Source organism: Tamandua tetradactyla, chromosome 5, assembly GCF_023851605.1.
Source record: "Tamandua tetradactyla isolate mTamTet1 chromosome 5, mTamTet1.pri, whole genome shotgun sequence".
NCBI classification, from domain to species: domain Eukaryota; kingdom Metazoa; phylum Chordata; class Mammalia; order Pilosa; family Myrmecophagidae; genus Tamandua; species Tamandua tetradactyla.
Genome location: NC_135331.1, coordinates 164,013,186 through 164,085,274, shown reverse-complemented (window position 1 = coordinate 164,085,274; position 72,089 = coordinate 164,013,186). Strand labels below are relative to the sequence as shown.

The 72,089-nt window shown below is 37.6% G+C and overlaps 1 long non-coding RNA gene and 1 pseudogene across 1 annotated transcript; one reads left to right on the top strand and one right to left on the bottom strand.

Moving 5' to 3' along the window:
- Nucleotides 1-16,039: 16,039 nt before the first annotated feature.
- On the bottom strand, nt 16,040-51,782 carry LOC143682853 (uncharacterized). The gene is made up of 4 exons (XR_013175332.1): nt 51,727-51,782; nt 17,805-17,903; nt 17,394-17,436; nt 16,040-16,533 (listed from the first exon to the last, which is right to left on the bottom strand). It is a non-coding gene; the product is annotated as an uncharacterized LOC143682853 (long non-coding RNA).
- On the top strand, nt 20,592-26,785 carry LOC143682430 (annexin A7 pseudogene; annotated as a pseudogene).
- Nucleotides 51,783-72,089: the final 20,307 nt, after the last annotated feature.

Sequence of the window (72,089 nt, the reverse complement as noted above, 5' to 3'; positions counted from 1 at the left end):
AGAAAGCTAATAGACATCATCATGTGCTTTTCCAGCTGACAGAGGTGTTCCATACCCATCAGCCTTTCTGGAATCAAGGTATCTCTCTCTGGGTGCCTAAGTTAGGACATTTTAATGGCCTTAGAATTTTAAACTTACAACTTAATAAATCCCCCTCTCCCCCTTTTTTTGCATGGGCAGGCACTGGGAATCAAACCCGAGTCTCTTCATGGCAGGCGAGAATTCTGCCACTAAGCCATCATCACACCATCCTTAATAAATTCCCGTTTTAAAAGTCATTCCATCCCTGGTATATTGCATTCTGGCAGCTTTAACAAACTAAAACAGCATCCCAATCCTTAGAACTTAAGAGAGTTATCTATGTTTACAGGTTCTACTTCCTCTTATCCCAAACTCTTCCCAGTACACTGCAACCAAGCTTTCATTCCCATAATTTCACTGAAACATCCACACATTCACAATGAATGACTTGTATCTTGTCAAATGAATGGTAAACCCTCTGTTCTCTTCGTGTTTTATCTCTGAGCAGCACTTGACATGATTGCTCTCTTCTACTGGAGAAAATTTTTCATTTATCTTCTAAGTACCACACTCTTCTGTTTCACTTTTACCTCAATGGCCACTGTTTCAAGTCTCCTTTGTGGGCTCCTCATATTTCCCCTCAAAATGATAGTGTGGCCTTGGGCTCAGCTGCAGCACCTAATGCTCAGATTTAAATAACTTCTGTATGATAACAACTCCCAGTTTTAGATTTCCAGCCTGCAACTCCCCTGAACACCTCACTCCTATAACAAGCTCCCTACCTGACATTATTATTTAGACACTTTATGGACATTTGAGACTTAACAACAATTCCCTCCTCCCAAGCTGCTCTTTCTCTGCCTTCCAGTCTCAGTGAATGGTACTTCAGTTCACTAAGATCAAACTTAGGAAATATTAGATATTTATGACTATCCCTTTTCTTTCTATCACCACAGACCACATCTGATCCATTAGCAAATCCTGTCTTTACCTTCCCAATATATCCTAAAGCTTCTGTACCAGTTTGAAACTATTATGCACCCCAGAAAAGCCATGTTTTAATCCTGATCCAATTTTGTGGGGGCAGCTGTTTCTTTTAATCTTGATTCAATATTGTAGGGTGGAAAATATGATTAGACTATCTCCAAATTGGGTGAGGTGAAATGCCCAATTGTGGGTGTGACCTTTTGATTAGATGGAGGTATGGCTCCACCAATTCAAGATGGGTCTTCATTAGTTTACTGGATCCTTTAAAAGGGAAAACATTTTGGAGAAAACTCCGATACTGACAAACACAAACATTTGGAAGAGCAGATACAGATGCTTAGAGAACAGTTGCTTCAGAGCTGACAGAAACACGGACATTTGGAGATGCTTGGAGTGCTGAAAGAGACAGCAGATGCCTAGACACAGTCAAAGAGCCCAGCAGATGTTGCCATATGCCTTCCCATGAGATGCAAAGCAAGCCAGAACTGGAGAGAGCCAAGGGAAGCCAAAAGATGAAATCCAGCCTCAGAGAAGCAAAGTAAGGAATCCCCAAAGGAAACAAAGGCTGAAAACAATGGAGTCCAGGAGCAAAGGACCAGTAGATGCCAGCCACATGTCTTCCCAGCTGAAAGACGTGTTCCAGACTGTGTCAGCTTTTCTTGAATGAAGGTAACCTCTTGTTGGTATGTTAATTTGGACATTTTCTCAGCCTTAGAACTGTAAACTTGTAACTTATTAAATTCCTTTTATAAAAGCTGTTCTATTTCTGGTATATTGCATTCTGGCAGCTTAACAACTAAAACAGTCTCCAACCATCTCTCTCTCTGTCTCTACCACTATTATCCTAGCTCAAGACACTATCATCTCTTGCTTGGAGTGCTGAAAGAGATTCCTAACTGGTCTTTCTCTCCAACTTTTATCGCCTAGCATCTGTTCTTCACCTGATATTCAGAGGTATTCCGATAAAGCATAAATCAGATAATATCACTCCAATGATAATACCTGCCAAGGACTTTGCATTATCTGCAGAATAAAATTTAAACTCCTTACTTACCACGATGCATTAGACTTCCCATGCTCTTCCTACCTCTCTGAAGTCATCTCCTTTCACACCCGTCTTCCTCTCAAGGATCTAGCCAGACCGTTTTTGTTGTTATTCTTGTTTGTTTGTTTGTCTGCTATTTCTCTAACAGACAAGCTTGTTCTCACCTATGAATCTGTGCCACACTTCCATGAGAACGTACATGGATCACTTACTCAGTTCATTAAAGTCTCTGCTCAAATGCCACCTCCTTAGAGAACTTTCTTGTGTACCTTTATCTAAAATAGTACCTTATCTCATCATTCTCTACCCCCTTACCCTGTTTTAATTCCATTTATCACTATCCCGTATCACAATTTAAAATTTTATTAATTCTTATGTTTATTGAATTATCTGTTCCTCCCACTAGAATATAATCCTCACTGGGGTTACAAATGCCTTGTTTGTTTACTGCTATATCCTCAGCATTTAAAATAATACTTGGTACATGTAGGTTTCACAAGAAATATTTATTAAACAAAAAAATGAATGGATGGATGGACATCTTGAATGTTATAAATGTAAATTTGTTTCATTGGGTGATTATTGAACACAGTTGAATTTTTGAACAGGACTTTGACTTTAATGACATTATGAAGATGGAGTTAAGAGAAATATGCAGCTACTTGTGTGGGAAAGTGGAAGCAAATGGGAGCCAGAATCACTTGCTCTCAGGCTGTTTCAAGAACAACCTGACAGGTGAAAAGAAGTTTTGCCAAATATTGTTGCAGGAGAATATGTACTGAAAGAGGAAGGGAGGTAGGGAAGAGTCACAAAGTATTTCAAGAATGTAAACTTCTACGACCAAGATGTGTCACTTGCTCAAATGGTTGTTAGGAGGACCTGCATGAGGGGAGCAAGAGGAAAAGGAAAACTATAAATTAGCTTACATTATGTTCCACCTACTTTTAAACAGCAAAAGTTGAACTATGATTTTCTCCTTATTATCTGTCTTACCCATAATTCCATATTTAAACAGGAAAATGAATTATCTAAAGGTCTAAGACACACTTCCATGGAGTATGGGAATGAAACCTGAGTTTTCTATAGAACAAGGGCCAAGCAATTATTACAACAATATCATTCTCAAAGAAGATTTATGGTTCTGTTAGGAATCCTCTGTCACTCCAAATTATTTTAAATGGTTCTTTGACATGCTTTTTTTGGAAAGAGTGAACTTGGCATTATCTGTATTGATCTATATAAAGTTGATTTATTGAAAAGAAAAATCAGTCTTTTGAAATAAGTCAGTAAATTATCCTGTAAATTCAGGGAAACACACACACATACATATTCATATATTCCTAGCAACTTACACTCCAGAAAGTATGCATCCCAGGCCAACAATCATGGTGAAAACTTAAGGAGCACTGCCTCTCAGAGTCTAAAAGAAAAAGCTGTGAAATATTTAGAAGGCATATGAGGCAAAAGGCTTCTTTTCACCTTTCTGTACAAATATAAAATTAACAAGAGGGTTTGAACATACTTTTCTCTTAACTACTCATAAAAATTCTTGAGGTCTTAACCTTACTGGAAAAGAAAACCTCAGATGACTATAAAGTAAATATACAGCATATTCTCAATATCATGGCCATCTTCAAGCAATTTCTCACACTTAGAATGCATTTATTTTTATATAAAGCAGATGCATGTCTTTGGGGCAAACCAATGCCTTTTATTCTTATTTTGTGAAAGTCCCTTCTAATTAAAACAGGAAATACAAATTTCCTTGTCTAGTTCTAAAGCCCACTTAGCACAGGCAGCTGTCTGCAATTTCAGATGAATCCTTTCTGACTAGTCTAAATGTGCAACGATGAATTCACATTTCTTTAGTATTCTTGAATGCACATTATGAAAACAAAAGCCACACCCAGCGTACCTGTGTTCAAACTCACAAAGGCCTTGCATACCTCGGACGTCTTCACAAGATAAATGAGAAACACATGCAATGCTGCAGCTTCAAACATTTATTCTGAACTGAGGAGGGTGAAAATGTTCAGGAGGAGGGTTTAAGTAAAAAGTATAAAATGAGAAGTCACTAAAAGAAAAGGCTATGAGCTAGAAAGAAGGAGAGAGGAGGCAAGAGATTTCTTTTAAAAGGTCATTCTTTTTTAAACGCTTTGCATTGTAACCCAAATTGCAATTAAGAAAAAGTAAGAAAAATCTTGTCTTCTAATTCAAAGGCACAAGTAGTTCCTTTACTGACCACAGCAAAGAGCAAACAGACTCAAACCCACTTCCTCTGCAGGAGCTTCTCCTGCTGCTTCTGAGTGCCTGATAAAACGGACTGAACCGGACAGAATTGAAGCCCAAGCAAGTTTACGCACATAAGGGTGGATTAGATATGGTACTAGTGAGTAGGCCAGGTTTTCCACACTTGTCAAGCTAGATTAATATTCCCACTAATTGCATTTTAGGATTGGCCAATTAGTTTGAGTCAGATCACTTGGGCAGGAGAGGACAGAAGGAAGGTGGGGAGGCCAAAAACTGCCCCCTATCCCCTTAGGGATCTATGGGTCCAAATTCTCTGTGCTCCCTCCACTTCACTGAGGGCTGGACATCAGTGTAGGAAGGCTAGGATCCTAATCTTGCTGGGCTGGAACAGGGAGTTTGCCCTTGCGTAATGAAAGAAAACTGCTTTGTAGCTTCATCTACTAGGAATTGCAGCATGGAATGTCTTTAATTGAAAGGGTTTTCTTTTCCTCTTCAAAACTTCAGGTTTTACCTTTATTTCAGAAACAATGTGTTTTTTCCTTCAGTAAAAAATTTGAAGTCTTATTCTTAAGTATGAACCTCCCAATCTCCTCCCAGCTTAACACCAAACTGTACAGACATATGCAACTTTAATTTTATTTGGCCTCTCTGTCAAGAGTCCAATTACTTAGTGCAATTTGCAAATACAGCAAAATGATGGCTGTGCTTTCAAATAACAATAGGCACATTGGCAACTAAAGTGTCAATGATGTCTGTGAACCCATTAACAACTGGAGTCAGGGGCCAGGAGTTGTACTCTTGATTCTCCATAAGCATGGCAAGAAGGTTAGTTAATAAACACCAACTAACCTTTTTTAACTGCAGCAATAAAATGTTCAATTGGTGAAATGTCCACAAGTTCTGCTCAAAACACCTTGTGAATTGTTTAATTAGCAAACTCTTGCAACACTCAACAAATAGATATTGGCAAGTTAGGGAGACACAATGTCCCTCAAGAATGAACTATGCTGATAAGCTAATCTGCAGGCTTTTCAAGGGGACACATATTTCATTCTATTTTTTAAAAAAAGTGTCAGACATCCAAATGGCAAACATTTTCCATTAAAAAATGCTCTAACAAGTAAATAAAACATAAGAGATATAAAGACAACTAGTTATAAAAGTGAACCAGATTGTCAATCACACACAAAGTTTCAGCCACATGAACAATATGCTTCATGTATATTGTAATGAAAGGCATTTTGTCCTTATGTAATGACAAAATTTTGTTCACACAAATAAAACTAAATCAAAGAACAAAATCTTGTCTAAAAGCCAAAGTCTTCTTTTTTGTTTTACAAAAAAACAGTATTAATGGATACTTATTTAAGGATCCCCAGCCTGTCCCCTACCAGTCAAAGTGCTACTAGGAAGGCTCACCTAGCAGTGATTTTTAACTGTTGAACAATCTTGGATCAGAACTTCATGGTATATGTTGAACCAAGAAGTGCTGGGTGGGAAGGGATTGTCCTTCACAACACTTCTGCAGAGATGCCAACACTTAGTAGGAGAGTAAGAAGTTTGGGTAGTGGACCAAGTCCTAACCCATCAATTTTGGGGAAATGCAAGGTGGAGACATGCTTTGTATGAATGGTTTCCTTCCTTAATCCAGGGCAAACCACAGTAAGTCGTGTTAGTTAGCTGATGAAACCCAGTCCAGATCTAATAGCAATATGGGATCATTTCAATATATTTTGTTCCAAGGGTATAAACCAAGTGCCAGTATTTATGATGGTGATGTCTTCAGTAAAAATGGTGTGTATGGAATATCAAAACCCTAACTTCACTACTAATAGGAAATGCATGTCCCCTCTGTCAAAGGATCAACAGTATGTTTTTGCTCATTAAGGAACATATGTATATAGTATACTAATAAAGTTAAAAGAAATTTACACCCTTTCTTGGGTTGGAAAAATTTGAAAAATATTAAATTCAGCTTTTTTTTCTCCCATCTCCTTAGAGAAGGGAGCTCATTAGACTCACCATAAAATAACTAAGTAAGCTGTATGTAGCTATACTTAGCTCTACCTGAAGAAGTAAAATACACACGGTCCTTATCTTCTTAAAAGCGTATACATTAACCTAGCTGACGCTGATCTTCCTAGGCAGAAATGCCGAGGTCTCTCATTTATTAATTTGTAACATACAAAAGAATATATAGAATTTATTGTTTCAGTTGAAGAGCTATGCTTTTTAATCCATCTAATGGTGTTTTAAAAACTTGGCATATTCTTAAAAGGTAACCAAATGTCACCAAAGTACCTCCCCCCAACTCAGAAGTAAAGTGAAAGACAGGCAGACAGATAAAAGGGAACAAGCAATTTGATCTTCGATTTTGAGCAGAAGCATAACCAAACATATACACAAAAGATTTTAAAACGCTTTTAAGAAGAATTAGGAGGTAAATCAGAACGTTTCTGTAAAATATCTGAACTTGTTTCTCCCTTTGGTTTTCTTTATGTATGATTGTTTATGTAAAACAATTTAGATTATCTTGTTCTCAGTTTACTTGCTACAATCAAATAATGACAGCTACCTCCAGATACAACATTCTCTTAGTCAACCAAGCACCAGGTAGACTGATACGACAAAGCAAACCACCTAGGATCTAAGAAATTCGTTTCCACAACAAAGAGACAGATACAACGATCCCGCTCAGCAATGAAACCCCAGAGGGGCTTTTATTCTGCGACTCCTTCCAAGTAGTTCAGAACCTTTGTGCCTCAGACACTCTTTCACGCTACCTCACCACTCAGTCGACCTGGGGCTAAGGATGCTCCCAGGCATGAACTTTCTACCCAAACAGCTTATTGTAAACATTTAGGGGAGACTCCGTGCTACCGCTAAAATAAACCATAAAAAAGGATATTAGCCAAGACACTTTGAGTCAGCGAGCCTCTTTCAGTTCAGGAAATCCAACCTCAGCTTCAACCCTTTCACTCAAAAACTAGGTCCTAATGAGAACAAGAAAATCACCTTAGAGTACTGGCATGTCAAAGTTTTGTTAAGCGTCGGAGGTGCTAATAATGTTTAAAAGAATGAATGATAATTAGGATACAATAGAAAGGTGCATTTATGTATTCATAGTTTAGGTCTGCGCTGGGTTTTCACCTTTTAAAATCATAAATAAGACCCAGAAACAACAACAACAACGAAGTAGAGAATGCCATTCAAAAGAGATTATTTATTACTTAGCGTTTCTGCTTTCAAACAATTTGGTTATTTGAATTTGAAGTTTCATTCTTTCAGTTTTTAAGAGATTTGACTTCTTTCAGATTCAAATTCGCTGACTACAAATTAAAATGAAATTAAATGATCCTAAATGGCAAAAAGGGTTTTCTCTTTCTGAGGAGAGAGGGGAGAGAGAAATCGGTTACCACTAAAAAGCCTATTGGCTGTGATCCTAAAATCGGTTTAAGTAAAATCACCAGGTGAAGCTGAAAGTGAAATTGGGTTCAACTTGCCCAAATTGACTACAATAAAATAAAAACTTAATCTCAAATATAAATGTAATAAAATTTTACACTAAAAAATTACTTCAAAATTAAAGAGTAAATTTATGGAAAGTATATTTTTTAAGTTTTGGGTCTTAAAAAAACTCTAGATGGTGATTATGGCTTTTTAAAAACATTCATCATGGTAACAAATACACAACACTAAATTTGTCCTTTTAACCACTTTCATGTGTACAATTCTGAGGTGTTAATTATATTGAGAATACTGTACAGTCACCTCCACCATCCATTACCAAAACTTTTCATCACCCCAAACAGAAACTCTGTACCCATTAGCAATATACCATGGATTTTTAAAAATGTTTTGTTTTTTTAGTTGATAAGCCAAAACAACATACAAACGTGAACATTCTTAACCATACAACATTCCATACATGGTATACAATCAATGGATCACAATATCATCATATAGTAAGTAGTATATTCATCATCATGATCATTTTTTAGAACATTTACATCACTCCAGAAAAAAGAAATAAAAAGAAAAGAGAAAAAACTCATACATACATACCGCTTGCCCCTCCCTCTCATTGACCACTAGTATTTCCATCTACCCAATATATTTTAACCTTTGTTCCCCCTATTTTTTTTCTATACCCCTTACCGCTCTCTTTCATTGATCACTAGTATTTCAATCTACTCAATTTGTTTTAACATTTGTTCCCCCTATTATTTATTTATTTTTAATCCATATTTTTTACTTATCTGCCCATACCATAGATAAAAGGAGCATCAAACACAGGTTTTCACAATCCCACAGTCACATTGTGAAAGCTGTATCATTACGCAATCATCTTCAAGAAACATGGCCACTGGAACACAGCTCTGCAGTTTCAAGCACTTTCCTCTAGCCTCTCTAATACACCTTATACTAAAAAGGGGATATCTATAAAATGCATAAGAATAAGCTCTAGGATAACCTCTCGGAGTCTGTCTGAAATCTCTCAGCCACTGACACTTTATTTTGTCTCATTTCTCTCTTTCCCCTTTTGGTCGGGAATATACCATGGATTTTTAGAGTTATATAATTTTTTTTATAAACTAAATTGAGAAGTATTTGGTGTGAATCTGCCATCTGACCAAATGCATCATCAAGTGCTAGCAACCAACCAGTTTACAGCCTCTCCTCCAACAAAGGATTCAAAATAATTGTTGAATTTAATGTGCTAGATATTTTACTACGCCATGACATGATGAGATAAATACATATTATTAATAACAAGTTGATAATTATTTTTAGAATTGTTAATTAAATGTGAAGTACATGAAGCATAAAAGACATAGTTAACTACAAATTCGAGATGACCATACCTTTAAAACACAAGATGTAGAAAATCTTCCATAGAGTGAAAAATATGCCAAAAAGCTCAGAACACTTAAAAGAAAAAAAAAACTTGTTATATTTTAAAATCATACAGCTTCCTAGGCACTAGATCAAGTCTTTACAGATTTTCACTAGTATACTTTATATTAAATTTGTCTTTGAATAATATTTATAGTAACTGATTTTTAAAAAAAATCTAAATCCTAAGTATCCATTTCATATAAGGAAAAAAAACCAAAAAACTTATTACCCAGAAAATACACAGGCAACACCATTCCCCAAACATGATATAACCATCATAAGTCAACCTCTCACTCACCTTTTCTAAAATAACTTTTGCCTTCTCTACAGAAAATTCAGGTTTCAGCATCATTTCCTCCCTCAAGGACTCAGACTTCAGAATCTTCCCGACAAGCCATGCAAACCACAGTCTACTTCTTGCCCCTTTTTCCTCCCAGTAGGACAGGAAAGCTATGCCAGCTATCCTAAGCAATCCTTGGCTGCACCACACACCTGTTCAGACAACGGGTCAGTAAAACAAGCAAAATAACAGCTGAGAAAGTCAGGTCAGCTACCCTGTGATCTTAAAGACATTTTCAGAAACAGTCCTCTTGCTCTCCCTTCTTTATTTGAAAATAGCAGCTTAAGTAACATGATTCCTTCCCTTCCTGTTTGAAGAGACAGTGAAAGCCCTCCTGCTGCTGTCTTTTCCCTTAGTCTGGGGCAGAGGCTGCCTCAATCCTCCAGTTTAGCACATAAGCCTGGGTCTCCACAAGCCCCGTCCCATCATGGTTATGATTGTTTAAGGAGCCAGGTCCAACTCAGAGAGTTAATGATTAACAAAGATCATATCACATGTCACATATTCTGGTTACCATGATTTTTACTCTGAGGGATAATTGAGGCAAACATTTGGCTTTCTGGTCATTCAGTTTCTCTTCAGTTGATCCCAAATGCTCTGAATGAAAAAACAAAAATACACAAAGAAGTCTGACTGTTCAGAATCTTTTTTGTTTGTTTGTTTTTTGAAAACTGATACAACCCTACAGGTGTAGCAGCCAAACCAACCAATCAAGCATAAAGATTGTATGGTGTATTTCTTCAAAATATATTTCTACAAAATATTTCCAAGTACAACCTTAAGTGCTGGTTATAATTATTTCTTTAATGACATAACTTTTTAATAAAGCTTTTCTTTGCTTCTAACTTCTGAGTAGTGTTTCTTTCAATCATCTAAAGTGTGAGGTTTTCTTTATGAATGGGTGAAATGCCCGATTCTAATAAAGGGGTAGACACAGAACTACCAAGTTTATATACAGCTTTCTACGGAGAGGGAAGTTTTGTCTTGGTAGGTGAAAAGGATGAAGGGAGATAATCTAACAAGCCAGGAAAGGTGACAGCTCATGAATATACATTCTTTGGGGTTGGGGGAGCGTTTTCTTAAAGAGATGAAAAAATAAATGTAAAACTAAAACTCAGCATTTCATATCCAAAAGAACCATAAATTAACACTGGCCAAAAAAAAAAAAAATCCTTTATGTGATAATTCTCCCGTAGGCTTTAATTTTAATTTTATCTTAAATTCTTATGCCTCTTAAAATCACACCATTTTAGAATTCCATGAAAAACCTTAGAGATTTCTCTAAGCATAATGTGAAGGTATCCAAACATTTTATTTTAGTAATGTAACCACCATTGATCATCATTTTTTCTTCAATTGGACCTACTGAAATTTTATAGTAACACCAACGAGTAGAATCGATAAAAGCAGAATCTGGTTGGCAGGCAACCTTAGGATGTAAGTCCCATGTTTGAGAACCGTTGTCAGTCAGCCCCAGTGTGCTTAGATGCCTTCTCCAAATTACACCAGCATCAGAGCTGAGACTAGTACTCAATCTTCTCCAAATCACACCAGCATCAGAGCTGAGACTAGTACTCAATCTTCTTCTCCAAATTACACCAGCATCAGAGCTGAGACTAGTACTCAATCTTCTTCTCCAAATTACACCAGCACCAGAGCTGAGACTAGTACTCAGTCTTCTTCTCCAAATTACACCAGCACCAGAGCTGAGACTAGTACTCAATCTTCTTCTCCAAATTACATCAGCATCAGAGCTGAGACTAGTATGCAATCTTCTCTATCGGTGCCATCTTTATGCCACTCTCTTATTTCTATTTGGAAATCCAAATGATACCTTATGTTGCAGTTTTTGGAAAACCAAAGAGTGGCAGACAGATTAGTATGGAGGGTGGAGTGTGTGTCTGAAGTTCCTGATCATCTAATACAGGTACTCAAGACCCAAAAGACAAGAAACAAGAAAAAAAGAAGAATCAGGAAAATGAGGGACCAATTAAACTTAAAGGCAAAGGCAGCCATTCATCATTCTTTTCCATGTCCATTCACTCAGTGCACAGCTATCTCAGACATGAAGCCAGGGACTGAGAAAGATGCTGACATAAATTATGACATCATTTCTGGGTGCATATTCAGAATTTGGTGTAGCTAGTATGATGCACATGTGCTTGCTATGTGTGTAGGTATGTGGAGTATTAGGTAGGATATAATAAGTGTTACAAAAGTAGCTCAGGAGAGGGAAAGGGGAAGAAAGGAGAGAGCAATCACGGAGGGCTGGGTCATGGAGAAGGTGAGATCTGAGCTGAACCTTAAAGAAATCCAGTGGGGAATGGTAGTACACAGCATCGCCATCACTGCAGCTAGACTAGCAAAAGGTAAAGGGAATGAAGCCACAGGCCTTTCTCCCATCCACACTGGCTAAAATGAGTGACTCTTACAGAATTGTGAGAGGTATGCCTGGAAAAGATAGTTTGGCCAGAATTTTGAAACTGACACCATTCTGCTGCATATTGAAAAGAAAGGGGTTGGCAATTTAATAAAACAAGCTCTTGATCTTGAGGCTTACCCTTATGTAACTTATTTTTTGGAATGATGAAGCTAAGCCTACTTATAATTATGCCTAAGAGTCACCTCCAGAGAATCGCTTTTGTTGCTCAGTTGTGGGCTCTCACTCTCTCTCACTCTTTCTTTAATTGACAGATCTTCATACACATACAGTCCATACATGGTGTTCAATCAATGGTTCACAATATCAGCACATCATATAGTTGTGTATTCATCACGATGATCATTTTAGAACATTTGCATCACTCCAGAAAAATAAAGAAAAAAGAAAAAAGAAAAAACTCATACAACCCATAGTCCTTACCCCTCCCTCTCATTGACCACATGTATTTCAATCTACCCAATTTATTTCACTCCTTATCCCCCCTATTATTTACTTATTTACTATCCGTATTTTTTACTCATCTGTCCACACTCTGGATAAAAGGAGCATCAGACACAAGGTTTTCACAATCATTTAGTCACATTGTAAAAGTTATATCATTGTACAATTGTCTTCAAGAATCAAGGCTACTGGAGCACAACACAACAATTTCAGATACTTCCCTCCAGCCACTAGAATACACTATAAACTAAAAAGGGGTCTCTAATGCATAAGAATAACGTCCAGGATACCCTCTGGACTCTGAAATCTCTCAACCACTGAAACTTTATTTTGTCTCATTTCTGTCTTCCCCTTTTGGTCAAGAAGGCCTTCTCAATCCCATGATGCTAGGGCCAGACTCATCCCTGGGAGTCATATCCTATATTGCCAGGGAGATTAACACCCCTGGGAGTCATGTTTCCTGTAGGGCGAGGGCAGTGAGTTCAGCTCACTTGCCAAGAGACCTCTCTCTCTTTAAGTCAAACCCTGCAAATAAACTCACTGCTCTCTGCACTATGGGGGACATGACTCCCACAGTTATACATCTCCCTGGCAATGTAGGACATGACTCCCAAGGATGAGCCTGGCCCTGGCATCATGGGATTGAGAATGCCTTATTGACCAAAAGGGGGAAAAGAAATGAACAAAATAAGATTTCAGTGGCTAAAAGATTTCAAATAAGAGTCTAGAGGTCATCCTGGAGGTTACTCTTATGCAAGCTTCAGCCAGATATTACAAATCGCCACGGAATGCCAAGTCCCAACCACTGTATTCCTGAAAACCCTGAAGAAAACCCAGGGCTCTATCCAAGACTTCATAAAAGTTTCATTTATTAAGTTTAGTTTCCAGAAATTTTAAACCATCATATCATTTCTAGGCCAAATAAAGCCTGAAACTTAGATTTACCAGTCTCTCCCAGAGTGTTAACCAGTTGTATCTCCCTACCTTATAATGTCGACACCTCTTTTCAAGAAGAAGAAGTTAGAATGATCATTGCCCAAATATCTCTGAAGATTGAGAGAATGATTAAATGAGAGGCAGGAATTGCAAAAGAGAAGTCAGGATTTAAAAAATGATTATGACTACTGAATCGTTATATAGATATTTCTTTTTAGTTTCTAGTGTATTAGAAGAGCCAGAAGGAAATTTGCTCTATATCTACTTGTTAAACTGTAATTTGAAATTTATCAGTTTTCTGTATATATGTTATATTTCACAATAAAAGTGCTCAAAAAAAAAAAAAGAAAAGAAAAGGGTGTTGGGAGTGCAAAGGAGAGGTAACTTGCAGATAAAAGTGAAGACAATGTTTCTGGTGGTGGGAAAGGACCAGGGAATAAAGGGGGGTGTTAATTTACTAAAGAGGTGCATAGAAAACATGTCGATATAGAAGTAAGATCTACTAAATTAGCCACTTAAGTGGGGGGGCAGTGGTTTGGTAAAAAGAAGTAAAAGATTTTTACATTTGTTGTCAAACTCTTCCATATAGAAATAGTGGAGGTGACCTAATGGTCTTTAGAAGCTGTAACTTGTTTGCTTCCCAGTATCTTTAACCAACCCCTTTCCTCTTTTATAGTCCGCTGCCTCCGGAAATGCCGAAATAAAGTTAGAAAGCATTCCCCTCATTGTTAGAGAAAAGAAGCTCTAAAATCACAAGGAGTAGAAATGGTTAAACCTGAAGTACAACAAAGGAAAACAGAAAAGCCTTCCCCTACCTTTCTGGCCTTGGGTATTCCATAAAATGCATTTCTCTCCTGATAAGACCCTATGCTGACCACACAACATACTTTACTGCAGGGCTCACTAAGTGAACTAAGCTGTCTTTTTCAAGGATATCAACGCAACCAGGAAAGCCATAAAATTGTGAAACTGCAAAAGGGGGCTAAGTCAAATGCAGGCTCCCTTGAGCCTGACCTGTGGACAGAACGAAGCAGCTGACATCACCATAATGCAGTATGGTCAGTTCTGAGCACTCGGGTCCTGCCCATCTCTACACACACACAGTGCTTCTTTTAGAGAGATTGCCTTTCAGAGACACAGAGCTCCTACCCTCGGTAGCCCGGAAAAGGGAGAGGAGTTTCTTCAAATCCTAATAATTCATACCAAATAATGTATAAACAAAAGCATAAAGCTCATTTACTAATCACTACTACATTTTACATTTTCTGGCAAGAACTGTTTAAGAAGTGCCAAGTTTGAAGTTTTACAGCTTGCAAAGAAGACTGTTTCTCTACTTTTTTTATTAACACATCCCAAATTTTAATCTGAGTGATTCTTTTTGAGGAAAATGAGGGTCAGAGAAGTATAAGACTATGCCATCGCTTAGCTAATCAACAGCAAAAACTGGTGACCATTCAGGTTCTGAACTCGCACCTCTTACCCTCTTAGTTACCACAAATGGTATTCCTTTACAATTTTAGTGAAAGTCCATATGATTTGTATTCCTTGGGTGCGACCATTACAAGAGATTATAGCAAAATGTAATTGAAGATAAGGATGACAGAAGACAGCATTTCCCCCCTTGCAAGTGCCCATCAACTTTCCATAAAAAAGATTTACCTCTCCACATCCGATTCTTGTGTGGTTAGCAAAACTACACACATTGAAAAGAAGGGTTGCAATTCTCAACTTATGTTTTGACTGTCTATTCGTCTGTCAATTAATTACCTCTCTGGCTGCCCTCACTAACTAAAGAAATTGCATAAACTTAAACTGCTAAGCTGTAACTAAAAATGAGACGTGCACTATGTGAAGCGCTTGCGATTAAGGGAACAAGCTGAAATTCCAATTTCTTCCCTCATCTTCTTTAGCTATTCTTTTTTCCTTTCCTGGTGTTCCTGATATAAGTCTTAGCAGAAAACTCGAAACAGATACAATAGTGCCTAAAGCATTATGAAGACCCAGGACGCTTGGTCTTGTGTATTTATTAGTTTGTTGAGAAACAAGGGAAAATCCTGAGTCCCTTCCCATGGTTATGACCAAAACTCTTTAGTGCATCTTTTCTAAAACTTCTAAATCAGTAAAGATTTGCCAAATACCTGATATGATCTTACTTGAAACTTCAGAACAACTGTTGTCAGGAAACCGTTGATTCCCCATAGGAAAGAATACATTCTCAACAATCAGAAGTTGAGAAAATTTTATGACTCTGAATTTACTTGTCCTCCTTTCTTCCTGCATTTGGCTAGAATAAAACTTTCTCTCTCTGTGGATCGAATACTCACTTTTGCACTCAAGTGGACTGCAACGAAAAGGGAGTCTCCTCAGGACTTGTGGAAGGGCTGCCCTGAACAGAGCTTCCCTCCTCCCAGTGCAGAGCCCGTCCAGCCGAGGCTGCGCGCTGCTCTCTCACCTTACAAGGTGAAGCTGCAAGAGGCCTGTGTCAACAGCCTATCGGGAGAATCACATGACATGGCCTTTGTGTCCTTCCGGTGTATCAGTGATCGTGGCCAATGACTGCGACAGGGATTGCCAGGGGATGAAAAATGCTTCATCTGTATTCTGGCTGTGAGTGGGGAAGACAAGCTGCCACTTCCATGGCCTTCCATCGCAGCATAGAAACGACCTGCTCCCCTACCTGAACGGTGCAGTAGGTGGAGGAACTAGAGACACAGGTAACTAGATCTCTGGCGGGGAGCCCACTCTCCTTATTCCATAGAAATGAAAGACAAGTTGCTTTGATCACCTTGGAGACCAACCACCTCTTTCTACTGAAAGCTAACCCACCTTAAGCAGCAGCTGCCTCCCTTCCCCCGCCAGGAGCCCCACTCCCTCGATTAAGGCTTGGGATCTGGCTAATCAGTTTGATCTGACAGATTTTAATTACATTAATTAGGGCTTTTCTGAATAGACTTGATTCGCCTCCTACCAAGGTTTGTCTTTTATTTTATTTTTTTCCTCCAAAGCAGCTCTGCTAGAATTAAGACTAATACCTTCCTTTCCTCTAACAATGCTTTTGTCCTGTTCAAGATGAATAATCCAGACATTTGGTGGCACTGAGTGTGTAATAAAGTCACCCATGAGGATCTTGAGTAGGCTCCACATTTATCTCATGAGAGATGTCATTTCAACCTTGGTAGGGAAGAAGAGATTATCATTTAGGACACTTTTCAAGAGCATAAACATTGGTTTTGTTTAGCCTCTGCCATAAACACTCTACATTTAGATCCAACCTCTTCCACCTCTACATCAGAATGAAGCACAAAAAAGAGATTCTTACCTCTCTGTATTACTTTATTCATGACAATTTAGAGAGAGCTGGTGGTAGCCACACAGAAGCCAACAGAGATTTAGCCTTTGTCCCTCCATTGTTTCTTAGAATAAAAATGTCTTGCATATCAGCCAGACTTCTACTGAAAATATTTAACTAAGTTAGGACACTAATAAAAGTGAATGTCACTGATTTCTCAGGCACTGTACAAAGATTAGCATGGCACACGGATTTGGCTCTGTTGATCATCTATACCATGGTCACTGCTTTAAAATACATTGTTTTGAATAAGCCATAATAAATGAGGGCATAGTTCTAAGCACCAGGAAGAAAATCTACTAAGCTACATAAAGTTTGTTTGCTTTTTCAAACAAGTTCTAATATGAAACTATTTTTTTTAACTACATATCTTAAAGAAAGCAGTAAAAGCGTGGACTTGCGACCCTTAATCCAAGTTTGTATCCTATTGACACCCCTATCTACCTGCTGCAACGTGTGCAATAGGCACTTCTCTGCGGATTAATACTGTTATTACCACTCACTTGAGCAATGTCCTAATAATGATGGTGTTTTATTGGATGGCTCCTGAATCGGCGGAAACCTTGGTAAAATCACTTAGAAACCACATTTTCTATCCGTGGAGGTTTACCAGAAAGATAAAAGGAAAAATCACTTTAAAAATATATTCTAATGCCAGGTGGTTCAATGGTAGAATGCTCACCTTGCATGCAGGAGACCTGGGTTCGATTTCCAGACCATGTACCCTGCCCCAGAAAAAGAAAAATATGTATATTCTAAAACCATATTTCATATTTTCCATTTACAATGTATTCAACAGTGTTATCTGTAAGTGTTAACATTTCTAGCCTTTTTTCCTTTAAAGGAAAAGTAGTTTCCAGAGAGGTTTGTTTTCACTTTTTTTTTTCATTTTGAGAAAAAAAGAAAAATCCTTAGGAGGAATGATATTCACTGTGTTTTTGTTATCACATACTTCTCACTGGAAATCAGAGTAGGTATTTCCCTTGTCTTAACTATGGGGATAGGATGTCCTCTGGAACCTGATTTAATTCTTTCATGACTACCATGCTCATATCTGAGCTTAACAAGCAAAGAACAGTAGTGATCCATTTACCTGAGTGGGACATAGCAGGGATCCAAACCTTTTAGTTCTATGCCTTTGTTCAATTTGGGATCAAACCATTAAGAATTCCTGGGTGGCACTGGTCAAAGACTGGAGGAAATAAAGGACAGACAGAGGGAATATGATTTGATACAGATACTGAACAGTACTGTTCCCTCCACACCCAAATGTTCACCCGGGGAAGTATCTATTTCAGCCTTTGCACTGGATGACTAACTGATGATTTCCCTTGGCAAAAAGTACTAGGTGATTTACTAAACAAACAAACAAACAAACAAACAAAAACTACAAAACAAGGAAACCCCCACAAAATAACCAAATGCCAAATTTTACCAAGATCCAATTTAATTACTTAATTACAACTTTAGGGTCTTCTAAATAGCTCAAGGGAAGAAAAATGGAGCTAGAGCTTTGATAGCCAAATGCATAGAATGCTAGCAGCAGAATTTGGCAGGGGAAAGGAATCGGAAAAAAGGCAACAACCCAAAAGGAAAGAAGAACAAAAGGGGAAAAAGTGATGGGGAATAAAAAATAATTTAAAGCCTTCATCCCAAAGAAATTAAGAATTGTGAAAACTGGTAGTAACAACAACAAGAAATAGAGACGCTCTGACATACGTGTGTGTGTGTGTGTGTGTGAAAAAGACAGCAAGAAAGACATATAGTGGGGTAGGGGATAGGGCACAAAACAACCCAGAAGAGAATTAAAAATGAGAAAAAGCTAAATGAATGACAAAGCATTTCCTAAATTTTTAAATATTCACTCCTGTGTAGAATAAGAAGATCTTAGCCCATTTCATTCAGTTAAGATTCATTGGTGGTCACCGACCCATCTCAATATTTGATTTTTAAAAATCTCAATCTTAATATAAGCTCCCCAAACACATTTTTGCAATCATTAAGTCTATGTCTTACTAGCGCTTCTAACTCTTGCTCAGTAAGTCAACTCAACAGCCAACCATTATTTAAGGAAAACCTACTAAGTACCAGACACTGAACTCAGCAGCAGGTAAGTATTCAGCAAAACTGATGGTCCTTTCCCTCAGTGGAGCTTATAATTAAGTGGGAGAGACAGATGTTAAACAAGTAAAGTTAAACGCAAATATAAATATGGATTGTGTCAAGTTTTTCTAAAATGTGGGCCTGGACTGGGTATGGGGAGGGAAGAAAAGAGAATAGAGAGGAAATGGGTGGTTAGGGAAGGCTACTCTGTGGAGGGGACTTCCTAGCTGAGGCTTAGTAGTTTTGGCCTTGTGGAAAGGGGAGGGGAGGAGAGAATGGTGATAGAGGCCAAGCAGGATGGAGAGAAGAGAAGCATTCTAGGGCTCCAAGATCAGGAAGGAGTTAGGGAGTTCCCAGAGCATGAGTTGTTCTGTGACATAAGTTGTCACTAAGATAAGGGGCCTGCAGAAGCAGGCAGAACTTGGTAGCCTGTGGTAAGAAGGTCGGATTTTATTCTGAGGACAATTCTAGTGGGAGTAAAAGCTAAGCATTTATTTTTAGATTAAGAATTTTTATTTTTAAATTGTGTTTAAAATAATACTGGGGAAATGTACTACATAAACAGTTAAATAAATTCAAGTATATCTGGCAGTAGAATATTACCCAACCATATAAAAGTGCTTTTAAAGAATATTTAATGATACTAAAAATGCTTAACATGTTGAAAATTGCTGTACAAATAAACATATAGCCCCCATTTTAAAAACATGTATAGGGGGTGTGAGGGTAGTTCAGTGGTAGAATTCTCACCTGCCATGTGGGAGACCTGAGTTCAGTTCCCAGCCTATGCACTTCCCCTCCCCACCCAAAAAAATTCAATAAATGGTACTGCAATAACAGGACAGTCATATGGAAAAAGAACGAAATGTGACCCCCGCCATACAGCATAGAAAAAAAAAATCTGTGGTTATATTCATAGAAATACTAGCAGGGAAAAATAGACCATTAACACTAGGCAGAGGAATTGTGGACGGTTCCAGTTTTTATTTTACTACTTTTGTTTCATTTATCATTCAGTAAAATGAACTTTGGGGGTGGGATGTACATTCTATGAATTTTAACACATGTAATCACCATCACCATCAGGATATGGAACAGTTCTATCACCCTTAAAAAAAAAACAAACCCACATGCTAGCCTTTTATAGTCACAGCTGATGGCTTCATGCAAACCTTTTACTTTTTGTGTCTCCCACATTCCCTCCAACTAACATGCATCACTTTAATTTTCAGGTATAAAACTTAATTTGAAGTAAAAGAAATAAAAGAATGACAAAATAAACAGTAAATCCTACAACAATGTTTTTTTTTTCTCAAGCATTATTTGATACAGAAGCTTTTTAAAATTTTAAACCTTCCTTCATCTACCTCATTCTGCTCCTGGCCAGAAACATTAACCTTTGAGCAATGTGAAAAAATGTATTAGTTGTGGGGGGGGTGGGTACTGCAGGGAGGCTTCATACTATTTAGAAGAACATTCTCTCAGATGAACAATGACACTGAAATGTAACAGAGGCATATAGTAGCACTAATAGCAATGCAGATCAAAAGACCTGGGAGGAGGAGAGCCAGAATTCCACACAGGAGACATTCCTGTTTAATTAACATCTACTCAGATGATCCCTAAACATATACACGCAATCCCAGGCCTTCCACAGAATCTCAAGGACCTGTTACCACAATTTTGTAGCTATGGATGTCTATTTTGATTCAATTATCCAGACATGAAAGTACATTCAAGACACATATCACTTTAAATTTATGAGGCAGAGAAATACATGGATGAAGTAGACAGTTTTCTTCTAAACAGGATTCTGGAAAGTTCGGTAGCCTGCAGTGTTCCTGCTGCTACCCAGTAAGGGCGGGGCAGGCCAGGAAGGAAGAAGGGAGGCTTTGGGCTCTGCCTGACTCACGGCAAGACCTGGATGGAAGGACCTGGGGATATCTGGATGGACTCCCCACCCTACCCCCAATACACACAGCTTCCCAGATCCAAAAGGGAGCCGGGGAGAGGCAGGGAGTCCTAAGGCTCCAAGTGGGATCCTTGGACAGCCCTGCCCCACACCCCCAAGAAGATCACAAGCTCAAAGGTTACTTTGACCCTTTCTTCCAGCCACTAAACTGAGTTCTCTTCGCTCCTAAGCCTGGGCAAGTGCCGGACTTCACTGGAGAAGAGGCCTGGGAAGTAGATACTCCTACTAATTCCATTTTGCAGAAGAGGAAAACGAGGCCTAGAGTGGTTAAGTAACTTGCCAAAGATCACAAAATTGGTAAATGGTATTACAGAATTCAAATTCAAGCAGTTCAAAACTTAGAATCCATGTGACTATTCCCTCTCCTAGATTGTTGTGCTGTTTAATAGCAGGGGAAAAAAAAACACACAAGGAAACCAAATGACTGCCCATTAATGTGGCAATGGTTTCAATAAACTGTAATAAAGCCATACCATTGGATACCAGGAATAAATTAAATAGAATGTTGTTGGACCCATAATAGTGGCTTTATTCATTGAGAAAAGCAATGAATGAAAAATATGATCCAATTTTTCAAGAACAATCTCAGAAAACGTTATATATCTTTGTGTTCCTATGCAATTACATGAGCGTGGAAAAAGATGCATGCTGTTAACGCTGAAATGCATTTTTGTTTTAAATCCACAAACTTCAAGTTAATAATAATTTTCCTAACTATAAAAAATAAGAAATACATAATTTACTGATCTACTTTAGTCAAGTATATATCCAGACAACCCCTGAGCCCAGAGGATACAGATTTGAAATGAAAAACCTGCTTTACACTAAGAAGCTGCAGGCATAAACGTAGAACAAAAACTAAAAGTAGATCCCTTATGCAAATTATCTACAAGCCACTTCAATTCTTTCACTAGAGGCTAAATATACTCTGGGTTGGGTGTGGATGGAAGTGATGTGTTTAACTTTGTGTGTCAGTACAAGAGACAACTATGTTTATTCTAACAATTCCACACTCTCTAATGATCTAATCTGGTTGGAAGGGTCCTGAAAAGGAGGGGACGAATAAATCAGTTCTGCTGGTCACTTTCAGCCACCTCAGGAATTTAGCCTGCTGCTCTGATTTTTCATTAATGTCAAGAAAAGGAGAACAATGGGTTCCAGCCAGTAAGCCCAACGCAGTTTGAGATAAGAAAGAGTTAAGCAGATGATAATCGGTACATTTAGCTGGGTTTCAAACATTTGGCTGCTTAATCATTTCTTCCTCACAGTGCAATGCCCAGACACACAGGGAATGTTTTGGATGTTTTGGCCTTAATGACAGGACTAAGGAGAAGTGTTTCTGGACAGGAATGGGGAGTGTAAGGGGGAGGGATGGAGACAGAATTTATAAGGGTAGTCAGGCCAGAGAGATTTCACTGGCAAATCTTTCCCAGGAAATGAAAACATTTAATTGCCATTAGGGAAATAGGTTAAACACAATCTCCCTAAACCTTTACGGACTAGCTAACAGATTAAGGCAGGATTTCAGCAAGAAACACTTATTTCTAATGTTATATGACAGTAGGTTGTGAGTAACTCATTTAGTACTATTGTTTTGCAAATTGGCTTATTAAACTGTTTAAGTAACATTTGAATCGTTTCACTGAGTATATCAGGGGTGAAACTCTACACTTGAATTTAATGATAAGGGTAGACAGAAAAAAGCTAATTCCAGGTGGCCTATATTATCAATCCTTACAAAGTGAAAACAATAAATAAAAAGAAAAAAATCGCTGTGGTGTTTCCTGAAATGGGTGGGTAAAGAAATACAGACTTGCCTGATGAGTTGGAATAATAAATAACCAGGATTGATTAAATTGTCCCAGGTAAAAGAAAAGCTTAAGACAGATTTCTATGAATACATGGACCAAATTTAGCTTTATATTCTTGATTTAATAAAATCCCTATCTACCATAAGGCTCCCTATTTGTCGATATCCTAAGAAATATCCTTATCCTTTGAGGGATCCCTCTCAGCCTCTCCTCATCCCACCAAATGGGATGGTCCCAAACACTGCAGGGGCTGCTTATACCATCCATTGCTATTTCCACGCCTTCTAAGTTTATGGTCCACTTATAGAGTGTGAGCAAGGCAAAAGATATCTTACTTATATTTTCAAAACTTTTCAAAAAACATATGGCCATATATTGTCTCATTTGATCTTCTCCAGCAACAAACACTGTTCAAATCAGAATAAGACCCCTGAAAATTCATGGAGAAGGGTAAAAATATGTTTTCAAGATGGCATTTGAGGATCAAAGTTAATCTCCAAGACTATTTTAGCCATGTAACTGGTAAAATGTAAATAGGCAATTCTCTAGAAACTTCTTATCCCTGAATGTGGGACGGAATTCCTGGGATGAGCCAGGACCTGGCATCATGGGATTGAGAAAGTGTTCTTGAGCAAAAAGGGGAAGAGAAAAATGAGACAAAATAAAGTGTCAGTGGCTGAGAGGTTTCAAACAGAGTCAGAAGTTATCCTGGAGGTAATTCTTAAGCATTATATAGATATCCCTTTTTAGGTTATGGTATATTGGAGTGGATGGAGGGAAGTATCTGAAACTGTGGTGCTGTGTTCCAGTAGCCTTGATTCTTGAAGATGATTGTATAACCTGATAGCTTTTATAATGTGACCGTGTGATTGTGAAAACATTCTGTCTGATGCTCCTTTTATCCAGGGTATGGACAGTTGAGTAAAAAAATAAGGATAAACATAAATAAATAATGAATGGGGGGATAAAGGGTAAAAAACTGGGTAGACTGAAATACTAGTGGTCAATGAGAGAGAGAGGGGTAAGGGGTTTGGGCTGTATGAGTTTTTTCTTTTTTCTTTTTATTTCTTTTTCTGGAGTGATGCAAATGTTCTAAAAATGATGATGATAGTGATGAATACACACTATGTGATGATATTATGAGCCATTGATTGTGTACCATGTATGGACTGTATGTGTGTAAAGATTTCTCAATAAAAAAATATTTTTTAAATGATCCAAAAATAAATAAATAGAAAAACATCAAGCCTGGATAGACTATTGCTAATTGGAAGGAAAAAAAGAGAAAAAGCAATTGCTTTATTGACTGAATGTCTATTCTATAAGTTATATATGTGCTTTCCTTTTTGTGACATTTAACTGAACTTCGGAAGAAGATAAAATATATTATTGAAACACCAATAATCAAGATTGCGTGTTTTTGTTCCTGGCTCCAAAGCAGATTGTTTTTATCCATGGAACATGCTAGAGATCACTGGGGCATGTGTTTGCAAGAAAAATCGAAAGATCTAAGCTGGAATGTTTATATTTCATTAAGTGTCTAGTGCAAGTGTTTGTGAACAGCGTGAACTTCACTAGGCAAATGGGTGTTTGAAAATACTTAAATTGAACTACATTAGCTCTGCTTCTCTCTAGTCAATGAAGAAAATTCCTAAGGAAAACTGAAAACTATTTCAAAGAAATGAAAGTTTGTAAGATCCGTTTCTTCCAAAAAAAAGAGGAAAATATGTTACTAATGTTTCCTTATTCTGTAGCCCCATTGAATATTGTTAAAGTGACATATTTGACATAAGAAGATAACAACACCTACCAAGAACCACCCTGCTCTCTTTTTGGAAAACTATCGTGAGAGTTTTAAAAATAAATCATCTCACTGAGCATTAGATATCATTATCACAGATGAATACATCTGTACCTTTATTTCCAGCCATGTGGAGTAACTGGTACCAAACCAGCTCTTCACCTAGAAACAACTAGGATACAGAAAAATTATAGGATACAACTATTTAGATTTAGAGCTGTCATTATAGGACTGTGATCCTAAAATGTGGAAAACTAACAAGATGAGCCTCATTACTGCCCAGCTTTCTGCCAAGGGGACTTATCAGAACCCAGGAAAGGGAGAAGGAATACAAAGAGACTACTGCAGTCTCACTAATCTGAGGAGCTAGATATCAAAGAACAAGGAGGCTGAGGTGGAATAGTGTGGCAGAGAACCAAACAGAAAAGAACTATGCAGCGAAAAAGCTTAAGAAAGTATACATATGAGTAAATACAAAATACATCTTTCTTGGTTTTCAAATTTCTTTAATAGATAATCGACAATTTAAAACAAAAGTAGTAACAATGTATGGTGAGCTAAAATTACATGTAGAAAAAAATGTGTAAAAAAATAGCACACTTACTAGTATTATTTGAAGGTATTACAATAAATTAAAAATGCCTATTATAAACCCCATAGCATGGTGACATATTACACCTCCAGCCCAAATAAAGTTTTACTGGAACACAGCCATGCAATTTGCTATTGCCTATGACTGTTTTTGCACTGAAACAGCAAAGTTAAATCATTGTGACATAGCAAAGTAGCAGGATTAAAACCAACCATATCAGTAAATACATTAAATGTAAATGAACTAAACATACCAATTAATAGGCAATGGCTGTCAGTTTATATGAAAAAGCCAGATCTAATTACATGCTGCCTACAAGAAATACACTTTAGATATAAGGACACAGATCAGTTAGAAGTAGAAGCATGGAGGTGAGGTGCCTGCCTCAGAGTTGGAAAGTCATACCTAGGCTATCCCCCCACTGGCTACACACCTTTCCCTGGAAATCCTCCTGCAGATCAGGAGTCTTCTTTTCCCCCTCTGGATAAGTGTTCTTATCCTAGTGGCCTTCCTCCAGTGGGAGGAGGTGCCTATCCACCGACACCAAGTAGTGGTTACCCAGGAGCTGGACCCTACCCTGCCCCTGAAGGTGATACAACCTCTGGAAGCAATCCTGGGGGTCCAATGCCAGGAAGAGTCCCATCCTATCTTGGAGTTCCTCCAGTCAAAATTTGGAGCCTCACCAGGTGGAGCAAGACTTTCTGGCTATCCACAGCTGCTATCACAGTTCTGTGGCAGTGGCCCCACCCAGGTCCCTATACCAGATAGCTTTCCTGGAGGGCAGATGACTTCTCAGTATCCTGGAGGACAGGTTCCTTACCCTGATCAGCCTGCTGCAACGACTCAGGGCACTCAAGGAACAATCCAACCTGCTGCTAACTTTGATGCCTTGAAAGATGCAGAAATCTCCAAAAAGCAATGAAGGGTTTTGGGACAGATAGCAGACCACTATAGATGTTGTCACCAATTGTTCCAATGGTCAAAGGCAAAAAAAATTAAAGCAGCTTTTAAGACCATGTATGGCAAGGATTTAATCCATGATCTCAAATCAGAGTTAAGTGGAAATAGGAAAGAACTGATCCCCCCTCTATTCATGCCATCGATATATTATGGTGCCCGGAATTTATGGAATGCAATGAAGAGAGCAGGAGCTCAGGAACGTGTCTCAATTGAAATTTTGTGCCTAAGAACAAATCAGGAAATCTGAGAAACTGTCAGGTGTTATCAATCAGAATTTGGATGAGACCTTGAAAAGGACATTAGGACAGAGACATCAGGGCATTTTGAACATTTACTTGTATTCATGTGCCAGGGAAATTGTGATGAGAACCAGAATGTAAATCATCAAATGGCTCAGGAAGATGCTTAGCATCTCTATCAAGCTGGTGAAGGGAGACTTGGGACAGATGAATCTTGCTTTAATATGATTCTTGCCCCAAGAAGCTTTCCTCAGCTGAAAGCTACCATGGAAGTTTATTCTAGGATGGCTAATCGAGATTTATTCAGCAGTGTTAGCCATGAGCTTTCTGGATATGTTGAAAGTCCTTTGAAGGCCATCTTGCAGTATGCTCTGAACCACCCTGTCTTCTTTACTAAGAGGCTATACTAGTCGATGAAATGTGCTGGCACAAATGACTCTACCCTGGTCAGGACTGTGGTTACTCACAGTAAGATTGATCTTGTATAAATAAAACAGATGTTCAATCAGAGGTATCAGAAGACCTTGGGTACAATGATGGCAAGTGATACCAGTGGAGATTACCAAAGGTTTCTTATGGCCATTGTGGGCCAGTAGAAGGGATTTTTTTTTTTTAATTTAAATGGAGCTATTCATAGCAATGACTGATCTGCATGCAGCAGTATCAAACACCACCTAACCAAAAAGGCTTCATGCTAAGTACTGTCTCAGGGTAGTATGTTCAGTTTGTACATGTTGTTATTGTCTTAATTCTAATTTCATTTTTTCCCCTAAATACAATCAGTGTAAAGCCATATCACAATGATGTAGTATCAATGTAATGCTTGTAAAGCATAATTCTCACTGTTCTTATACTAATCAGGATGTCAAATTGAATAAAAATCACACCAGTCTCTAAAAAAAATAAAATTAAAAAAGGAAAAGAATGGAAAATGATATGCCATTTAAACTCTAATAATTAAAAATCAGGAACGGTTATATTAATATCAAACAAAGTAAATTTTAGGACAAGGACTAATACCTGGGGTAAAAAGGGATATTTCCTAATAAAGACTTTATAATCTTTAATGTATATCCAACTACTAATATCAGAACTTCAAATTCATGGAATAAAACCTGACAAAAGTAAGAGAAAGAATAAACCAATACATAATTGGAGTTGGAGCTTCCAACACTCCTCTCTCAGTAGCAAAAAAAGTAAACAGAAACTCAGTAAATATATAGAAGACTTGAACAACACTATTAACAAACATGACCTAGTTTGCATTATAGAACACAATACCCCTAAACTGAAGAACAGAGTTTTTTTAAATCTATTTGGAACATTTACCAAGATAGATCATGTGCCCAGCCATTGAAAAACCCTCAATAAATAAATGTAAAAGGATTACAATAATTTATTCTCCGACCTCAAAAGAATTAAATTAAAAATCAATAATAAAAAATATATTTGAAAATTCCCTAGTATTTGGAAATTAAGCAAAACACTTACTTAGCCAAGAGTTAAAGAGAAAAGCCACAAAATTAATAAGAAAATATTTGGAAATTAATAAAAATGAAATAATAAAATATCAAATTTGTGAGATGAAACTAAAGCAGTGCTTAGGGGACAATATATAGCATTAAGTACCTATTGCAATCAAGAATGATTTAATCAGTAACTTTCTACCTTAAGAAAGAAGAGCAAGTTAAACCCAAATTAAATAGAAGGCAGGCATATACAAAGATAAGAGTGGAAATTAATGAAGCAGAAAAAATGAACAAGTAATACAAAAGAGAAAAAAAGTAAGTTTGAACAAAGAATCATTAGAATTAATAAAGCGCTAACTAAATTGATCAACAAAAGTGAAAATACTAATTACCAATATTAGGTATAAAAATAACTGACACAATGACAAATGCTACAAATATTAAGAGGCTAATAAGGAAATACTAGGAACAATTTAAAGTTAAATGTTCAAAAACTTAGATGAAATGCACATATTTCTTTAAAAACACAATTTAACTAAAACTGATGTGAAAACAATTAAAAAATACAAATAAGTCTTATAAATATTTTAAAAATTAAATTAAAGCCCACATGCTTTACTCATGAATTCTTTCAAACATTTAAAAAGCAAAGCAAAACAAAACAAAAACCACCAAACCTACATAAACTCTTTCGGAAAATAGAAATGGAAGGAACACTCTCGAACTAGGATTAATTTGATATATCAGAACCAGAAATATCATAAGCATGGCAAATTACTCACTAATTGTCTCATACTATGTATCACTATGGAATTGTTATCTATGCTATCCTCTTTCCTTCTCCAACCTGTATCCATCTTTAAAGAAAGTGGTTGGTATGCTAGTTTAAAACTATTATGCACCCCAGAAAAGCCATTTTCTTTTCATCATGATCCAATCTTCTGGGGCAGACCCACTGTAGTGTGGAATCTTTTGATTAGGTTGTTTCCATGGAGATGCGACACACCCAATTAGGAGTGCAACCTTTTAATTAGATGGAGATGTGACCCTGCCTATACAAGGTATGCTTTAATTAGTTTCCTGAGTCCTTAAAAGAGTCAACACAGTGAAACATTTTAGATAAAGCTTAGATATAGACATTTGGAGATGCTTGGAGACAGACAGAGGCTCAGAGTGGAGGCCACTGAAGCCAGGAGCTGAAAGCAACAAAACCCAGTAAGCAAAGAACCAGCAGATGCCAATCACATGCCTTCCCATGTGACAGACATCAGTCTTTCTTCAGAGTCAGGGTAACTTTCTCTGGATGACTTAGTTTGGACATTGTTAAAGCTTTAGAACTGTAAATTTGTACATAATAAATCCCCTTTATAAAAGTCGATACATTTCTGGTATATTGCATTCTGACAGCATTAGTAAATTAAAATACCTGAGTTCCAATAATCCAACATTGTAAATGCATAGGGACTGCTGATAAGATACAAATAGAGCTTCTCTTCATTCCTAAAAACCTGTGTGTTCTAGCTTGCTAGCTGCTGGGATGCAATATACCAGAAACAGAATGGCTTTTAAAAAGGGGAATTTAACAAGTTGCTAGTTTACAGTTCTAAGGCTGAGAAAATGTCCCAATTAAAGGAAGTCTATAAAAATGTCAGTCTAAGGCATCCGGGAAAAGATACCTTAGTTCAAGAAGGCTGCTGAAGCTCAGGATTTCTCTCTCCACTGGAAAGGCACATGGCAAACAGGGCGATGTCTACTAGCTTCCTCTCCAGGCTTCTGCTTCAGGAAGCAAGCTGGCGCCTTCTCCTTCTTCATCTACAGAGGCCGCTGGCTGGTGGACTCTGTGGTTCTCTTGCCATTCTGTCGTGGTTCCGTGGCTCTCTCCTAGTTCTCAAAAAGGAACTCTCCAAATGTCTCCTCTTTTATAGGATTCCAGTAAACTAATCAAGACCCACTTAGAATGGGTGGAGACACGTCTCCATCTAATCGAGTTTAATACCTACAATTGATTGAGTCACATCTCCATGGAGATGACTTAATCAAGCTTCTGGCTTATGGTACTGAATAGGGGTTAGAAGAATCCATTGCTCCCACAAGATTGATTAGGATTAAAACATGGCTTTTCTAGGGCACATAAATCCTTTCAAACCAGTACACTGTATATGTTCTAGTTTGCTACTGTCAGAATGCAATATACCAGAAACAGAATGGCTTTTAAAAGGGGGAATTTAATAAGTTGCTACTTTGTAGTTCTAAGGCTGAGAAAATGTCCCAGTTAAAACAAGTCTATAGAAATGTCCAATCAAAGGCATCCAGGGAAAGATACCTTGGTTCAAGAAGGCCAATGAAGTTCAGGGTTTCTCTCTCAAGTGAGAAGGCACATGGCGAACACAGTCAGGGCTTCTCTCTTGGCTGGAAGGGCACATGGCAAGCAAGGTATCATCTGCTAGCTTCCTCTCCTGGCTTCCTGTTTCATGAAGCTTCCCGGGAGGCCTTTTCCTTCTTCATCTCCAAAGGTCACTGGCTTGTGGACTGTCTGCTTCTTGTGGCTATGTCATTCTTCTCTGCTGTCTCTGAATCTCTTTCATTCTCCAAAATATTTCCCCTTTCAATGGACTCCAGAAACTTCTCAAGACCCACCCACATGGGTGGAGACATGTCATCACCTAATCCAGTTTAACAACCACTCTTGATTAAATCACATCTCCAGGGAGATGATCTGATTACAGTTTCAAACATACAGAATTGAATAGGGATTATTCTGCCTTTATGAAATAGGATTTAGATTAAAACACGGCTTTTCTAGGGGACATACATCCTTTCAAACCAGCACAGTATAAATGTAACTAGAGCTAGACGTAACAGTCAAAGGTATTTAAAAGAAGCAAAAAATGAGGAAAAGGCAAAAATAGAGATTTCTGAATTAGTAAAGGAATAAGAGGTAAAAAAAAATCCATGTGAAGGAATCTAGAATGATTGTATAAAATGGTCCAGAGTAAAGGATGCTGCAAATAAGCACATGAACCCTACTAACTCATACAGCAGCCCCCTTCACAGCCCCTTGGGTTTTAACTTCACTGTATTCCTTTGTTTAAAAAGTGGTACATTCTATTTAAATAAACCCATCTTGAAGATGGGTTCCTAAACTATTAGCACCTCCAAACATCACATTGTGATGCGGCTAAGGTTCTCCAAGTCAAAGTTGCATTAGAGATGTATCTAATTGTGTTAATAATCTGCAAAGGGATCTTTTGATGCAAACTTCAAGTACTATGGCTCCAAAGGACAAAGAGTTAGGCAACAGATTTGCTTTTTAATATGGTAAGTGGAAAATGTACCTTATATTTGCAGAGAAAAGATCATTACCCAGCTATACAGTTTGCATAAGTGTAAAAGATATCTTACACAGCTTTCCTAGGCCCCAATACTTTTGGAAATGCATGGGAAGCCAGGGACAAAGAGTAAGCATAGAAGATTGTCAAATGCTGTCAACAGGAAATCTCAGTGTCAAGAACATATGCATAAAGGCAATTGGACACCTTGGTTTTCTTTTGAATAAAGGAAATGTGGTAGTAAGTTTCAAGTGTCAACTTGGCCAGGTAAAGGTGCCTAGTTCTACTGCTGTGGACATGAGCCAATGGCATGTGAGCCTCATCTGTTACTGATTACATCTGCAGTTGGCAAGGAGGTGTGCCTGCCGCAATGAATGATATTTGATTTAATTGGCTGGTACTTAAATGAGAGAGTTCAACATAGCACAGCCCAAGCAGCTCAGCATACCTCATCTCAGCACTCACAGCTCAGCCCAGGCCTTTGGAGATGCAGACAGGAATCACCCCAGGGAAAGTTGCTCGAACCCAGAGGCCTGGAAAAAAGGCCAGCAAAGATCACCCTGTGCCTTCCTGCTTAAGAAAGAACCTCAGTTGAAAGTTAGCTGCCTTTCCTCTGAAGAACTGTACATTAACTAAATAAACCCCCTTTTACTGAAAGCCAATCCATCTCTGGTGTGTTGCATTCTGGAAGCTAGCAAATTAGAACAGATTTGGTACAAAGAGTGGGGTGCTGTTGCAGTTTGCAAATACCAGTCATGTTGGACCCATTTTTTGGATGGATATGGGGAATACTTTGGAGGAACTGTGAAGAGAATGATGGCAAAATCCTGGAGTGCTTGAAGAGACTGTTGGTGTAAATGGAACCACTGCCAATCGGAACAAAGGGGGACACAAAAGGGACAAACTGGAGTTTGCAGAATGAGAACCATGGGAGTTCAGGTCTGAAGCCAAGAAACCTCAGGCCAGGAGAGTGGACCCACCCATGCACATGAAGAGGGTGAGTTTGCCCTGAAGGGTGAGGATGAGTCTTCCACCTCGTTGCAGTGGAAGAGTTGTGCTGCCTTAGGCCTTGGAAAAGGTATAGCATGCTCCTTGGGAACCAGGGAGAATCTGGCTGCCACCACATGGAGGGGTTGCGCGTGTTCCCCGGAAATGGCAGAGAGCCCAGGTGTGGCCCCGATGCTTGGGAGAGGGTGGAGCAAAGAAAACAGTGATCTCCTCAATGTCCCCTGAGGTTGATTTGGAAAGAGGCAGACAACTGCGAAGACCCTTGGAAAGGGTGGGACTGCCACTTTCTAAAGCTGAAGGATAAATGACTTTCAGACTTTGAAATCCAATGTTGTTTGCCCTGCAGGTTTTCAGAACTGCTTGGGTCTTGTGACTCTTGTGTTCCTTCCAATTTCTCCCTATGGAAATGAAAACCTGTATCCTGTGAATGTCCTCCTTTGCCATTGTCACCAGATAACTTGTTTTGTGATTCATAGGTCCAACAGCCAGAAGAGAATTTTTGTCACTTTAATATTGTTTAAGGTGATGTGTATAGTTGCCAAGTTGACAAGGGGTGAACATGTGGTAGTTAGGTTCAGGTGTCAACTTGGCCAGGTGAAGGTGCCTAGTTCTATTGCTGTGGACATGAGCCAATGGTATGTGAACCTCATCTGTTGCTGATTACATCTACAGTATGCAAGGAGGCGAGCCTGCTGCAATGAACGATGTTTGACTTAATTGGCTGGTGCTTAAATGACAGAGCTCACCATAGTACAGCCCAAGCAGCTCAGCATACCTCATCTCAGCACTCGCAGCTCAGCCCAGGCCTTTGGAGATGCAGAAAGGAATAACCCCGGGAAAAGTCATTGGAATCCAGAGGTCTGGAGAGAAGGCGAGTAGAGATCACCCTGTGCCTTCCTGCTTAAGAAAGAACTTCAGTTGAAAGTTAGCTGCCTTTCCTCTAAAGAATTATATGTTAACTAAATAAATCTCCTTTTATTGAAAGCCAATCTGTCTCTGGTGTATTGCATCCCGGCAGTTAGTAAACTACAACAGGAAATAATTAGGATCTCTACTTAAGGGAGACTGAAAAACACTCAGTCTAGAAAAACACTCACATTCTAAAAGGGCTTAGGACAACAGCAAAAGAGTGAAGATGGAAAAAATTTCATGATGTTTAAGAGACTACCTTGTAGGATACAAATTCCTCCTCCCAGTCTAACCTGTAATAAAACACTTTTAGTGGATGTACCAATGCTTAAATACCAGTATTTAACTGAACATACAGCAGTTCATTTTCAACAGGATACTCAAAGCCTTCTAGGGCCCTTCCTCTGGTCTGGAATGACTTATCTGGAGGGCCACATTTTTTTTTTCTCATTCTTTTTTTTAATTAAATTTTTAATTTTTTTTAAATACAAAAAAACACCAAACGCAAACATTTGTAACTTTTGATCATTCCGTTCTACATATATAATCAGTAATTCGAAATATCATCACGTAGTTGCATATTCATCATCATGATCATTTCTTGGAACATTTGCATCTATTCAGAAAAAGAAATAAAAAGAAAACAGAAAAAAATTCATACATTGGTATGGATACCAATACCATACCCCCCACCCCACCCCCCACCGATCACCAGCATTTCACTCTAAATTTATTTTAACATTTATTCCCCCTATTATTCATCTTTATTCCATATGTTTTACTCGTCTGTTGATAAGGTAGATAAAAGGAGCATCAGACACAAGGTTTTCACAACTACACAGTCGCATTGTGAAAGCTATATCATTATACAGTCATCTTCAAGAAACATGGCTACTGGAACACAGCTCTACATTTTCAGGCAGTTCCTGGAGGGCCACATTTTAAGAGACTTTAGAAGGATCAGGTGCACCAAAAGGAAGATAATGTAAGTATGTTAGGCACTTATCACTTCTCAAGTCCTGTGCTAGAAATTTTCAAAAGGATAGTCACCAAGATGATTGTCTGGAAACTTTGGCATAGTGCGGCTGTATAGAAAACCTGGTGGAAGGAATGTGAACTTTGCCACCAGACAAACCTTAGTTTAATTCCTGAAATTTACCAATATTTGGTCAACCTTGGGCATGGTATTTTCTCTCTTTTTGGCTCATTTCCTTTTCTCATCTACAAACGAGAGTTAAAATATTTACTTTACTTGGGTAAATATTATAACTATTACAATAGTTGTAATTGGGTAACTATTGGGTATTAGTTATAATTATTGGAGGTAAAAAGTGTAAAAAATTTAAAATTTAAAAGTAGGGTGTTAATACTTAAACTGTACAAAGCTTCTATTAGCGATAATGGAGAAGTTTTTGGTAGTGGATGGTGGCGATGGCAGCACCACACTGTGAATGTAATTAAAAGGACTGCATTATATATTTGAATGTGGTTAAAAGGGAAAAATTTAGATTGCTTATATATTGCTAAAATAAAAATTGCTTTTTAAATCCATGGATTGTACAACACAGTGATGTCTAACAAAAAGCATGGACTACATTTAATAGTAAAATTATAAAAATGTTTTCTTTAACTATAACAAATGTACCACACTAATGCAAGGTGTTAATAATAGAGTGATATAGAGAACACTGCATTTTATGCATCATTTTTCTGTAAACCCACAATTTCTCTAATTACAAAATTATGAAAAAAATAGAAACTACCTGGGTTTTACTTCCTCGCTCTACCACTCTAAGCCTCTATTTCTGCATCTGTAAAATAGAGCTGATACTACAACTCACCTCATAGGGCTTTTATGTGGAGTAAGTGAAAAAAATGTATGTAAGTCCCCTAGCAGAAGACATATAAGTAAATTCTTTTTTTAAATTTTTATTTATTTTTATTTTTTCTTTCTTAGTAAATTCTTAATAATGTTAGCTATTTTAGCAATATCGTTAACTATGTATATGTGGTTTCGTGAGAATCAGATTTTGAAATCCTAAATAAGGCATTATCTTTAACCCAGTGGCAACATATAATAATTGCAGGGGAACTAAGAAAAACATAAATAAAATTCCTTCTCATGGATTTAAACCTATTAAGGAACCTCTATGGTGTAGGCATGAAAGAATACTCAGATAGGAATCAGAAGATCAGGCTCTAATCTCAACTCTGCCTTTTCATTTTCTTATCTTTAAAATCAGACAAATTCCAGACCCTGTCCTCCAAAAAAGAAAAAAATCAGTCAGCTACCCTATTTATCTTTAAGGTCCCTTTCAGCTCTAAAATTCAAAGCTCTATACTGTGGCTTCTACTCTTGCACCTTTCTCCACACACTGTAGAAAGCTAATCTTGGAGGCAGTCTTAACCTCCGATAAAACCATGGTTTTCACCTCAACTGGATTCTCATTTTGCCATCAGGCCACATTTCTCTCCTTGCTGTGCTCACCCCTTTGAACAAGCTCATTTTCAATCTGCATTCTCATACCTCTGTCCCTCAATCATGGAAGATGATTTCACTGTCTATTTCACAGAAAATATGAACCACTGGATCACCCTCAACTTTCTATCACCAAAAGTTAAATTCACTGGCATCTCACTCTGGCTTCAAAGGAAGGAATATCTAATGGAGGCCCCAGCTTGAAGGGCACTTCCTCTAGAAAGCTCTTCCTTGTCCCTAAGTACTCCCTGAAGGTCTTGGGACTTCATTGCATTTATATCACAAAACCATATGCTTATTGATCCATTTATTTTTCTGTACATCTCAGTCTGTAAGTTCAATGAAGGTAGGAATAATTTCTGGCTGTTCACATTTGTAACTTCTATGTAATGTCTTACACATAGAAATTGTTTAATACATAGTCTCAGAATGAAAGAAGAAAAAAATCAGAGTATTCCAAAAACATAAACATAAGATCTGAAAGTCTTGGCACCACATGAACTTTGCTTTTAGGTTCTTTCTAAAACAGTTTCTTACATATTTTTTTTATTGTAAATGTAATAGATGCTCAATAAAAAAAAACCACTAAACACCCACCCCCCCCACAAAAAAACAATATAAATGAGAATATACCCCAAACCGTACACTAGGATATTAACTTTTTTGTATAGTCTTCCAGAATCTTTTAGTTATATATTGAGACTTATATATTTGTATGTAAAATTAAATACTTATGTATACATTTATATATTTCTAGACATGCAGAGCAATGGAATGGAATAGTCTAGAAATAGGCCCACACATATTTGGTCAACTGATTTTAGACAAAGGCTTTAGGGTAGTTCAATGGGGAAGTGAGTCTTTTCAACCAATGATGCTGGACCAATTGGAAATCCATATGGGAAAAAAATGGACATCAGCACTTACCACACTTCACCCACAAAAATTAACTAAAAATGAATCTCAGACCTAAATATAAACCCCAAAACTATAAAATTCTATCAGAAAACATAAGAGAAAATAACTATAACCTAAGAGTAGGCAAAAGTTTCTTAGATAGAAAAAAGCACAAACCATTAAAAAATGACACAGTGGACTTCATCAAAATCTAAACCTTTTGCTCTTAGAAAGTGTGGTAGTTAGATTCAGGTGTCAACTTGGCCAGGTGAAGATGCCTAGTTCTATTGCTGTGAACATGAGTCAACGGCATGTGAACCTCATCTGTTGCTGATTACATCTATAGTTGGCTAGGAGGCGTGCCTGCTGCAATGAACGATGCTTCACTTAATTGGCTGGTGTTTAAATGAGAGAGCTCAACATAGCACAGCCCAAGCAGCTCAGCATACCTCATCTCAGCACTCGCAGCTCAACCCAGGCCTTTGGAGATGCAGAAAGGAAACACCCTAGGTAAAGTTGTTGGAACCCAGAGGCCTGGAAAGAAGGCCAGCAGAGATTGCCATGTGCCTTCCCGTGTAAGAAAGAACCTCAGTTGAAAGTTAGCTGCCTTTCCTCTGAAAAACTATACATTTTTAATTAAATAAATCCCCTTTTATTAAAAGCCAATCCATCTCTGGTGTGTTGCATTCTAGCAACTAGCAAACTAGAACAGAAAGACACCATTAAGAAAATAAAATGGCAAGCCACAAACCAGGAGAAAATACTCACAACATGTATATCAGTCAAAGGACTTGTACCTAGAATATATAAAGAACTCTCAAAACTCAATTAATAAAATATACAAACTTAAAGATGAGCAAAATATCTCAGTACACATTTCACCAAAGAATAAATACAGATGGCCAAAAGCACACATTCTTTTTCTGCAGTGATGCAAATTTTCTAAAAATGATCATGGTGAAGAATACACAACTATGTGATGATATTGTGAGCCACTGATTGTATAATATGATTGGACTGTACATGTGTGGATATTTCTTGATAAAAATATTTTTTAAAATTTCTTAAAAAGCACACACAAAGATGGTCAACATTATTAGTCATCAGGGAAATGTAAATTCAATTACAATAAGATACCACTACAAACCCATTAGAATGGCTACAAAAAAAAAAAAAAGAAAACCTGATCATAACTGAGTGTTGGTGAGGAGGTAAAGCAATTGAAACTTTTATCTACTATTTTTGGAAACATAAAATGTTCTGAAAACAGTTGACAGTTCCTTAAAAAGAAAAGCTTATCATATAACCCAGCCATTTCACTCATAGATGGTTGTCCAAGAGAAGCAAAAGCAAATGTGCACAAAAAAGGCTTATACATAAATGTTTGTAGCAGGTTTATTCTAAATAGCCAAAAACTAGAAACATTCCAGTTGTGCATCAATAGATGAATGGATTGCAATATATCCATACAATGAAATACTACTCTACAACATAAAGGAATGAACTCTTGATATGCAAACAACATGACCCGAATGGCAAAGTCATCACTGACCAAAAGAAGAAAAAGAAAAAGCCAAAAATAAACATAAATACTCCATGATTCTATTTATATAAAATATAATGCTACTACTCTACTCTATAGATAGAACAACCAGACAGAGGATTAATAAGGAAATAGAGACAGAAATTCTAGGATGAGCTTGGGTCTCAGCATCAAGGGATTGAAAAAACCTTCTCAACCAAAAGGGGAAGAGTGAAATGAGACAAAATAAAGTGTCAGTGACAGAGATTTCAGAGTCAAGAGGTTATCCTGGAGATTATTAATACACATTATATATATATCCCCTTTTTAGTTTATGGTATATTAGAGTGGCTAGAGGGAAGTACCTGAAACTGTAGAGTTGTGTTCCAGTAGTCATGTTTCTTGAAGATGATTGTATAATGATATAGTTTTTGCAATGTGACTGTGATTGTGAAAACCTTATGTCTGATGCTCTTTTTATCTACAATATGGAGAGTAATAAATATGGATAAGAAATAAACTAATAATAGGGAGAACAAAGGTTAAAATAAATTGCGTAGATTAAAATACCAGAGGTCAATGAGGGGTGGGTTTGGGCTTAGCATGTGTGAGTTTTTCCTTTTTTCTTTTTTCTTTATTTTTCTGGAGAGATGCAAATGTTCAAAAAATTGATCATGGCAATGAATGCACAGCTATGCGATGATATTGTGAGCCATTAATTGTACCCATGTCAAGAATGTTTGTGTTTGTTTGTTGTTTACAATAAAAATATTTTTAAAAAGGAATGTTTGTATATTTGTTTGTGGTTTGCAATAAAAATATTTTTTTTAAAAACTAGGAAATAGAGAAAGTAAACAATCTGATAAATGAATTAGACTTAACAGACATATACAGGTCATTACACCCCAAAACACCAGGATATATATTCTTCTCTAGTGCACATGGAACATTCCCCAGGATAGGTCATGTGCTAGAGCACAAAACAGGTCTTTATAAATTTAAAAGATTGAAATTACTTGAAGCACTTTCTCTGTTCACAATGGAATGAAGCTGGAAATCAATAACCACCAAAGAACCAGAACTTTCACAAATAAACAGAGATTAAATTACATACTCTTAAACAACCAGTGGGTCAAGGAAGAAATAGCTAGAGAAATAGGTACCTAAATGGAGATGAATGAAAATGAGATTATGACATAACAGAACTTATGGGACATGGCAAAGGCAGTACTGAGAGGGAAATTTATTGCTCTAAATGCCTACCTTAAAAAAAGAAGAAAGAGCAAAAATTAAGGACTTAACTGTTCCCCTAGAGGAACTAGGGAAAGAACAGCAAACTAACCCCAATATAAACAGAAGATAAATAACAAAGATTAAAGTGAAATTAAATGAACTGGATAACAAAAGAACAATAGAAAGAATCAATAAAACCATAAGATGGTTCTTTGAGAAAATCAATAAAATTGATGGACCCCTAGCAAGGCTGACAAAGGAAAAAAGAGAGAGGACGCAAATAAACAAAATCAGAAATGAGAGGGGGGGTCATTACTACAGACTTGGAAGAAATAAAAAAAAAATCTTAAGAGGATACTGTGAACAACTATAAACTAACAAACTAGACAACTTAGATGAAATGGACAAATTCCTAGAAACATACAAACAAGCTACACCGACTCAAGAAGAAATAGAAGATCTCAACAAACCAATCACAAGTAAAGAGATTCAATCAGTCATCAAAAATCTTCCTACAAGGAAAAACCTAGGGCCAGATGGTTTCACAGGGGAATTTTATCAAACATTCCAAAAGAGAACTAATACCAACTCTGCTCAATTTTATCAAACAGTCCAAAAAACTGAGGAGAAAGGAACACTACATAATTCATTTTATGAAGCTAACATCACTCTAATAGCAAAACTGGATAAAGATGCTATAAGAAAGGAAAACTACAGGCCAATCTTCCTAATGAATATAGATGCAAATTTTCTCAGCAAAATACTAGCAAACTGAAATCAATGACACATTAAAAGAATTATACACCACAACCAAGTGGGCTTTATAACAGGGATGCAAAGATGGTTCAACACAAGAAAATCAATTAATGTAATACAGCACATTAACAAATAAAAAGGGAAAAATCACACGATCATCTGAGTTGATGCTGAAAAAGCATTCAACAAAATTCATCATTCTTTTCCAGTAAAGACACTTCAAAAGGTAGGAATCAAAGGTAACTTCCTCAATATGATAAAGGTATATATGAAAAACCCATAGCCATTATCGTACTCCATGGTGACACTGAAAGCTTCCCCCTAAGATTGGGTACAGGACAAGGATGCCCTCTGTCACCACTACTATTCAACATTGTACTAGAAGTTCTAGCTGGAGCAATCAGGCAGGAAAAAGAAATAAAAGGCACCCAAATTGGAAAGGAAGAAGTAAAAACTTCATTATTTCCAGATGAAATGCTACTATACTTGGAAAATCTTGAGAAATCTATGACAAAGTTACTTAAGCTAATAAACAAATTCAGCAAGGTGGCAGGATATAAGATTAAATGTGCAGAAATCAATAATGTTTCTATACACAAGCAATGGCTTAACTGGGAGTCAATCAGGGGGAAAATTCCATTCAAAATAGCAAATAAAAGAATAAAAGATCTAGGAATGATTTTAATTAGGGATGTAAAGGACCTGTACACAGAGAACTATATAATATTGCTAAAAGAAATCAAAGATCTAAATAGGTGGAAACACATTCTCTGCTCATGGATAGGAAGGTTAAATGTAGTTAAGATATCAATTCTAGCCAAATTGATCTACATATTCAACACAGTACCAATAAAAATTCCAACAACCTACTTTGAAAACTTGGAAAAGCTATTTACCAAATTCATTTGGAAGGGAACGAGGCCTTGAATAGCCAAAAAGAGCCTAAAGATGAAGAATAAAGTGGGAGGAATAACACTTCCTGATTTCAAAGCTTATTATAAAGCCACATTAGTCAAAACAGAATGGCACTGGCACAATGATAGAAGTATTTACCAATGGAATCGAATCGAGAGCTCAGAAATAGACCACCAAATGTATGGTCAACTGATATTTGACAAGGCCCCCAAAGCCACTGAACTGGGGCAAATGGGCTTTTCAATAAACGGGCATGGGAAAACTGGATATCAATAGCCTCAAGAATGAAAGAGGACCCTTATGTTACATTCTGTGAAAAAATTAACTGAAAGTGGATCAAAGACCTAAACATAAGAACCAGTACCATAAAACTCCTATAAGAAAATGAAGGGAAACATCTTCAAGACCTAGTAATAGGAGACAGCTTCCTAAACTTTACACCCAAAGCACAAGCAAAGAAAAAATTAGAACACCTCAAAATCAAATGCTTTTGTGCCTCAAAAGGCTTTGTCAAAAAGGTGAAGAGGCAGCTAATGCAATGGGAAAAAAATATTTGGAAATCATATATCAGATAAGGATTTTATACTCTGTATACATAAGAAATCACACAACTTAACAACAAAAGAACAAACAACCTAATTATAAAATGGGCTAAAGATATGAATAAACATTATTCTGAAGAGCCAATAGAGATGACTAAAAAGAACACGAATAGTTGATAGTTTTGGTGATATTCATTATCACCAAAAGATGGAACAATTCAAGTGCCCATCAACAGATGAGTGGATCAACAAAATGTAGTGTTTACATATAATGGAATATTATGCAGCAGTAAGATGAAATGATGCCCTAAAACACATGACAGGATAGATGAACCTTGAGGATATAATACTGAGTGAAATAAGCCACACACAAAAGGATAGATGCTGTATGATATCACTTTTATGACCATGATAAAGTAAACTCGGAGGCTTTAATACAGAATATAGAGGACCTAGAGATACACAGAAGCTAGAGATGAGTGTGCGGTCAGCTAATGAGGTTGTACTTAACTCTAAGGGAATGGATAGAAGTGAAGGCAGTTCAGTAGTGGGTCTATAAGTAATATTGCCATATTGAAGGAGAATATGATTGAAAGAGATTGCATAGATCCATGTGTCCCACAGATTAGTAGCACTACAAACATAAATAAGTTTTTGCATGAACTACTTCAAAGTTATGAATCTTGTACAAAAAGTGTATAATATCAGGGTATAAGGGGAAAACTGCATGCTATGGGCTATGTTTAAGAGGAAGACATCAACAGTACTACAGCAACACCAAGCATAAATAATGGGGGGAGGAAGGACAAGAGTTAAGGGGAGGTTTGGAGGCTGTTGACTTTGGACATTATATATGACGCCCCGTGGATGGAAGTGACTGAAGTATCCAGTGACTGCCAAGCAGAATGGAGAAAAATGGTATTATTCATATGATCAAATATTGTGCTGCTATAAAAGGGATAAAGTTGTAAGGCACACAACTTTGTGAATGAACCTGTGGGACATTTTGTGATACAAAATAAGCCAGAAACAAAAGAGCAAATATTGTATGGTCTCAGGAAATACATATGAAAAACATTGGGGCCTAGATTGTAAGCTCTTATAGCAATCACATTTAGTATGGAATGGTAATTGTTATTTCTAGATTCTAGGATGCTGTGCTATATTTGTATAACCTGGTATCTCCCTGGAACTTTGGGTACCTGTGTGACACCTAAGACTCAGAGTAGGAGTTCTGCAGTTCTGAAGGTCAGCACTGCCACATTCAACAATTGTGAAAGAAACTGAAAAAGAGACCAGGCTTCAATTAGAGATGAAAACAAAGCCAATCAGGTCAAGATTAAGGTAATTAAGAATGTAGGGGTAAGGAAGACATTACATGTATTTTAGAACTTTACCTACTCAATGAGACAAAAGGAAGAAAGGTTGACTTTGTCCAGAACCTAAATTTTCTGTAGCACGTAATTGAACTCACCTTGTCTGGACAGATCATTTAAACAACCCAACACAGGGAGCCCAGAATGGAAATGAGGGCATGCAACCCTGTATAGCTTAATGCAATGCCTGGATACATCCCAGAGTATGTTAAACAGATAATCAAAAAGTACTGGCATTCATATTTCTTGATGATGACTGAACAATGATATAGCTTTCACAAGGTGACTCTGTGAATGTGAAAACCTTGTGTCTGATGCTCCCTTTATCTACCATATCAACAAAAGAATAGAACATATGGAATAAAAATAAATAATAGGGGGAACAAATGTTAAAATAAATTTAGTTTGAAATGCTAGTGGTAAATGAAAGCAAGTGTAAGGGGTATGGTATGTATAACTTTTTTTCTCTATTATTGTTTTATTTCTTTTTCTGTTGTCTTTTTATTTCTTTTTCTAAATCGATGCAAATGTTCTAAGAAATGATGAATATGCAACTATGTGATGCTATTAAGGATTACTGATTATATATGTAGAATGGAATGATATCTTATTGTTTTGTTTGTTAATTTTTTTAATTAATAAAAAAAGATTCATGCTGAAAAAAAGTACTGGCATTGATTGTACACTTGAATGATTACATGATATGTGAATATATAATATATATCAATAAAAACCCAATAATTAAAACCAAAAAGTATTGGCAATGTCCCTTGAGGGATGAGAGAAAAAAAATATGGAACTATTAACTTTACCACTGAGAAATCCTTGATCTTGTCTCAAACATTAATGTCTCCCAAGTCAAGAGGCCAACCCTTGATCTTTTTTTTTTTTTTTTTTTTTTTTTTTTTCTTAAGGAAAGACAGAGAGAAGGAAGGAAGGATAGAAGGAAGGAAGGAAGGAAGAAAGGGAAACATCTTTAAACATTTTCTTGTTTTATTGTATTCTGTTTCTCCGTTTTTGTTACATGGGCTGGGGCCGGGAATCGAACCGAGGTCCTCCGGCATAGCAGGCAAGCACTTTGCCCGCTGAGCCACCGTGGCCCGCCCCAACCCTTGATCTTGAGGCTTGCTCTTGTCAAGCTTATTTACGCAGTGGAAAAGCTTAGCCTACTTATAGTTAGGCCTAATAGTTCCAGAGGACCTCTTTTGTTGCTCAGATGTGGCCTCTCTCTCAGCCCAATTCTGTAAGTGAAATCATTATCCTCCCTGCTATGTGGGACATGGCATCCAGGGGTGAAAGTCTCCCTGGCAACATGGGATATAATTCTCAGGGATGACTCTGGCCCTAGCACTGTGGGATTGACAATGCCATCCTGACCAAAAGGGGGAAAAGAAATTTAAGAAGGTATCAGTGACTGAGAGAGTTCAAATAGAGTTGAGAGGCTACTCTTACACAAGCTTCAGCCAGGAGCCAGGCACTGCTACCTAATATGGTTTGCAAAACCCCAATTAAAGAACATCTATGGCTTTATCTGAAATTCTACAAAGGTTCCATGCAGTATGTTAACTTTCCAGAAACCTACAACCTCCAGCTGGGTTCCTAGGCCAGATAAATCCTGAAACCCAGAGGGGCCAGCCTCTCTGGAGCAGCAACTAGTTTCATCCCCCTATCTCATATTATCAAGAGCCCCTTCCAACATGAAAAAGTTAGAACAGGCATCGCCCAAATAACCCTAAAGATTGGGAGAAAGATCAGAGAAGATAGCAGAGTTATACAGAGAAAGTAGGGTTTAACAAAGGAGTATGATTGCTGAGTCATTATACTGATATTTCTTTTAGTTTCCAGCATCTTGGAGTAGCTAGATGTAAAAACCTAAAACTGTGGAATTGTAACCCATGCCAAACTCTCAAATCTGTTCTACAACAAATTGTTGCAGTGTGCTTTGAAATGTATTGCTTTTTTTGTGCATATATTATTTTTCACAATAATATATATATAAAATACTAGAAAATGCTATCTAGTCTATAGTGACGGAAAGCAGAGCAGTAGTTTCCTGGGGACAGGGATGAAAGGACGAATGAATTAATGGCTTTCAAAGAGGTACAAGGAAAATTTTGTGGGGGAGGTAATAGACATTAACTTGATTGGAGTGATGGTTTTACAGGTGTATATATATGTGTGTGTGTGTGTGTGTGTATATACATACATATATATATATATATGTCAAAACTTAACAGATTATATACTTTTTGAGCTGTTAATTGCACTTCAGTTCTACCCCAGTAAAGTAAAAAACCAACCACAAATAAGATCATACATAACTACCTATTTTTTCAATTTAATAACATGTTCTGAATACATTTCCAAATAAATATCTATATTTCTGTACTATGTCTCAGTATTCTGTTATATGAACATACTCCAATTTATTTAACCAAACCCTTAGTTATGGATATTCAAGTTGCTTTCAAATATTCACTATTGTAAATTGCAGACAATGGTATGTCTGACGCATTACTTGAGATAGTCAGAATACCGCATTCATGAGGCAAAGGTCTGACATTGAAGTTCAGTTTCACAGTCATGATTTTGGATATAGCCTTAGGCTTGACTGTTATGCTAAAAATATACACAAGACTGAAAAGCACTGGACCAGCTCAATGTGAGGATAAATCAGCAGAAACCGGCCCCACAAAAGAGGAAGAAACATACGCTAAATCATTGAGCCAGCCGCATCATCCCTGAATATAAAGAACAACACATTTAATCAGACTCAAAGAATCATGAAAGAAAAAAATATTTATTACAGGTATTCAACATGTATTTGCGGGCAGAGGAGCTCTCTGAGGAGCAGAAGATCATAACTCTATCATTCCTGTAAGCTGATCATGCACTAAGAAAAGAACATTAAGTAGGTAAATCCACTGTTGCAAAATGATTCCGGGGGATACACACCACTGAGAACTACCACTTGTCAGAATGGCCCAAGATCCAGTAGGAGATGATGATGAACAGTCAACAAAGTAGCCAAAGGACATTTCCTAAGTGTAAAAATTAAGAATATGCAATCCCCCCCCAAGCAGTTTTCCATTTGGAAGATATTCCCCAAATGATGAAACGAAAACCACTGTTTTAGAATAGAATATACATTATCTAATATTTTTCTGGAACTCTTAAGAAAAAATCATAAACGGTTCCACTCTCCTCCTCCCCCTCTCCACCTCCCCGTTGCCTGCCACCCGTCTTCCACGCACCATCTGTACTTTACAGCTCTTTCTCTCCATGCAGTGATGGAGCAGACCTCTGCTTCATGCCAAAATTGCCTTTTGAAGTCTGCCCTCCCCATTAGGGCTTCGGTGTAGGTATTCAGAGTGATCACACAGCTCAGCAGAATTCCCAGGCCATCCACATTCTGTCGTATACAGTTGTTTCATGTGGCCTGTGATTTACAGTCTTAATTAATGCTCAAAAGAAGAAGAGCACATCTTTGGTGGAGTTTTTTCCCCCCTTCTTTCTACAAAACAGGACTCTTGGGGTTTCTGTGGACATTGTGCAGAATGGCTTTGCCAAACGGAATGAAGCACACTTAATACTTTTCCTTTATAACCTTTGTCATAAATCAGCTGGCACTCCGTTTGCACAAGTGCAGCGATTAATGTCCTGCCCCTCCCCCAGCACTTCCCGAAATTTAAACAAAGTCGGAATAAACTGAGGGTGAGCAGAGCCAGCGGGCTCAGTAAATCAGTTTAATGAGATCTGAATAGATCGCATAGGACATATTGCAGAAAAATAAGGTGGGTGGTGGGAATCTGAATTTCAACAGCATGGGAGCAGTGGGGGCGGGAGAGAAAAGATGGAAGTTGCGGTAGGTGATGCTCACAAACTCTGACACATGTCTTTGGTAAAAACAGCACATCTTACATTCTCTTTCCCATTTGCTGAAACTTACTGCTGTGACTCGTTTAGATTTAGCACTGCTTCCTGTCTGTGGTTTTGCTGTTCCATGTTTTCCCACAGATGGGGAGTTTTGTGTTTGCTGTGTCTCATCCATGACTGCCTTGATCTGCGTTCATTCTTATTCTATTGCCTCCCTTCTACAGCTCTACCCACACCTTTGTGTGTACTAACTTTTCTCTATATGTGATAGGAAAAGTAAATACCTGCATATCTGAGGGCTGAATTATGTAAGAAACTAAATAAGTTACACGGGATGGCCAGACGCTGTGCAGTAGGACCCTTCATTTACTGTCACTAACGAGCAGGCAATTTATGCTCCTCCCTCCCCTCCACTGCATCAGAGAAAAATATGTTGTTCAGTTTTCTGCTCTTTAAATCACATTCGCAAACAGGATTCCTCCTGTACTGAAAATGACATTACTATTAAAAAAAAAAAAAACTTGGAAAGAAGTTGTCTGATCTTTAATGTCACCCCCAAACAAAAGCATACCATAAAGGTGCCTCTGCTAATTGAGCTCTTATGTGGAGCAGAATTTGAGGGAAGATTATTGAAGGGAATAAATGAAGGAAAACAAAAGAAAGGGAAAAAAAATAGTGGAATGTCTTCATCATATTTCACTTACTTTACGAAATGCACGAGGTCTATTTGAGAACTGGAGTGCCCTGTATATGATTACCAACTTTTAGTCATGTTTATTATTCTTATTGCACTCCATGACTAACCACCAGAAACACACATTAATTTAGTATGTTATAAGCCAACTGACTTTCTGAGAAACCTCTTATAAGCGTCTTAACTGCCGAAAGAGTGCTATTTGATAGCTAAGAGGTGTGACAGTACCATATTATTACACCGTGGAGACTTCAGCTTTGAGAGGATATACAGATATTCTTTTCTTCCTTTCTTTTCTTAGGAGAAAAATGAAAATTACTCTTAGACATATCTTTCCTCTCAATTAAGGTTGACCATGCTAAGCAGCCACTTAATCTTAGACTGAAATATTTCTTCTAAATCAATTCAAGTTTAGGATATTCCAAATCCGAGTTTCAACGGGAAAACAATTCAAATAAAGAAACATGGTCCTAAAGTTCCATTACCATGGGTAATAAATACTAATTGAATATTTTGAGCTTAAGAAGTCGCCAGCCTACTGAAACTGGGGAATGTCAATGAGCTGAAAGTTATGGCTCTTCTAAAACAAATAATTCAGACCTCTTGTGCCCCTGGATTATTTTGTACTATGGATTATGTCAAGCATATGGCATAAAAGTTAATGAATTCAACAGCACAAAGAAACACAGCTGTGGAAGGGCCTAAATTACACAATGACCATTTTGCATTTTAACAGTTAAGCATTTAGCACTTTTCAAACTTAACATAAGGTCTACATCTCCACCGCTTCTCCCCTTCTTTTCTCCTCTAAAAGTGAAAGAAGTTTATTGACAACATATTTCAACTTTAAGAGATAGTTTAGATGCAATGTGCTTACTTAAAAGGCCTCCACTCTGTGCAGCATTGCTTATATTTCCATCATTAATTTTACATATTCTTTTTTTTTTTTTTTCTTTTTTGCAGAAGTCAAAGATGCTCTACCTTACAGAGGTAGGAATTAGAATATACTGCAGGCTGGAAACTGGGGGATTCATTTCCATGGGTTGGGTTTCAAACAACTACCTGACTGCACAGAAGCATTTCCTTGCACCATTAAAAAAAAAAATTACCCACTATGACTATGTTACTTAGCACACATTCTAATTGCAGTTCTGTTGGCTAAGAAGAAAGAGAGAGCTCATACCTTTCCTTCTGGAGCATGGGAAACTACCCCCCCCCGCCCCCCAAGAGGCCAAGCTAACCAGGGATCTGGTACACAGTTGTAAGTAAAATCAATGTTAGCGCCCTCCCTTCCCCCACAGGAAAAGCAGCACTTTTATGTGTGCTCTTCTGGATAGAGACAGACTCAGAGTTGCTGAAATTGAAAAAGCTCCACACGTTCTTGTGTGATTTTTCCACTGGACAGACCATTAAAAACGCAGAAAACAGGAGTTTGAATTTATAGTATGATGACATTTTCAAACGTCACAGGTCCGTCTTATAAGAAAGTCATTTCCTCTCAAGAAGAGCAGACGAAAACAAGTTTAAAATTTCAATTTCAATTTGTCAACATTATACTAGTCAAATAAAACGACGTGTCTGATGTATCTGTACTCTCCCTGAATAGGGCCAAGCACTAATTCGGTGAGGAAAAAATGCATCTGTAGAGTAAAAACAGTAACAGGCTAGCATAGAACAATTTTTTTTTAATATCAAAGATCCTTGAAAATGCTAAGAAAGCCATAGCCACAGCCACCAGCACATTCATGTATTTAATTTCAGGGTTTCTGGTCATCCTGAAACAGCCACAGACCATGCTTCACAGGGGCATGAGACACTTAAAAAAGCGGACATATAAGCACCAGCTTGATTTTTCTGAATCTTTTATCAGGAAATAAAGGCTAATCTTAAAGATTCAGACCATAGCTGAGATGTGGTAGAAACCACAACGTGGAGTCAGATGTGAGAAAATTCTATGGGAGTCCTGGCCCTGCCACAAGCCATGTGATCTATACCTGTCACTGGCACCAGCCCCTTTCCTTGTTTGCAAAATAAGACAGTAGTAACTTCCTTAAAGGGCGGGACTAAAAGAGAGAATTTAAATAAAAGTAAAAGGTAAGGATTCAGAGATAATTTAAATGAGAAGGATAAGGATTAGAATAAATAATTTAAATAAAAGTACTTTTTAAACTGAAAAACATTATATAGATAGATATAAGGTATTGTTATTAATGGCTCATGCACTTTACAAAACTTGCCTTAATGTAGATGGCTTCTCTTTATAGAATTCAACCTTCATGATCACCATATCATGTATTCTTATAATAGTACCAAAACAGCACAGGAGAGAAGGTAGTGAAACTAGGGACTCAGGTTTTTGTCTTTAAATAATCTGCCCCAACACTAGAATGTATTTATAATCTGTAACTATTTTATCAATTATTTAATACAATCCAGTTCCTACTTTGAATATGCAGGGGATCCAGTCTGTTCTAAAGTACAGGCTTTTTAGGCAAGATGTGTGGTTCCTGCTCTGAAGATGAGCTGAGAGTCCATCCAGCCTATTGAAAGAGGTCATATGACAAGGAATTACGCTTTTAAACTTTGCTATTGAATAAAGATAAAGTAATGACCTTTACTACCTAGTTAAGGAAAGCTTCTTAGAGGAGGGGAGGGCTGATCAGAACTTACTTCTAATCATTAAAACGTAAACAGTGTTAGACATTACTGGCAGTCTTACGAACTTGCTAGTTTTTCATAAGTACTATAGAAAATACCCTGTAGTAGAGAATATAGGAATCAAGTGATGCCCGTGGAATATAATAGACCAAATGAACAACAGTGAGGCAACCAAAGAACTGTGCACTCAAATCATGGCAATTACCCACTCCTGTTTTTATATTTACATTTGCTTTCCTATCAAAGACAATGCTAATGAATTAAGTACTGGATTTCCAAGCACAAAAGCAGAAAATCAGAGAAGATGAAGGAAACCACCTTAACAGCACAAAGGAGGGAGCAGCTGACAGCCTGTCGGTAAGAAAAGAGTGGAAAAGGAAATCACACTCAAAGTGAAGGGCAAAGACCCCTCACCCCTTATCAGTTCTGTAATCTGTGAAGATGTTAGTGGTGATGACCTTGAATCTTTAAGAAAAAGTAAAAGGATGTTCAATATTCCATTTAGTGCTCAAGGGTAGATGCCTCAATAATCTGGAATATTTGCAGGGAATTTCACATTCTGAATTCTGCTGGAGAAGCTTGCTCTTTCAACAGAAATACAGTTATGTTATTGCAGGGTCTTTACTTCTAAAAGCTCTTCCTTGCCTTATTTTGTCAAGGAGGGAGAGACTCTAACTCTCATTTTAGAAATGAGGAAACGGAAACATCCAGGCATACAATGATTTTCTAATAATCATAAATTTACCTGGTGACAATCTCCTGATTGTTGACCCACACTTGAAGAAATAAACATTCCAGTTTTTAGGGTGGGAGGGCTTGCTGCTTTTATTTAATTAACTGCTTGACCATCCATTATCTTTTCCTATGACAGCACTCAAGAAAGCTTACTTTTCTACTTCAAATAAAGAAGGAAGAGCTGCTCAGGGAAACTCAGGTGAAAACAAAACAAAACAAAACAACCCTGTATAAATGTTAAAATAAATTCAGTTTGAAATAGTGGTAAATGAAAGCGAGTGGTGAGGGGTATGGTACATATAGTTTTTTTTCTCTATTATCATTTTATTTCTTTTTCTAAATCGATGCAAATGTACTAAGAAATGATGAATATGCAACTATGTGATGATATTAAGAATTACTGATTATATATGTAGAATGGAATGATTTCTAAATGTTTTGTTTGTTAATTTTTTTTAATTAATAAAAAAAGTTAAAAAAAAAAACAAAAAACAACCCTGTATAGCTTACTCTACTTAAAAGTGTCCTCTTAGTCAGTGGGGCAAATTTCCTTGGGAAACTCTGCTGATAATCTACATTGCCTGACCTCCCTGCCATGGGTGTGTGCACACACACGCATGTATACACACATACACAGGCGCAGTCTTTGATTTTGCTTTCCCCCCATTTTCTGCATCTTTTGCTGACATTAGAAAGGAGTAGGGGAGGAGGTGGATAAGGGAAACCACCCAAACATAGGAAACTGGAAGTACTTTAAAAAGAAAAAAAAAGAAGACATTATCAAAGAATCTGATGTCAGTAAGCCTGAAGCCTGTTCAGTTTACACTTGGCATCGGATTACACATTCTTGCCAGCTTGATTTAGTGTGCACACTTGTGTTTTCCTTTGATTATCAAAAGCCAAATAAAACTCTAATAAGTTATTGTTATGAATGGCCTACTTTTTACTCATTAGCACCAGCCTTCTCAAAGAGACTGTATCTACATCCACAGAATTAAAATCCTCAGAGGCTGGAAAAACTGGAAAAGAACGGGAATAGGAGGCCAGTGAGATTGCTGAAAAAGAGCTTTAGGATGTCCTACTTAAAGATATCTTTTTACCCATTTTGGACACTGAGATTCAAGCCTGAAGAGACTTACCCAGGGAGCTAGTTAATCGCCAACAATCAGTTATTCCATTATATGTCACAGAAAAGCGTTCTTGTGTGGAATGTCAAGAACATTGCTCTGGAATTTTTTATGAATTACAAAAAAAAAAAGCACCTTCCTTATCAACTTCACATGGAAGGATAGGAAGAAAGGATTGAAGAGGTAAGCATAATGGAGTACAAAGAGCCCTCTTGGGTTCTGAAGTTTTACAAACACAGAATGGACCTAAACAAGTGAATATAAACTTTAGACAAACCACTTAATCTTTCTCAGTCTCAGTTTCCTCATCTGCAAAATGGGGGAAAATACTCCATTACCCTCCATCAGCTTTCAGTGTTTTTGACAGATAATAAAAATATAAATTGCCTGGCATTCTAACAGTACCCAGTACTTCAATCAAGTAATCTTTCAAAGAAAGAAATTAAGCAATAACGAACATAGTGCATCATGTATTATTTGGGGGCCGAATAACTAATGTGGAATTTTCATACCTTTGCCTCCAACCACTCCATTCCATTTTTAGTTAGCTTCCTCCTGCCACAAATGGATGAAAATGCACATCTGTCAAATTTTCAGTTTTAATTTTTAAAAAATACTGTAAGAAGAAGAAAAAAATGAAGAGTTTTACACTAACTCAATTTCTGCAATTTACCTAGATTTCATTTTGCCACCCAGGTAAATATACATGAGTACATAACTTTTAAAAGATTAAGCGTTATTTAGACTATAAAATCCTACCATACCAGGCAGGCCATGGTGGCTTAGCAGGCAGAATTCTCGCCTGCCATGCTGGAGACCCGGGTTGCTTTCCAGTGCCTGCTCACGCAAAAAAAAAAAAAAAATCCTACAATATCAAATAATTTGTGTAGGTATTGTGGCCTCAAGAAGGTGGAGCTTCCCTTAAATGTGAGCTGCACATAGTGACTTCCTTCCAAAGAGCAGAGGATGAACAGCTGAGGGAGGGAGTTCCTTCACAGTGGAAAGCCTGCCAAGCACTACCTCAGCCAGGTAGCCAAGGTCAACATCAGCAGTGATAAGTCATGTTAATAGTTGTACTCTTGGCATGATGTGATGCAAAGGGTACTTTATCCCTGAGTCTTCCTCTCCCAAACCCCTGACCCCTGTTCCAAATCAAGAAATCAAACATCAGACAAATCCCAGTTGAGGGACATTCTACAATATCCCTGAGCAGTGCTCCTCAAAATTATCTCAGTCACAAAAGGAAGTCCGAGAACTCAGTCATGGCCAAGAGGCAACTGCAGAGACGTAACAACTAAAGGAAATGTGGCATCCTGGATGGGACCTTGCCCCAGAAAAAAGGACATTAGGCAAAAACTGAGGAAATCTGAATAAAGCATGGACTTAAGTTAATAATAACACATCAATACTGGTTTACTAATTTTAACAAATGTACCATAATAATGTAAGATATTAATAACAGAAGACATTGGGTATGGGATATATGGAGATTCTCTGTATTATCTTCTTAATTTTTCTGTAAATTTATATCTGTTCCTAAAAATAAAATACATTTAGAAAACATAAATTAATAAATTATTAATAAATAATTTTTCCAGAGTCAACTGTCTACTCACTCCAGTTTTGTGAGAAAAAAAAAAAGTATTGTCTTGAGGGAACAGCCATCACTGGAGAATTAAGTTGTTTCATAAAGGCGGAACAGTTCAGATAAAAATGTCTTGGCATGGTAAGCAATCTCCTAAGCAATCTCATTTATTAATTTCTTCACCAGGAAACTGGACAGATTATCAGTACTGCTCTTTTCTTTTAATGTCAGCACCTTTTATTAACAATCGATGCATGTAAACACAGCAAACACTTGCACAGCAATTATCACATACCAGGAATGCTCCAGACAACTTAAAAGTCACAATAACACTAGGAGGGAGGGCCTCCCCGGTGCCCATTTCACAGATGGGAAAACTGAAGCATAGAGCAGTTAACCAACTAGCCGAACAGGCAGTGGGGAGCTAGGATTCAAATCCAAGCAGTGCTGGCTTCATAGGACACAATCCTGAACATTTCACCAAACGAACACTGTAAAAAGTTACATTGTCCACTGCCTGAAGGGAGAAAAGCAGGGAGATGATATATATATCCCTGTACCCCTGTATATATATATATATATCCAGAATAAAAATTTTTAAAAGAAGCATAGAACTGTACAAACTCAAAGAGTAAACCTTAATGTAAACAATGGACTATAGTTAATAATATAATAATGTTGTTTCATCAGTTGTAACAATGGTACCACACTAACACAAAATGTTAATAAGGAAAACTGTAGGGGAGGGGCAGGTTACAGGGAACTCTACTTTCTGCAGGGTTTTTGTTAGCCTATAGATGTTCTAATAAAAAAAATTAAGATTAAGTAAAGGGGAAAAGTTAGGTAACAGAATAAAAAATTTAAAATTCATTGAACTGCACTACACAAACAGCGAGCCCTAGGTTAAACCATGGGCTTTAGTCAATAGCACAATTATAAAATGTGCTTTCAATTGTAACAGATGTGCCACACCAATGCAAGGTGTTGACAATAAGTGGTATATGGGAACCCCACATTTTATTATTCTATGCATGACTGTTCTAGGAACCCACAACTTCTCCAACCAAAAAAAAAATTGTTTTTTAAGAAAATCAGGCAGGTCCACCCAGCTAGTGAGGGGTAGATTTGGGATTCAAATCCAGATCTTTCTGACCCTGAAGTCCACTTGAGCATGACGTGCTGCCTCTTTGTTCGGGTCATGCCCACAAAAGCTGCAGGTGGTTGTTCTTTTCCCAGGGCTCATACAGCAAGATTTTCCCAAAGTATTCCTTCCTTCCAGGTCTTGAGAATTAGCATTCCATTGGAATGTCACTGAAAAATCAATGCAAGCCTGCTTTGGAAGTGGCAGTCTCTAAAACAGACATGAGATTGAGAGGGGGTCCCCCCAGATCCCCATGGAAAGCGTCACTGAACATCTCATGCTGCTTCCCATGAGGAAATTGAAGACAAGGGCTCAGTACTGTTCTTTACAGCTCTATAACTTCTACCATATTCAATTTCATTGCTCTAAAAGCCAGAGACACACTTGCAAAATAACAGCAGAGAACTCTTCCACCCACTCCCTACAACTCCCCTGCCCCCTTCTTAGCCCACCACAGGCTGTACTCTCATTCCAAAAGTCGGCCTGGCCTTTAAGCTATCCCTGCTTCCACATTATCACAATGACTGACAGAGTCAACAGTGAGAGGATGCCACTAAATCAACAGCCCTTCAGGGTCCCTTTCCAAAAAAGGGGGGGAAAAATCTGGCAGCTGGCCTTGGATCCAGGATTGTTCAGTTAGGTCAAAGCTGCTGCATCATCCATCATGGCGAGATGTGGACATTTGCCCAGGGTCAGACTGGCCAAGCAACTGGATGAACTTACCCCAAACTGCAAGACTGCTTCCCTTTGCCTGTTTCTAAACTTAGTTTCTTTATTCTTAACATGGTGCCCTCTGGCAGGAGTAGGGTGAAGGTGCTTGGGGGTCACCGTCTACGGCTAAGTCACAAAAGAGTCACATACCCAGACTCAGACACACATAGAGTAGGAATGTTTTCTATTAGCTGCATTCATTAATATTGCTGTTTGGCTGCCATGTTTTCTGCAGCTACTTTCTATCATCTCCTTTGAAATAAACAAGACCATTGCTTCAGATTTGATAGAGCTGAGTAACTATCTTCGGATTCTCTTTTGCTCTTTATGAAGTAAACTCAAAATTCATTTTCAGCTTATTGTGTAGTCAACTGACAGGCATTTCTTAAGTATCAACTATTTCACCTGCTTTTTACTCTACCAAATGCTACAGATATAAAGATAAATAAGACACATATGACTGGCCCTTATTCTCAAATGGAGTTCCCAGTCTAGAAGGGAGAAAGACAAAAGCAAATAACTACAAGCCATAGGCATACAACTGTGTTAAGAAAGAACTAGAAGAGTAAGTGCCAGAGATCCAAAGAAGATGGGAAAGATTTATTTTACATTTCTAGGTAGGTAATAGATAATTCAAGACAGAACAATGTGAAGATATTAGAGAAGTATCTCACCTGGTCCTGTCTCCAATCATCCCCATCCATCCACGCCTTACATTCCTCCCTGTCTATCAGAGACCAGTGTAATTGGTTTCTTTACTCTTCCACTGCTTCTTTATGCAAACAGAAGCAAATATTCTTATCTCTCCTCCTACACAAAAGGTGGCAAATATAGTCACTGTTTAGCACCTTACTTTTTTCACCTAAATCTTGAGTTTGAAACAGTTGAATACAAACTCAAACCAATGATTTTGCACATTTGTAATGGAAAAGGGCATGGACACATTTTCTTTAGCCAGGTAGAGCTTTTTTTAACACGTGTGAGGAAGTTTACTTTCTACTTCAATAGCAAAAGTGAAAAAAAAAAAAAAGAAATTTTAACTTCAAGAAGCATTAAGGATGGCTGATTTGCCCCTGGGGGAAAAGTTTACAATGTGTAAAGCTTCTCTTTCAAAGCAGCCTTATTTCCATAGGCAGCTAAGAGATTACCACCTTGTAAAAGAAAGGAAGAAACGCAATCTCCCCACCTCGGACTTATCAGTCCCAGAGAAGGAAACACTTTGGGGGGAGGGTGGCCTCTTGTTGGCCACCACTCAGACTACCAGGCAAGACTCTGTTCATTCAAATTTTAAAAAAATTCACTGGGCATCCCTGGGAACTGTATCTTGAACTCTATTAGCCTACTACATCTGTGCATCTCCTATTTTCCTAAACCCCACCTCACAAAAAAGACAAATAAAACAAGCAAAGAAACCTAGCCCAACATGTTTCCAACCTATTTTGGTCACAATCATTTACAGCTTTGGCTATTTAAAAAAAGAGAGAGAGAGACACCTGTCTCCAAAAAACCAACTGCAGCCTTTTAAGGATCTATTTTATAAAAGAAAAAAACAACATTTATCTTCTCAGGCCAAAACCAAAATTTGGAAATGTGCTGATGGTAGCTATTAAATATTAAAGGTAGATAATGCATATTAAAATAATCAGGTTCCAACTGTTTCTAAAACACTTCAACATTTACATTCATTCATTTCATTCATCTATTCAGTATTTTTAATATTTTATGTTTTAAGAATCATTTACGTGCCAGAAATTGGTCCAGATGATGGACACACAACAGTGAACAAAATTCTTTCATGGAGTTAGCATTCCAACTGGAAAGACAGACAATAAAGAAGTAAATAAATAGATAGATACATTTGGAGAATGACAAGAACTGTGAAATAAGTAAGCAGGGTAAGAGGGTGGAGGAGGAGGAGGAAGTTCTTTTAGATAGAATATCTGTTAGGGGGTGACCAAACCTAATAAAGGGAAAGGGTCAGTGCCTGAAGATGAGGGAAAGAATTCCACGCAGAAGAAACTGCTAGTGAAAAGAGGCTGGGAAGGGACAGCAGGGGACAGTGTGGCTAGACTTTGGTAAGCAAGGAGAGCAGTGAGAGAAAGTCAGAGAAGCAGGAAGGGGCCAGATAAGGAGGGCCTCAGCTTCTAGGGGTACAACCACGGCCTAATCTACCCTGCCGCCTGGTGTTGTACAGCCAGTGAGCTAAGATTAATTTTTGCATTTTTAAGTGGTTGAAAAAAAATCAAAAGAATATTTTATGACATAAAAATAAAATGAAATTCAAATTTTAGCATCTTTGCTCATTCCTTTACTCATTTTCTATGGCTGCCTTCATGTTGCAATGACAGAATTGGATAGCTGCAACAAAGATCTCATGGCACACAAAGCCTAAAATATTTTCTAGCTGCCTCTTTTTTTTTTTTTAGGAAGATTGTTTTTTTTCTTTTTTATTAATTAAAGAAAAAAAAATAAATTAACCCAACATTTAGAAATCATTCCATTCTACATATGCAATCAGTAATTCTTAACATCATCACATAGATGCATGATCATCATTTCTTAGTACATTTGCATCGATTTAGAAGAACTAGCAAAACAACAGAAAAAGATATAGAATGTTAATATAGAGAAAAAAATAAAAATAATAGTACAAAAAAAAAAGACAAACAGACAGACAAAAAAAAAAACCTATAGCTCAGATGCAGCTTCATTCAGTGTTTTAACATGATTACTTTACAATTAGGTATTATTATGCTGTCCATTTTTGAGTTTTTGTATCTAGTCCTGTTGCACAGTCTGTATCCCTTCAGCTCCAATTACCCATTATCTTACCCTGTTTCTAACTCCTGCTGGACTCTGTTACCAATGACATATTCCAAGTTTATTCTCGAATGTCGGTTCACATCAGTGGGGTCATACAGTATTTGTCCTTTAGTTTTTGGCTGGACTCACTCAGCATAATGTTCTCTAGGTCCATCCATGTTATTACATGCTTCATAAGTTTATTCTGTCTTAAAGCTGCATAATATTCTATCGTATGTATATACCACAGTTTGTTTAGCCACTCGTCTGTTGATGGACATTTTGGCTGTTTCCATCTCTTTGCAATTGTAAATAACGCTGCTATAAACATTGGTGTGCAAATGTCCGTTTGTGTCTTTGCCCTTAAGTCCTTTGGGTCGTATGGCAATTCTATATTCAGCTTTTTGAGGAACCGCCAAACTGCCTTCCACAGTTGTTGCACCATTTGACATTCCCACCAACAGTGGATAAGTGTGCCTCTTTCTCCGCATCCTCTCCAGCACTTGTCATTTTCTGTTTTGTTGATAATGGCCATTCTGGTGGGTGTGAGATGATATCTCATTGTGGTTTTGATTTGCATTTCTCTAATGGCCAGGGACATTGAGCATCTCTTCATGTGCCTTTTGGCCATTTGTATTTCCTCTTCTGAGAGGTGTCTATTCAAGTTTTTTTCCCATTTTGTAATTGGGTTGGCTGTCTTTTTGTTGTTGAGTTGGACAATCTCTTTATAAATTCTGGATACTAGACCTTTATCTGATATGTCATTTCCAAATATTGTCTCCCATTGTGTAGGCTGTCTTTCTACTTTCTTGATGAAGTTCTTTGATGCACAAAAGTGTTTAATTTTGAGGAGCTCCCATTTATTTATTTCCTTCTTCAGTGCTCTTGCTTTAGGTTTAAGGTCCATAAAACTGCCTCCAATTGTAAGTTTCATAAGATATCTCCCTACATTTTCCTCTAACTGTTTTATGGTCTTAGACCTAATGTTTAGATCTTTGATCCATTTTGAGTTAACTTTTGTATAGGGTGTGAGATACGGGTCTTCTTTCATTCTTTTGCATATGGATACCCAGTTCTCTAGGCACCATTTATTGAAGAGACTGTTCTGTCCCAGGTGAGTTGGCTTGACTGCCTTATCAAAGATCAAATGTCCATAGATGAGAGGGTCTATATCTGAGCACTCTATTCGATTCCATTGGTCGATATATCTATCTTTATGCCAATACCATGCTGTTTTGACCACTGTGGCTTCATAATATGCCTTAAAGTCAGGCAGCGCGAGACCTCCAGCTTCGTTTTTTTTCCTCAAGATGTTTTTAGCAATTCGGGGCACCCTGCCCTTCCAGATAAATTTGCTTATTGGTTTTTCTATTTCTGAAAAATAAGTTGTTGGGATTTTGATTGGTATTGCATTGAATCTGTAAATCAATTTAGGTAGGATTGACATCTTAACTATATTTAGTCTTCCAATCCATGAACACGGTATGCCCTTCCATCTATTTAGGTCTTCTGTGATTTCTTTTAGCAGTTTTTTGTAGTTTTATTTATATAGGTTTTTTGTCTCTTTAGTTAAATTTATTCCTAGGTATTTTATTCTTTTAGTTGCAATTGTAAATGGGATTCGTTTCTTAATTTCCCCCTCAGCTTGTTCATTACTAGTGTATAGAAATGCTACAGATTTTTGAATGTTGATCTTGTAACCTGCTACTTTGCTGTACTCATTTATTAGCTCTAGTAGTTTTGTTGTGGATTTTTCCGGGTTTTCGACGTATAGTATCATATCGTCTGCAAACAGTGATAGTTTTACTTCTTTCTTTCCAATTTTGGAGCCTTGTATTTCTTTTTCTTGTCTAATTGCTCTGGCTAGAACCTCCAACACAATGTTGAATAATTCTAGCTGCCTCTTTACAGAAAAAAATTTGCCAACCCCTGTTGTAGGCTGTGGATTTTATCCCTAAGTGAGGTGGGATTGAAGGGTTCAGATCAGATTGTGTAGAGGCAATATTTGCTGTTTGACCCATTCACACAGGCTTTGACGTTCGTGAGTAAACCTGAAGGTCCCTGACAGCTTATCCTGCAGGAATCTGTCATTCACTTCATTTCAACAAATCTCTATGGAGCACCCACTAAGACCCAAGCAGTGGGCTGTTGGCTGGATGGAGGGGTTGAGGTCCAAGGAGCACGTGGTGGGCAAGCCCAGCAGCCACCACAGTATCTTTGTCTCTCCTGGTACATGTGAAATCCTCAGCAACTCTTGGCAGCATTAAGGAAGTGAATTAAAACTGTTGTTTGTTTTTTAAATGAAAAGAGGCTCTCTAATGAAAGAACTGCACAGAAAGGTCAAAAGGCAATACACATGCAGTGAAGATAAGCCTAGTTTTGGCAAGTACCTATAAAATATCTCTGTTTTTGAAGGATTTGGGAACGATGAGGGACAAATATCTTACAAATATTAAGGGTAAGTGGTAAGGGGTGGGGGGGAGAATATGGCAGATGTTACACACCTTACTACATATCTATTCAGCCATGCAATAAACTAAAAAACAACAGAAAAGAAAACAAACTCTAAACATAAAAATCTGCATTTTTAAACATTACAGAGAAACAAGCAATCTCTTCCCTAGCACATAATCACTCAGTTCAGCTCTGCAGAGGTATTGAATTTTCTGGAGCCATTCACCTGAATACATCTGTGTGCTGCGAGTGGGGAGACCTGTAAGCTGCAAAGCTAGCATAACCTTGGCTCTTTGTTCTTTGGTGTGCGAGCTTGGGCAGGAGGCTAAATGAGACACAACTGAGCACACTGATTTCATTTACAATGACTGTTGAGTGCTGTTGGGCTGTTCCCAAGGCACGACCCCTTTGGCAATATCACTGTCTGTGAATGTTAGAAATATCATTTGGGACATGTGACTATGCTAAGACTTCTGACTCCAAATCTTGTTTCCTTTTGCCACATTAAGCTGCTTTCCAGGATGGGTGTGACATGTAGGCAGGAGAGGATGAAGGGGTGCTGGACTTGTGTCCATGGGCACTGCTGATTAGGGAGAATAGCAGAAGGTACCCTGCACCCACACTTACCAGGTTTACTCTGCTCTCGCACACCACCCTTCCTTGTAGCAACCTGGAGAGGCCCAAACGAGCCCTAGTATCCTTCTCAGTTCATAGACTGAAGAATTCAAGTTAGCAAAAAAAGGACCAAATTGACGTTTTAGGTTTAAGATAACTGCGGTCAACATCAAGAAATCCCAATGTACTGTCAACATCTCTTCCCACAAGGCAGACTAAAATCGGGCATCAGAGGCAGAGGTGCTTTCTTCTCTGTCATCTCACATGGTCTTATTTCTGGGATGTGTTTATCATAAGAGAAAACAAATTGTAGCCTTTTGGATGTGTTGGGTAATATCTATTAACAATGTAATTTAATCATTTAAGATATAAAAGCTAAACAAAAAGGCAAGCAAACAAAAGAGAACAACAAAAAAGATAAAATAAAGAGAGGACAATAAAGACGCAAATTTATACTGAGTATACTAAGTATAAAAAGTACTGAGATTAATAGTGCTGGGTATACCAGATCAATAGTTTTCAAACTGGATTTTGCAGTTATTTTTTAGCAAACAGCTGGAAACTGTCATACATGCGTTGATTAGAAGGACACTTGCTCTGAACGGGTCTTTTTTTTTTTTTAATGTAGCATTTATAATTCCATATATGTAAAACTATCTGAATCGATGGTTTTCTGAATCCCCAATACCTACAGGCAGAATTCAATGCAATCTGAGGAAAGGATCAGGGCATTTCTGCAGGAGTGAGGTGGTAATAACAAATGAACCCCTGCCATAGCACGATAACACAGGTCCACAGTGTCCATGTTGCAGACAGCTCTAGTGTTAGCACTGGTCTGAGGTTTGGGGTGCTGTTTTGATCCTAAAACTAGAAATAAACTGGAAAATTTTAAATGAGAACTTGATATTGCTAAATGTGACAAGATTAATCAGGATTAAGATGAACCAAGTATTGAACCAGAAAAGACAACACTTTGATTAAAATGGATTGATTTGATAAGGTGAACACAAAATAACATACAAAAATTAATTGGATGCCCAGGCTGATGTAAGGCTTTAACTATCAGACATAACCACAGATTTTGCATTTGGTATTCAACAAGAGTTGAACTGCTTCACCTCATATATAGATAAATGTTTTACATTTGAGCATATAAAATAAATTTGTATTATTATGCTACCATTTATATATACATTTCAGTTATAATATTAAGCTATCATTTGCGCATTTTATTTATTGAGGTTCTAAGTGAACTTTTCTTTGAAAAAAGGATTCTGTCCTACTTAAGGAGGGGGGGGGGGGGAAAGAACTATACTCCCTAAAGGAGAATGCCCTGCCAGACTCTGAGGTATCGCAAACTTTGGGACTTAATTAGACAAGCTAGATGAACTTTTGGAGGATCTTAACCCAGCCTTATCATTCTCCCTAGTGAGAGGCTTTGGGCACATTTCAGAGTGGCTTGTAGGGTTTCTCCTACCATGTGGGTGACTCAATATTCAGGGGGGAGAAATAGCCCAACATCCTCACGTCACACTCAGCAACTTTCTCTGGCCTCTGCCTCCTCTGGTGAGTGCCTTTTTTACTTTCAGTGCTTGTACCCTGTGTTAATTTGCCAAGCTGCTATAACAAATACCTGCAATGGGTTGGCTTAGATAATTAGCATTTATGGATTTCAGAGGCATCAGCAAGGTCATGCTTTCTCCCCAAAGTCTGCAGCATTCTGGTGTGGACTTGTCACAATTCTTGGGGTTCCTTGGCTTGCATCCCTGCTTCTTGACACATGGTGACCCTGTGTCTGCTTTTCTAGTTTCTACTGACTTCTGGCTTGTGACTCCTGCATGACCTTCTCTGACTCAGGCTTCTGCTTTCTTCTCTTTATAAGGCCTCCAGGACTATGGATTGAGACCCACCCTGATTCATTGGCCACGTTAACTAAAAATAACACCTTCAAAAGAGCCTATCTACAGATGTTTTCACATCTAAGGAATGTAAACTGAGATTAAGAGAATGTTTGTGTCGGGGTACATGATTCAATCTATCACATACCCCTAATTCATTAACTCATTTTCATTCTCCACCTAGAGATAACTATTTCATTCCTCCATGTGTATACATGTAGATATATTTCCCAGTACCTCTTCTTTCTTTACTATAACCCTAAATATGCATGAAGTTTTTAAATAAGCCTAAAAATTTGTGTTAATATATTTCTAACACCATAAATTAGACGTGCAGCAGATGGATAACAAATCAACTTGGAGCAGATGGATAACATTTTAAAACTTGATTGTCACATACATAATTCAAATGTATTTCATTCATCTGGAATTTCCCAGGTTTCCTTCCTTCAAATATCTTTTCTCAAGGTTAATGTACTTCATGCTGGGAAGCAAAACAAGCATGTAACAGCCTCCTAAGTTAGGTGTTCCAGGGAAAACAATATTGATGAAGATAGGAGAAGAGAGTATGACTAGCAGGGGAAGACATACCAGAGTCATTGTAAAACATGGCAGAATGTGATTGCTGCCATCAGGGAATCACGGGCATCCTCTGGGGACTTCAGGGGTAAAAGATGATGTCTGGTCATAAGCCTGGCCATAGGTTTAAGGAGAGGGTACTATTTCATCTGGGCCATAGCAAAGGGCTAGGATCCTACAGACAGAATTGAAGGAAAGAAGATTGCAAGTGAGCAGGACAGGTGGATGCAGAAGACTAGGCAAGACAAAGGTGAGTACAGGCAAGTACCATAAATCAAACATCTATTTTAAGTAAAATATCCAGCTAAGTCCTGGAGAAACAGGGATGAATAAAGAACCAGTCTCTGCCCTTTCCTCAACAAATACTATCATCCTGATGCATATACCCAGATGTTACCTGAATGGACCAATTCTTCCTGTCTGCCAGTCAGGGGATGGATGGGGCAATCCCAGGAAGCAGGAAGCGCTTTACTCATCCTGTCTGCATTGTCTGCACCAGGCCCTTAGTGAATACTCAATAAGCACTCATTGATAGTAATAAAAGAGAGTCTAGAGGCAAACGCAAGAGTGAGGTTTTGAAACTGAAGGGATTTAACCCAACAGTTACTTAAGGGGATGGGGGCGGGGGGGGAAATAACCCAGTTTTGCACAAGGACAGAAAGGAAAGTAAAGCTCGGAGACTATTCCCATAAGTGTGAGTAAATGTGAGACACTCTGAGGCTTTTTACTAGAAGACTTCGAAACGACCATAGGATAAAGAAGTTTGAAGGTTAGGTTGTATTTAATGTACAGCCATCCCAGGTTTTGAGGGACTTGATCAGAATAGTACATTTTTCATGAACAAACATTGAGTGAGCAGACAGAGTGCAGAGGGAGGAGGAGAGAGGCTGGGTCTCTGCCTTCACTGAGTGTCCATCCTATCTAAGGCATTAGGAAACTTGAGCTGACACTGCGGGGGAGGATGGATTGGCACTGGGAAAGCCTGGAGCTGGGAACAAGTTTAATAGTTGAATTTAGGAAAGCACAGAGGCCGATCAGTGGGATGCAAGAGGAATGTATAGATGAGCCCAATTTGCTAACCCTCAAGGGAGGAACAACAGAAGGAGGAGAAAGGTCTCAGGGAGGAAGGAAGAGGGAAAATTACAGATCATGTGGGAATTTTTTAATTATCCACTTTGTATAAAAGTCTAAAGAAATAAAATAAAAAGCTTAAAAACACCAAGGAAATCGGCCTTGAAAATAATGATTTAAGTTTTAACTGCCCCACCCCTCCCCATCTTGATTTAATTTGGAAAGTGCACTAGTAGACACTTTTACATGAATGGTCTGCTCAAATAATATCTAACAAAACTGACAGAGGCCTTTGTTTGTCTCAAATAATCTTTGATCCAGCAACTCTTAAAGAACACGTAAAATGGTGATGAAACAAACTAAGCAAGAATGAGAGAAAAATCACTCAGAAGGAGGAGTAAAGAAGTCAGATTGACTTGTGATTGTGCCCCCAAGGAAAAAACATTGGAGACATGCAAACGATAAGCATTAATTTGAGTGCCGTGTGCCAGGACACCTTCCACATTATATGCGAGTGGTAAAAGTGATCACTGAACATTGGGAGCTAGAAGAAACCTCAGCTGTTTTAAACTTAATATAACATACCCTGGCCCAAGGACTGAGGGACCTTTGCTCTGTTGTCAGAGTAGGAAGGCCTGAGGATTCCAGCTTAATCCTCTTTTCCCACTGCAGTGCAGACCCTGAGTAGGAAGCTAGGCCAGCAACCTCCAGTGGAGATCCCATAAACCACCCACCCCCTAAGGATAATTTGGTGATATCTGGCATTGTCTTTTCTCCCCATCCCCAGTTCCCTCACTTGTTTAGTGGTGGTGGCGAGGCAGAATGGAGGGCAGAGGAAAAGGGAAAGTGTCTTCTAGGTACAAACAGAGATTATAAAATGGTATCTGAACCTCAATAACGTTTTAAGATAATCTCAAGCTTCAATTTCATCACACAGCATTTAGGTTCACTCCACAAGGCAAATCTATCAAATTCTCCTCACTTCAAGCTCACTAGGCAAGGATACTTTGAGAAAGCAAAGCCACTTCTCTTTTCCCCTGACGTGTTTTTCCCCCTTCCTACAAAAGTAATGATTAGGCTAGAAGTCACTAAACTAACTACCCAGTGACCCAGGGAAGGGAAAAAAGGAAAAGATAGCTGTCGGGCTTGGCCAAAAGTGCTAGAACACATGCATAAAAAGAGAGGGCTAAGTGTTCACACACAGCACATTTGCCTCAATCTAAACAAGGATCTGAGTTCCCCAGAAACAGCACTTTCCATGCTTTGGGGGAGTTAAGACACCTTCATTAGAAAGGAAGCGGACCCTGTAAGGAGGTAATAAGCAGTTTGGACAAGGACTTTTATGCTTTTGAACTTGAGTCTTAAAGTGGCTCATCTGGAGTGACAAAACCATTCTGTGACTTACTTCATATCTCAGAAGTCTTCAGAAGCCAGAGAAATAACCTTTCTGCAAACCACAGAATCATAAACCCTAAGGGAGTCTCCATCCAGAAGGACATCGAAATCTAAAGTTTTCTGTTTCTAAGAATAAAATTATATTGAAGAGGATGACAAAAAAAAAACTATTGCTCATAATCATCAAGATTTAAATTCACTCACAACCTATATTTTAGGGGAGAGAATGATATGTATTGTCCTATACCACTATTTTTCTTCTCTGTCATTCAACACTCTTGAAAAATGGGGCAAAATATACTAAATTTTATACTTATATTTCCAGCCAAACCTGAATGAAATATCTCAATTAAAAAAATCCAGTGCCATGTGTGAAAAATTGAATCTTATGGTTCAAGCTCTTAAACCCAAAATTTGGAATTAAAAGTTGCTTTTTGTTACAGTTAAAAGTGTTTCCCACATTGATTTTACTCAAAACCAAGTACCTAAAGAGTGCCAGTGAACAAACGGAAAATCTAAACTTCATTCATGTTGCAAGTTCCTGGAAGATTTGTACAAAATAAATTCTCTTGAAATTAAACAGCATGTTTGATGGCTTCACTAATTACAAGTCCATTCCACAGAGGAAGGCCAAGTCCTGTGGCCAAGCAGAGATTAGTCACCGTTACTCAACAAGACAACTATTTTAGCAGAGACAAACCCTGGGAGAGAAACCTAAGAAGTCATGTGCATATCCAAACAGGCTGCCACAGTGTAAAGAAATCCCCTTAAGTCACTTTCGGCTTCATTAGCACATGAAAATGGGGTAATTGAACATTCTTCAGCCTTCCATCAAGTGCCAAAATCAATCATTCATGGAAATTAAGTTTTGATAAGAGGTGTTTAAACACTGTCAAAGACTTCTTGAATGTGTCATTCTTGCAGCCTTAAGATTCTAGCTCCCACTTAACTGTACAAAGGGACTTGAGAAACAGATATCAATCCTGTTGTAAACTTATCACATTCTTAGAAGGACCACAGACTGGAAGAGGATATCGAGCAAGAGTTCATTTTTCCACAAGAGCATTTTATTTTCGCAGATTTTTCTCGTTTTAAACATACATCATTGCTAACAGTTGTCTTGATAAGCTCATAAGGATCTATTTTTCACTAAACATCTAAGAAAAGGTAGCTTATGATTAAAAATATTTTTTATCAATGCCAAAAGTAAAAAATAAAAGTGGGTGTAACTTTTATGACTCTAATAATTTAAAATATTTTCAAGCTATGCATAAACGTATCACCACCATCAGCTAACCCTCCCCCCAAAATAATTCATCCAGATTTTGGGTTTTCAAAAACTTAAAAGCAACAAAGCAACTAATAATAATAATCCTTAAAGGAAAAGAGTGACATTTAGACTACTCTTATACCACCCTCCCATCCCCACTTCCGCACCCCTCACCCCCCCACACCCCGGCAAAACCTTCCCTTTTTTTTTCAGATAAGCTATCTTCTGAATTGTAGGAAAACCAGAAAGTAAACCATTACCAAAATCACTTGGCTCTTTCCTCAAACTATATTATTTCAACATGTAAATATTTGCCAAGGGTTAAAAAGTTACTCAGGTTTCACTTATCTTTGTGGTCACAAATATCAGCTTTTTAAAATGATATTAGTCAATAGTTACATTCATTATTGCTGAACAAAAGTTTTCTAAACTAAGGACTCTGATGATAAGATTGACAATTTGTTTCAATATTTATATTAGCATATATGTTGCTCTATTTTTTTCCTCTCCAATAGCTCAAATTTACCATATCCATAAACAGATAGGTACATTCCATCTCAGAAGCACCTGGGAAGGTCATACCCACAGGCTTCTATCTGGGTGTCTATCAAAAACTTGGTTACAATGACAGAGTGGAAAGGTCAGGCTGCAGAGAGCCACTAAAGCCCCTTTCCCTTTTCAGGTAGTTTAGCCCCCTGGGAACCTTTGATCTAACTGTTAGCAAACACACACTCCATATTTTGTACTCTCAGGTATAGATTTCAGAAAAGAGGAGGGAGCATTCACCCACAAAAGCAAAATGACTCTTCCCCCAAACAGCCCACTACATTCATTACAATGTCCTGCCAGCTACACATGGAGAGGGAACTCACCCACAACTCACTCTTCTTTTGGGCAATAAGGCAAATTGCAATTTAAGAAACGGTGCTGGAATACAGGCACACAGAGCTATTCTGCTTTGAAAACCATGTGCACTGATATCCAAAAATTAGCCAGATTGGGACCTGAAGTGAAAGCCTGAGCTCCTTTCAGATTCTTTATAAACCATCTACAGAACCTATGACCTGAGCAATTGGAGCGGGATATAAAGCATAGGCACTACCACAGGGCCATTTTTCCAAGAGGACAAGGAGAGATAGTTAACCAATTTAACCTACGCAGAGGTCTGGAAATGCAATTAATCCAGCTGTAAAATAGGAAAAATAGTAACCAAGATGAGCAACAAAGCATGTTACCAGCCCCAAACAAAAAAACGCAGAAGCCAAAGATAAATTTTTTAAATGTCTCAGGATAATAAGGAAGAAGGTAGAGAAACAATTTCTACAGAAGCAGAAACAAGTATGTGAATTAAATAAAACTAGCAGATTACTGCCAGGGCACACTTAGCACCCAATAAACCTGTGGTCTCTGGGTGTTTGTTTTATATTAATAGGTGCAGTGGTCTATACAAAAGCCTCCCCCTTCCTTCTAATCAGCTCTTTCCCTTGCTTTCCCATCCTGAGAGAATTAACTAGATTATAAAAAACTTCCTGAGCCTGGGAAGCACGATACTCAACAGTCAGTGCCTAATGGCTTGCCAGGGAAGATTCAGCATGGCGTACACTGTCCAGTGGAATCGTTTCTAATACCCCCTTTCATTCTCAAAAATGTCCTGCTTTGGGCAATGAGTTGTAAGGTCACTCTATTCACAGTATGTTTGCCTCAATAAATATGTGATGAGTGAATGAATAAATGAGAGGAAGTATCTTAAATTCCAACTCTGTATTCTTATGCATATCTGTAAATGCATTACTTGACAAGGGATATCTTGTTTTTTAATAACTTTTTATGTAAAGAAAGATATAAAAAGAGAAAAAGCAAAAAATAACCACAGCCTAACACTATTTCATCATAGTCAAGTAAGGATCCCCAAGCATCATAATATGCAATCCTGCTGAATGCTCCAAAGGACAACAGCCAGCTCGGTTCCTCTTTCTCTTGGAATCTGACCAGCTGAGGAATCTGGCCAAGTAAAGTTCAGAATGGAAAATGAGTGAGAAATCAAGAAAAATCAGGGCCAAAATGAGGACCATGAACCAGTGACTGCACACTCCACAGATATACACAGAAGCATCTAGGGCCAATCCGTGATAACTTGTATGATGGAATGAATAGAATGCTTTATATATCTATTCCTTCTTCTAGTGGACAAAGGCAACAAGAGCAATGAAAAAAATTTTTTTCAAAATATTTATAAAACAACTATGATGCAAATTCATTTTCGATATAGATAATCCAAATAGTTTTCAAGTTTGTATAAAACAGAATACATTTCGAAAATCAAAGCCCTAGAAATCGTCCCACGTTTTAACATTTAAATTCATTTCTAACATTAGATACCTCAAGGATGAACAAATTCAAACTAAGTTTCCACGTAAATAAAACTACAATCATCCTATTTTTAATCACTCTCCAAAATAAACACGGAATGAAATCCCTCATATCCATCAATAGTCACCATTATCCAACCATTTCCTTTCAGTGGGAGCATCAAAAAGGTAAATGCTTCTAACCGATTCTCTCAGAAGTTAAACATTAAATTAAAAAATGAAGATGCACTAAGCCTTGTGATGATCCAAAGGTATTTGACGAGCAGCAGAGGTTAGAAGGGCAGCTCTCAAATGACACCCATTGTTCTATCTCTGCTTAATGACAAAAGGCGAAAAGAAAGAGATTACCTGGCCTTACCTCTGCATCTCAATTGAAATGCTACTTAGGAAACAAAAACCCTCTCTCTCTTTTTTTTTTTTTTTTTTGCAAGGGAACACTCTTTTCATTTCAAACTTTTAAAAAATGAAATTAACTTTCCCAACTCTGTTCATGCCCCCAAATTAAAGACAGTCAAATCCAACAGTAGTGTTAAAGTTAGTTTAGTATCAACTACATAATGCATCTCAAAAAAGATTTAAAAAAGTAAACAGATCAACATTAAATGAATAGTTCCAGCTTGAGATTCCACAGAAAGTTATTTGTGATATTAATCCCTACCCCCAAAATAATTTTATAATCTGTTTTTCCATTTCGTAAACAGTATATATACTGAAACTAAAATCCATATAGATGAGCCAAAGGGCAAGAATAAACAAGATAATTTTGATGAAAAACAAGGGTGAGAACTCACGTAGCAAATGCCCAGACTTACAAAGTAATTTACTCCACTGCAGTCGTGCTAGGATAGGCAAATTGACTAATGAATAGAAAAGGGATACATATACACATACATGTTCACACACAAATGATAGAGGCGGCATTTAAAAAGTTTAAAGAAAAGATGGGCTTCTTAACAAATGGTGCTTAGACAATTAGATATCTATTTGGGATAAAAAAATGAAAAAAATTTCCACCTAGTATCAAACACAGAAATAAAGTTTAGGTAGATTAAAGACAGGTTAAAAGACAAATTTGAAAAGCAGAATTTTATGAAACTTTAAGAAGAAAATATACCTAAGATTTCAGGGTAAAGAAGAATTTCTCAAATAGGAAACAAAGGCACAATCTATAAAGCAAAGATGAATATATTTGCTATATTGATATAAAATGTCTGCATTTTAAAAACAATGAACGGCTGATCCACAGGATCAGGAAAATATTTTTTTTTTTTTTTTTTGCAGCAAACATAGCCAATAAAGAATTAGAAACCAGAATAGAAAAATAATGCTAAATCAATAATACAAACTAACCATTTGAAAATAAACACAAGCGAAGGATATGAAAAGCAATTTCACAGCAAAAGAAAGTCAGATGGTCAATGAACAGTGAAGAGTCTCATTAGTAGTCAGGGAAACATAATTAAAAACAGTCAGTCACCATTTTACACCTATTTGGAGTAGGTAATATTCTAAAGTATGACCTTATCAAGTGTTGATGATAATGTAGTTGCAACAGACACTCTGCTAGGAACAGTGTAAACTGGAAGAATAATCACTTTCGGAAGCATTTTAGTGTTACTTATCAAAGTTGAAACAATGCATATGCTATAATCTCCCAATTCCATTTCTACGTGGTACCCTAGAGAGATGACTACACCTGAGCACAAAGAGACGTACGAAAAAGTTCACAGCAGCATCATTTGAAATAGTGGAAATTAAAAGTAGAAAATTAATGGTGGTATGTCCATTAATGGACTGTTACAGCATTGATAGTGGAATGAAACAAAGATACATACAACAACAAAGATAAATCTCAAAAAACAAACATATAGTAAGATGCTATTTAGGTTAGATCTTTAAAGAAAACAGTACTATGGATATATACATACATACATAATAAAAGTTTAAAAACCAAGCATGGGGGTGTGTGGTGTGTGTGCAAGGACAGTTCAGTGGTAGAATTCTCACTTGCCATTCAGAAGACCCCGGTTCGATTCTCAGCCCATGAACTTCCCAAAAAACAAACAAATGAAAAACAAAAATTCAACAAACATTGCTGCAATAAGGAGATAATTATGGAAAAATAATGAAATGTAACTCCTGCCATACAGCATACAAAAAAAAAAAACAAAAACAAAGCATGGGAATAACCAGGGTGAAGCATGGAGGAAAAGAGATGAAAAGAGTACCTAGGAGGCTTTAGCATTAAATGTATGTTGCCGGGTGCATGAGCCGGGTATCAAACCTGGGTCTCCCACACAGCAGGCAATAAAAAGTTGCCCTTCAATAAAAGTTAACTAATAATCCTTTCACCAACAGAGAAAAGAATAAAGTACATAGAAAAAATGGGAATTAATGCTAGTTCATTTTAAACTAGGTGAACTGGCTTACCCGGGCCTGACTCAGGAAGAAGTTATTTAAGAACAACAGTTTTGGAAGAAGTAAA